This window comes from Lepisma saccharinum, chromosome 1, assembly GCF_977018435.1.
Source record: "Lepisma saccharinum chromosome 1, izLepSacc3.1, whole genome shotgun sequence".
Classification (NCBI taxonomy): Eukaryota; Metazoa; Arthropoda; class Insecta; order Zygentoma; family Lepismatidae; genus Lepisma; species Lepisma saccharinum.
In genome coordinates, this window is record NC_139229.1 from 200,706,113 (window position 1) to 200,778,201 (window position 72,089).

At 39.3% G+C, this 72,089-nt stretch overlaps 1 non-coding gene across 1 annotated transcript; it reads left to right on the plus strand.

The window, feature by feature from the left end:
• The first annotated feature begins 31,431 nt into the window (after window positions 1–31,431).
• LOC145979702 (U5 spliceosomal RNA) lies at window positions 31,432–31,551 on the plus strand. The gene has a single exon (XR_014440801.1). It is a non-coding gene; the product is annotated as a U5 spliceosomal RNA (small nuclear RNA).
• The last annotated feature ends 40,538 nt before the right edge of the window (window positions 31,552–72,089 follow it).

Sequence of the window (72,089 nt, forward strand, 5' to 3'; positions counted from 1 at the left end):
TCATATCTAGGGGGATCTTTTTTATACACCGACTGAAAATGCTGTGCAAAAGCTTCGACTACTGATAGTCGGTCTGACAACACTTTGTCTTGGAACAATACAGGATCTTTGTTACTTTTCCTGCGTTTATTTGTAACAAACGACCAAAACTGGGTGCTATCTTTTGCAATATTTATTTCCGAATTGGCAACATAACTGTTGTATGCATCAATAATTTCCTTACTAACTATTGTTCGAAATTCGCTAAATTTATTGTAGTGGTATCGAAAGTCTCCCGCCTGTTTTTTCCACTTCTTGTGGTGATAATGTTTCCTATTTATATTTTTAATAATGCTGCTCGTAAACCAACACGGGTACTGTCTTTTGCGGCTTTTCTTTAAGGGATACATTCATCGAATATTTTATATATAATTTCATAAAACACGTCTGTAGCTTGATCAACGTCATTCTTTGTTTTCAATACATCCCAGTTCGTGTTAAGCAGCTTGTGATAGATTGATGGAAAGTCGGCTTTACTAAAGTTGTACTGTAGCTTATGACAAGTTTTGTCGCGGGTTTCTTTGACATAATTAATATCTACTAGCAACGAGGGATGGTGTGTGTCTTCAGGAACTAGCGGCTGTGTGTTTCGTGTTACTGTTATTCCCTGCCCATTTATCAAAAACAAATCGAGTGTTTTCCCATTGCTATTTTTAATGTCGTTCAAGCTTTTTAGTTGATATACATTAATAAAGTTGTTTAAATCGAAATACGTTGTTGCTGATGAACTAGTTAGATTGTAATTGCTACCAGTTATATCTGTCAGATTAAAGTCCCCACCTATCAGGAGTTTAGCGTCACCAGGTTGACAGTGCTTTTCTATGAACTTAAAGAATAAAGTGTATGTGTCTTTGTTACTACCAGGTGCTATGTACACAACGCAAATATATACAGTTCCTAGTCCATTTAACCATAGTTTAATCAAAATGCAGTCTATATTCGGATGTAAACACGGCGAATCTATTAATGCACTCTTAGCGTTTGATTTCACTGCAATGATTACACCACCACCCATTCTTTTACCAGACACTTTTTTGCTTCGGTCCCCCCTATATACAACATATCTTTCATCGAAAAGTTCACTATTCTCGTGGGAATCTGCTAACCAACTTTCAGTTATCATTATTGCACTAAAGTTATTACAAAGGACATTCGTGTAAAATTCTCTTGTTTTGGTTCGGAGACCCCTAACATTTTGGTAACATAATTGAAACAACGAAGTGTCAAGTTCTGAAATACATTCGGAGTTGCCTGTACTTACTTGGCCGTTATTTTTGGTGAGATCTCTTTTGTCACCGGGTTTGCTGACCTCTAGCCTGGTACGTGGAGGGAAATCTTCTATTGTGCCTCGGGGGTAAGTTATTGTGACTCGTCGAGGGAGGGGTGTTTTTAAGTCCACTTTATGCACAGTAAGGCTAATCGGGACTGGACCTACAGTTTAAAGTAAGATCCGGACCACTGTGTACCTCCACCCATGTATCGAACCCGGGACCCCTCGATTATAAGGCAACAACGCTATCACTGCGCAGTCGGGGAGGCATCGTTTGTTAAGGAGGATTCTCAAAATCGGTCTTCACGATATCGAGAAAAATATGAGACTCGAGAAATCGTACAATTTGTGAAGATAATTACTTTCAACACGTTGCGTGTTTTAGTCTGTTTCAATAGTAGAATAGATATTTGGTGCGGATAATACTACTTACCCAGAGATATGAGGCATCCCGCCACTATTATATTTATTTAGCGTGTATTGCGCTCTGATTCGGGACCAGTTGTAACTGTTTGCATATATGTGGTTTAACACTGCACAAGCGGTCGTTCTTCAATCAACTCAAGCTCACAACATTGTTTGGACGCAAAGGCAACACTCAACGCCCAACCCTGCCTGTTGTTGACGTGCGACTGCTAGGGGTGGAAAGACCGCTCCCTCAAAATTTCGAGAAACAACGAAGTTCTAGGTTCCTACACTGACATCTACTATAGCTAGAACCAGGAAAACTAGAAAAAAATGTGGTTTTGGGTTCGTGCCACTCAAATTGAGAACAGTGTTTCTAACTGAAAGAAAGATTTACTGAAAAACTATTTTGCAATATTTGTCATGAAAGTAAAATTTTCACCAAATGCAGAACAGTTTGCCGGGGCCACGTGAACGTTTCGGGGGGCCTGTGCCCCCCGTGCCCCCCTAACGACGTCCCTGGAGATAGTATAGTTTATTGTGTGTAAAATTTCGTTTATGTACTGCAAAGTATACAACGGCAATATACTTGGGGACAAAGTGTTAAAGCCATGCCCATTCTCCCTTAAGTATCTTCAGATTCTTCACTGAAACAGAAGAAAGCCTTATTGACTGATTGGTTGTTTTAAGTCCACTTTATACACAGAAAGGCAAATCGGGACTGGACCTACAGTTTTAAGTGGGATCCGAACCACTGTGCCATGTGGCCTCGCAGGGCATCGAACCCGAGACCCCTTGATTACAAGACGACGACGTTACCACTACGCCATCGGGGAGGCCAAAGAAAGCCTTATTGATTGATTTGCTTTATTTTACTTGGCCTTTTGTGCCACTTTTGGCTAATTCGTGAAGATGGAGATGAGTGATGACATTGATGAATCGACACTCTCAAACATCCATGCCCAGGCCTGGATTCGAACCCGGGACCCCTGGCGTCGTAGCGTAATGTGAAGAAAGTCTTATCAAACACTCCTTGTTCTCTTTTACTTTTCAGCAATAGGACATCCTGAACGCACCAGGGATCATTTCTTCCTACAAGCTTGATTCCGACAGGAAGCGAAGAAATTCATGCACCACAAACCCTCCACAGAGCGCTTTCATATTTTCTACCGTGCCATCCACGTCCAAACACGAGAAGGCTCCCGGGGTACATGGAAGTAAAACATCTGCGTTGTTCCTCTGCGACTCGACCGACGCATGACGAATCGTGATTTTCTCTGCTAAAGGTGCGTTCCAATATGGGGCAATTAGGGTTGGCCCACAGATGTACTTCCCAATCCGTTCAAGCTTGAAAAAAATGTTTAGAGATCATTATTTTCCTCGACGCACGAGCTCGTGACATGAACATAATTTTTAAAACGCACAATTTAGTTCCGGGCTAAGTGCGCATTTGTGATGTTTCTGCCCGTGTGCCAACAAGACCAGACTGAACAGTTTGTCGTCCTAACCTCGAGTCTTGATTTTTGAAGGGAAGGACGAACGTTCCAATTGCAAGAGAACTTCCAAGTGGAAGAAAAACACATTCATCAATCGGGACTAAGAACTCTACGCAACAGCAGCACCAGACTGACACCGGGATACACTTGCACTACACCTAGTGTCAAAGAGAGCAGCGAACGGAGCTAGTATCACAGTGCTAAATATGAAAGTGATGTTAGCTACCAAAAGCTCGGAAAGTTTTCCAGAACGCGCCTGATTGACAAGTGTATTCCCCTTCGACAAAGTATGAAGTTCAACCTTCATATTATGTGTGTGTACACACACACACACACACATGATGATTCATAAGTAGGGAGCGGAAGTTGATGAAATGTCATCTTTTTTCTGACATCTCGGACACGATGCCCATTAAATATACACAATATTACACTTCGTCTAGAACCCAAAAAAGGTAATTTTAAGTAAATTTTGTTTTTGCCTATTTCCAGGTTTTAGGTCATTTTCCCCGATTTTCGGCATTTTTCCGTCATTTTTCGCAATATTCGGTGTATTATTTCGTCATACTTTGTCACTTCTTTCATTTTGGAAATATTCTTGAGTCTTTTCACCAAGGTGAACATAGGCCTATATACATCTCACAGGATTTATTTTTCTTTACAGTGTCACAGAAACACACCACACGACATCACCAGGCAAAGTTGCGGGAAATGAATGCACTTTACACCAATTCTTTCAGTGTATACGACTTATTTATAAAATTGTTTTAAAATTATTCGGTTGTTTCCATTGGAAATCCTCATTGCATATTTTAATTGAAAGTGCATGTGGTATCATTTGGTGCCTTTTCTTTAAAGCAAGTTTGAATTTTGTTTAATTTCCTATTCATTTCACTTTTTAATCTGAAACTAACAAATTTAATGGTCATTTTTTGCATTGTTTACGTCATTTTCCCAATTTTTTAGGTCATTCTATAGGTCATATACCTAAATTTTTTGGTCAACTTCCGCTCCCTATTCATAAGTGACTGTCCAAACTGTGATGTTCAAAAGTACGCAATAGTAGAAGGAAGAAAGTCTCTGTAGACTCTGGTCCGCAAACGAACAATTTGTGAGATAATTTGAAATGTATGAATGTACTGTTAGGATCCGCCATTGACATGTTTGTTGATGTCCATGCTCATCATGCGCTAGGTGCCGGTAGTAATACCACTAAAGCTCTCGCCACGAAAACAGTCCAGTCAAGGTCACGTCACCCACCTACAGTGTTGCCAATAAGCAACAATTTCAACCGACGAAATCAACAGCATACGTACAACGCGCGAAGTGTCGACTGAGCAGCTTATAAGAAGTGTGGCAACCCTGGAGGGCCAGAGGTGTGGAGGAGGGAAGGGGAAGCTCAGACCTTGACTATATTGTTTTCGTGGCGAGAGTTATAGTACTAGTGGAGAACCAAAAATTGTGCAATGTATCTCCACCAGGAACCCGAACACCTTCATTACAAGGTGACAGAGTTACCAGGTTGCAAGTACGTCATCAGGTATGTTGTCCATTTCCCATGCAGCAAATTCTTCATTTTCACTCAGAATTCTTTTCAATTAGGTTATTATGAATTGTTCTTTTCTCCATTTGGTAGCATACTCTTTCACAAACAACTTCAAATGTCGTCGTGCCCTTGCCTTCTAATCAATGTGTCCCGGGTTCGATCCCTGGTGGAAGAGGTACATTGCATATTGGCTTGGATCCCACTTTAAACAGGTCTGGTCCGGATTAACTTGTCCGACCAAAGAGTGGATCTAAAATAAACTTTGACGAACTTCTTGACTTGCACCTTTAAGTGCGCCATTATTTTCCTTTCTCCTATATTTCCTATATTTTTTACAAATCCATTCTCGAATCCCCCTTTCAACCATCTTTTGAAGAGTACAGGACTCCACGATTTTGCCAAACTCTTTCTATACTTATTTGGCTACTCCAAATCGGAGTTAGGGTTTAATCTAGCGCCAAACCCTGTCATCGCATTTGGTACCAACGGTTTAGGGATCCTGCATGAGGACCATGGTCTTTATTGACAAAACATTGTGAGATTTGATTTGGCTTATTTTACATCGCTTTTCTTCCACTTTTGGCTAATCGTGAACATAGGCGTAACTTGGCGGGGGACGAATGGGGGCACTTGGCCCTAATTTTCAGGTTTCTTAAAATTTACAAATTATGGACACTTTGTTACCCTTTTTAGACCGAGGAGCAAAGTAATAAATACTAATATTTGTGATTCGAAAATATTATTGTTTATAAAAAAATAATGGACGTTATGTTAATGGGATGAAGAGCTTTTCGACTCTGCCTCCCTACCCCCAAGTTCGATCCTTCCTACCTCGCTCCCCAAAATTCGAATATCTGTATTGATTGGTAAGACTGTTCGGTTATCAACATATGGAAGTCAGAATGAAATCCAAAGTTACGCCCGTGATTGCGAAGATGAGAATGATTAATGATATGATGAAATTGGTGAAGGACGCTCACGTAGAACAACCATGCCCAGGACGGGATTTGAACACGGGACCGCTGACGTCGTAGGTACTGTGCTAAACAGTAATCACTCTACCACGGAGGTCAGTACGTTGTCATATCAGGAATTGCACCAAAGGACTCCAGTCTAGAGCGAGCATCGGAACAGTAAATTGTTTTCCTGCTACACGAGTATCCAAAATAAACCATACGCATTGAATTTCACCGGCATAATCGCCGCTTTGTGATTTTTTTACCTGGCTTTTCCGGGTGTAGGACATGTGAGAGAGAGTTATAGGGCCACCAGTGGAAGGGGGAGTTTTCCGCCGTTGGCATTCACCTCACGTAGCCCCAGGTGGTGGTCGTGGGAAGCAACCTTTCTTCAAGGTCGTTCCGTGTCCTTCCGCCGCTTGGGAGAAGTTTTTGGAAGTTCCACGCAGCTTTTCTACCGTAGATTCTATCTGGGGAGCTGAACTAATTCCAGGAGTGGGCCTGCTGGTCCATCTACTAAATCTCGCTGCCAAAGGCGTGGGAAGTCGCGAGGCAGACAATCTACAACCGACATCTAGCGTGTAGGCAATCACCCATCGTGTTAATCGTTTCGAAACGAAAGCTGAGCTAGCATTTCTACGTCATCAATAGGGCCTCTGCGGTGTCTCAGCCAACGATGTGCTGCAGCTCAGTGACGGCGATTGGGTGTCAAAACTGGTTGGCAAAGAGCAATTTACTTTCTCCTGGTAGACAAGGCTTAGCATTAAGAGGGCATAGTGCGGGGGTAAAAAGTGGGGAAAAAATGGGGGAGGGGGAAACTATCCCTTCTTGCTTCCCCTAATCGCTGCCACTGCTTAAAGTTTTTCATATCAACGCAGACAATGCAAACTACACTAAAAATTAATTTACAACTCTGTTGTGAAAGGTAAGTGGCAATTTCAATAATGTTGGTTCATATCCACACCAAAACAATCCTAATTCACAACAAAACATTCACTCATTTTCTTCCAAACATCGATTGTTGAGAAAATGTAAAATGGGAAACATGTGGCAATATTGAGACAAAAGTAGTAGTATTTTTCAAGCAATCACAATAATAGTTCATATCTGTTCTCGAAATTGAATGACACGCTTTACTTTCGTTAACATGATGTTGTATTTTTCTCTCTCACTATTAAGCGACAACTGAAATGTCGCGCTGTATTACAATGAATAATAGTTAATATTAAAATATATAAACATCAAATAATATACGTAATTACAATTGGAACGAGTCTTCTGGATTTTTCCCCCTTTTAAAATTTTAAACAGACTGAAATTATGCAAGTTCCCAAGTTCATGGACAATGATGAATATGTGTTTTGCTAACCTATACTTCCAAACGATGGATTGCTTGTGTAATACTGCACCATTGGTTAAAAAAAAAAAAAAATCAGGGTATAAACTAGCATCTTATAATTTTCAGCTAATTCCGCATTTTCTCTGTCATAATCAGTATTATAAGTATTACTGTAGCAAAGTTTGATATATTTATAATATTTTAATATATATATAATGCTATTTCCTCAATCATTTATATCACTTTTCACGTTTGCACCTTTTTTTTCTCATAACTGTCCTCAATTGTGGTACGCCCTCCAGGCCTCCACGGTTTGAAGTAACACTTAGAAAGTGGAAAACAAATAAAAAAAACTCATACAAATCAGATGCATGGATATACGAAATAAGGAAAGAGAGAAAATCAAATCGTACTCACCAAGTCCGCCATGTATCCATCAACTATTACCATTGAATTGCACTTTGGTCCAGTTTTGCCGTGTTACTGTCTTCTTCCTACGTACAGGCAGAACAAAAGTAACCAGTCCAATAGTCCTACTAAAACATGCCACTTACTAATTCATGAACGTGTATTCAGTTTTGAAAAACTGCGCAGACTAATATTCCATAGTAAATATCACCTGCAACGTTGAAGAATGGAAAATTTCAAACATCGACAAATAAATAAGTAAAATGTTACAAAAAATTGTGTTTCTCATGCACCATAAGCATAATTTTTACCACGTCTATAAAGAGTACAGTGAGATCAAAAGTATTACCAAGAAAGCTACCCATCACTCACTATCTATATTCACTTTTGTTTTACACAATGCAAAGTCCAAGAATTGAAACAAAATTCCTTAAAAAAAAACACCTAACATGTAAGAGAAATATGAATTCAAATAGTGATCGACAATGTGCCTGGCAATAAGCATGCATCCATCCCACTTAATATAAAAGACACGTTTTATAAATACAAATTGTACACCCAACGGCGAAAGAAACAGTAGGCGAAATGTCCACCACCATTTTCATTCGGTCTGAATTACACAATGTGATGACAATGAATTGAAATAATGACGTCAATAAACAGAGAACAATGCCTGCTTCGAACCAACATAGTTTCATTCCTTAAAACAACACAGGATGTAAAATAAAAAAGAAATGAAAATAGTGGTGGTCAATTTGCCTACAATTATCTTTGCTTTAGACTGTACTTCAAGCAACTATTTGCCAAATTTTTAAGGGGTATAATGTTCACTGATGAATTTAGAGTACCACTGCCCAAAATGATGAAAATGGACACTTCAAATGTACTGTGAAATTAAAAATTCGCCAAAATAGGCAATAAAGTAGTTATTATGTTTCTTATCCTGTTCTAACTCAGTTGCACACTTACTTGCATAAGTTTTTTATTATATTTGCTTTCCTTTTGTTTCGTCACCTTATTCTTATTTTTGACTAATCGCGGCGATGATGAATGTTAATTGGAAGATATTGATGAAGAGATACTCACCAAACAAGAGAACCATCTACAGTGTCCTGTTGGGAGATAAAGTAGAGAAAGAAAATGGAAAAAGCAAAATATGTCCCCCAAAAGGAAAGAAATGTGCAGTAAACTTCAAAACAAGGATTTATAGGCACTATAAAAAAGTGATATCGATCTTGAAACATGAAACGAGATTGGAACATGAAAGCCTACGTTTTACTACAAAAGAAATAAAAAATAAAAGGCAAATAGCCAAAATAATATTTTTCCTAAACACAGAGTGAGACAGGTTCCCCTTTACAGTTTTCACTGTACTTTGTTCTTGGTAAGGAGTAAATATTCACAATATTCGTTCCGACTTTTGTTGTTTTAATTTTCTGGCTCAAATTAACTCTTCTTGTTAAGGTGCCCTGCCCAGTCGTTCGGATCCCACTTTAAACTGTAGGTCCAGTCCCGATTAGTCTATCTGTGCATAAAGTGGACTTAACAGGTTAACACACTCAACTCAACTTGTTAAGGTGCCTGCGTTTGCTGGTCAGTGCTGACGCACCCATATTGATTTTTAAAATTCGGTTAACTTATGAAGATTAGAAGAATATCGAACTTTGTAGATATAAGAAGATAGAAAGTAAGAGAAGCAGACGAAGGAAATGAAGGGATAAGGTTAGAAAAATAGATGGAGAAAGCGAGAGAAGGTACAAAACGAAAACAGGAGGAAAAAGTTAAAAGAAGGAAGAAACGAAGAGAAAGAGAGAAACAGTAGAAGTAATGAACAGAAATAGGGAGAAAAAGATACACAGAAGGAATAAAATCGAGAGAAATAGAGGAAAAAAGAGGGAAGGAAATGTAAAGATGAAAATGGAAAAAGAGTAGAGGATGAAGGACAAGCGGACGATAAAGTGAAGATAGAGAAACAGAGAGAAATAAAGAGAAGCCGGAGGAAAAGATAACAAGAAAGATAAACAAACCGGAGGAGAGGAGGAGAGAATTAGAAACAGAAAGGAAGAGAATAAAACAGAGACACTACTACGAGAGGGTGCTGCAAATTCCAGCCAACTGAGAATGGCTTCTTCAGAGAATCTCACCAATAGGTTATTGTAAAATATCGACTGTGTAACTATCGCGTCTCTCAAATGGCGTAGTGTAATCGGTCTGTAATCACGGGATTCCGAGTTCGCATCAGTGGAGGTCATAGTGGTTCAGATCCCACTTTGAACTGCAGATCCAGACCCGATTAGTCTCTCTAACTTGAACAAAAATACACCCTGTACTACTCACATAATGTAATGTTGTCATGCTATTACAGTTTCCCCCATTTTCTGCAATTTAATTATTTACTCTTGGAAAGCCATTCAAATATACAGGCTGTACCAAAAGTCAAATTACCCCCCTTTGAATTGTAGACAAACCTGCAAAATGTTATTTTAACAACATGCGTATGATGCGAGGATGGTATACCATTAAATCAGACCAATGACCACTATTTACTCCAGAGGATCTGTGTGCACACCGCCATTTTCATGGCACAGTATTATTTGCCTCCAGGTGCGATGTGAAATCCTCCGTAACATAAAATGCCAGATCTGGATTTCGGGGTGGCCATTTAAAGAGAAATCCTCAATGATGTGTTCAGAGACAAACGGATTGGACGAGGATCGCCAAATTTACCAGCACCTTTAAAATGGCCACCCCAAAGTCCAAATCTGACATCTTGTGATAATGCGCTATGGGGTCACATGAAACAGAAAGTCGCCCATAATCGTTATCAGACAACTGAGGAACTTCAAGAAGCTGTTCGCAATGCGTTTGCTTCCTTCACGCCAGCCAAGTTACGGAGGATTTCACATTGCACCTGGAGGCGTATAATACTGTGCCATGAAAATGGAGGTGTGCACACAGAGTAAATGGTGGCCATTGGTCTGATTTAATGGTATACCATTCTCTCATCATACGCATGCTGTTAAAATAACATTTTGCAGGTTTGTCTACAATTCAAAGAAGGGGTAATGGGACTTTTGGTACACCCTGTACATATCTGCAAAAGTTTAATGTGGTATCTGAACGAATGTGAAATTTGCGTCCACAGTGAATCGAAAATTGAGCCAAAATAAAGTGATTGTAGATTACCCATCCCAATATTTATTTTAGTCATTCCATTTTATTAATGTAAGACGCACGCCACGTGCGTGTACACTCACGATCTAGACACGGCAGGTTCCCGGTTCGAATCCCAGAGCTTTCTTTTGTAGGTATCCCTTCATCAGTTTCATTTTATCATTATTCATCCTCGTCGTTGTAACGAACCCCCCCCCCCATATTAAAATTGCTAAAAAGCGACGCAAAATGCAAACCAGTCATGTTGAAACACAACATTGGAAGACGCCCACTAAAATAATTACTAGTTTATTACTCCCACTATGGGTAGATTCTATGAATATACAGATATTTATCCATTCTCACATTCAACCGGGAAGTGAGAAAGAAGCAACTTTGACCCTATCGAACCGACAAGTCAATTCGTCTTGCGACTTTCAAGCTGTTGAAGGCAGAGCTATTCAAATACAATGATAACATACCATAAAGTCGACAATATGCTCACCTCTAGACAGCATGGATACTGTCACAAGATAAGCACTCGCTCGATTCCGTATCAACTGGCAAACGTTCCTTCCTTTCCGTGCTCACACGTCCCATTGTGCAGTCACGATGTTTCACGAATGAAAGCAAAATTGACTGCTTGGCCGCTAGGTGGAGCTGAGGTCCACCACCCAGCCACTCGAATACGCATGAATCACACAAAAATTGAAAGCTTCCAATGCTGAGAGGGAGAGGGAAGGGGATACTTGTAGTTAGCCAATGGTCAGTTTCAAACCCCCTGTTCAAACGCAGGTTTCGTAACATGGATGCTAGGAAATAACATGTCTACTTGCGGGTACCTTCTCCAGCTACACAAATCACTGAAATGACCAGCTGCAACTGTTATCCTTCATCCAGCGTCCCTTGTAATCTAATTTTCTTGGTAATAATGAAATATTAGAAATATTGTACAATAATAACTATTATAAACTAAAGAACTGAACCAATTTCATTTAAAATTTATTAATGTTTGATTTTGATTTGATTTGAATGTAAAATTTTGGGTGCGTCAGCACTAAGGCTATTTTGCACCCGTCACATTATACGGGGTCCAGCCCCTTGCAGAACGTTGCATAACTAAAATCATAAAATATTCTGATTTCGTTAAAAGCTGAGGCTGTAAAGGAGCACTCAGCACAAATAAGGACAACACAAACAAAATTATACTGGCCATGGGGCCAGTCGCCAGAGCCTCGTTAGTCTGCAGTCCAGGGTGTACTACGTGGAAGTGAGGTTGACTATTGGGTGCACTACGTGGAAGGAGCACCCCTTACACCCCAATTTATTAATGTTGTTGTTCTTCTTCTTCTTCTTCTTGTTGTTGTTGTTGTTGTTGTTATTATTATTATTATTATTATATCCTTTGGGAGACTCTTCCACTCGATCCACAACTGCTTTTTTTTCTGTTTTTTCTTTTTACATTTCGTAAAGTTAGTGTATTGAAATGCATACTTATTCTATAATATTACTAACTTATACACACAAAATCAGTGATTTTTTTTAAAAATTCTGCAAACTGTGCAACCAATTATTCTTTGAATTAAATGGTTGAATATAGAAACATAACCTGGATCCTGTATTTTACACAATTTCTTTTCGATCTAATGCAGTTTTTACTTTGGTTATTCCAATAACTCCTTGAACTTTATTTCTGTTATTGACAATAAAAATAACAAGCTCTCTGCTTTTTTGTAACTGAAAATTAACTATGCCAATTTTCATGGGAGGTCGACGGTTCTGTTCGCCATTCCCGACGCCCGTGCCATGGGCCCCACGATGACGTGCGGAACAACGACTTAGAAGTATTAGAAATATGGCTATGAAGAGGAAGGGAGTGTAAGATATGGACAGACAAAGTAAGAAATAAAACTGTGTTGGAAACAATTGGTAGAAAGAGGAGCAATGCCGGAAGTGATCAAAAAAAGGAAATGAAATTGATTGACACTGGCTAAGATCGAACTGCCTGCTAATGACGCACTGAAAAGAATGGTTAACTGGTTGTTGTTGAGTTGGTGTTTTAAGTCCACTTTGTGCACAGTAAGGCTAATCGGAAAGTATGAAGCTCAGTGGCGGCGATTAGGGGGGAGGCGTCGGGACTGTTGGCCCCTGCACTATGCTAAACCTTATGTACCAAGGGAGAGTAAACTGCCATTGCCCCCCCAGTTTTGGAACCTTGCCCCCCCACTGGAACCCAATCGCCGCCACTGCATAGAGGTTGCAGTGAAAACCCTCGCGTAGTCCTGTTTCACCTAATCCTCTTTTGCCTAATTGCTTATGAGCACAACATAATGTGATTTATGACCTGGCCGCCATTTTAGGCGAAATGGGATATCCTCTTTCGCCAAATCCCATTTCGCCTAAACTGGTTGAAAGGGAAATATTTGAAATGAAGGAAATTTAATGGACTTTCAACAGGGAGATAGATACGAAGGTCACTATTTATATTTTGAGCCTTGACAACACTGATTGAAGTTAGGCGCGATTTGACGTTTGCAAGGAATCGTCTGGCATTATTGACCATAACGTACTTCAAATGTTTTGTCAATAGCTTCATTTGTGTTGTTTATGTTGCCTTGGAGATTGCGCGACAACAATAAAATGGAATTAACTCGTGAACATTTTCGTGCGATGATTTTTTACGATACGATAACGAATTTAATCGTGGCCGCCATTCGCTCACCGACGAGATTCGCGAAGGTCGTCCAAAATCAGTTGTTGTTCAAGAAAACATTGATGCTGTGCAAAACCTAATACTGCAAGATCGTCATGTGACATACTGTGAGATTGAGGCAACCATAGGCATTAGTTCCACCAGCATATATAAAATATTATACGATCATTTAGCTGTGAGAAAGGTATGTTCTCGTTGGATCCCACACAATTTAACAAAAAATCAAAAAGACGCTCGCGTCAATTGGTGCAAACAAATGCTCAATAAATACAATCGTGGTGCTTCAAAAGACGTATATAAGATTGTAACAGGTGACGAATCATGTATATATGCATATGAGCCGGAACGCAAACAGCAGTCGACTGTATGGGTGTTTCAAGATGAACCCAATCCAACAAAAGTTGTTCGCGTTCGAAGCACATCGAAACAAATGGTCGCCTGTTTTTTCGAGAAAGCTGGTCATGTGGCAACTGTGCCTTTAGAGGAACGTAGAACGGTCAACTCTGAATGGTACACAACAATTTGTTTGCCAGAGGTCTTCGGTCAAATACGGAAAACAAACAAACGCCGTCGGATCATTCTTCATTAAGACAATGCCAGCTGTCATACATCTCGTCTAACAACCGACTTTATGAACAGTCAAAAAATCGAATTGATGGGTCATCCGCCGTACAGTCCTGATTTGGTACCCAATGACTTCTTCTTGTTCCCGAATGTCAAGAATAAATTGCGTGGACAACGATTTTCGTCGGCGGAAGACGCCGTTCTTGCGTTCAAAAACCATATTATGGAGGTGTCTCAAGAAGATTGGAAACACTGCTTTGACAAATGGTTCGAACGCAATCATAGGGCATTGCCCCCCCCCCCCCCGCAATCTTGGACGGAAACATTGATGTAAAGAAAAGCAAGGCTAGCAGAATCTAAGAGTAGCAGGTCAAAAATATACTCAAGATGGAATTAGTTTTCATATACGTCTTGCATTTTTCTTTCAGACGGCCAAAAGTACCTGCAGGTGGCACAGTGGGGCATTTGCTCCCCCCCTCGATTTCAAATTTTATGTAAATAAAAATACGTTTCGTAAAATTTTCTTGCTCTCTTCGCTCGCAATACCTGCTTTTCTTACAGTCTGATCAAGTTCAAAGCGTGCGGGGGAGGGGGGGGGGGAGGATCAGCCCTGAGCACGGAACGATCTAAATGCAAAAGAATAGAAAGTTGTAAAAGAGAGAATGCCATGCCGCCCAGTGAAATTATTTGCGCTCTATTTAATCAATATTGTTTTCAGTTTGCAAAAATTGGATCTAAAGATTTTCTTGCGAGCGAAACGAGCAATATGATTCTTTTTGTAATACATTGTAAATTTAAAATCAGAAATTAATCATAAATAATAAATATAATTTCAGCTACCATAGTTTAATATTCAAGCAATAGACAGAGAGAAGTAAGACCAAATATATACTTCATACTGTTGCTGCTACACAGTTTCGTTTTGAATGCATGAACAATTATTTTGAGGAATAGGAGCATACACATGTGAGAGACAATTTATATCATTTTTGCTGTTGGTTTGTTATGAGATGGTTGAATTGATTCTGTACTGTATTAAAGAAACATTGAATACGTGCACAATTTAGTGTTAACGTGTTGCATATGTACAGTGGCTCCGGAAAGTATTCGTCTGAGCACAATCAGACTGTCAAACCACGTATAGCACTTTGCAAAAGAAGAAAAGCATGAGCAAAATGTAATACCGACAGACGTCCACATTCGATCTGCGAAAATCAAGAGAAAAAGCAAAGCTATTTCCTGCTGTGTTCGAACACAACACAAATATCGAAAATCATGTCATATTAAGCACCAAACTATTATTCGTCTGCTACATAGTTCCATGAAACCACGACCCCTAGGTACTCACTCGCTTTTGAGACGCAAGGTGAATCTCGTGTAGTGCAAGTACGAGCTTTCTTCTGTTGCAACAGGGAATGTGCGTGCTGGAGGCCAGGGTTGGACCTGTGTGGAAAAATAGGGCGCAAATCGAGGGAAATTACCGAAGAGGAAAAGCGTATTGTGGTGAGTTTCTTTCGTACTGGTAACTCTTTCACAGACATAAGCAAAACACTCAGTAGGCCAATCACCACAATTAAAAGTATTGTGTATAGGTTTAAGGACACAAGAACATACAAAAATGCCCCAAGAAATGGCCGACCTCCAAAGCTAACACAGAAAGAAAAACGTGTGATAGTGCGGAAAGTTGCGAAAAATCCGAAAGTGAGTGCCCCAAAGTTGGCAGCTGAGGTTGCAAATGAAACTAGAAAAACGGTCTCGGCAGAAACAGTGAGAAGTGTTCTCCACCAAGCTGGGTATCGGGGAAGAACTGCCCGTAGAAAACCGTACATCAACAAACGCAACAGGAAGAAAAGGACTGATTACGCCAAAGCACACAAAAATGACACATATGACTACTGGAAGAAAGTCATATTCACAGATGAGAGTAAATTTAATATTTTCAAGTCAGATGGACGGGTCATGGTGTGGCGGAAGAAGAACACAGAACTGGCTGAGAAGAATCTAACACCGACTGTGAAACATGGTGGAGGATCAATACTTGTATGGGGGTGCATGAGTGCCAGTGGTGTTGGGGATCTGTGATTTGTGGAAGGCATCATGGATCATATAGCATACATCAACATCCTGAAGTCCCACCTTCCCAAAAGTGTGCATGATATAGGCCTATCCGATGGATACATCTTCACCCAAGATAATGACCCTAAGCATACAGCTCACAACACCAAGTTGTGGTTACTCTATAATACACCGTACTGGATGGAAACACCTCCACAGTCTCCAGATGTTAATCCCATAGAGCATGTGTGGAATATGCTGGAGGAAAACATACGCAAACACAACATTTCTAATGAAAATGATCTGAAGAAAGCACTAATATTTCACAGGAAACGACAAGTAATTTGATTCGATCAATGCCACGAAGGATGGAAGCCATCCTTAAAAGCAAAGGTGGTCCCACCAAGTATTAACCATTTGTAAAGATGAGACACTTTTATTTTTATGTATTGCAGACGAATATTTATTTGGCATCGGATGATGCGTGTTGATGTATTTTTTGTTGTACTTCACTTTGCATGACAAATACATTTCCTTTTCTATATTTTTTTGTGTGCAAACGAATAAGTAATCGAGTGCAATTTGTGTTCTTTTTTTAAAAAACTTAATGCCAGTGTGTACATCCAATAACCCATTCCTCTATACAGACGAATATTTTCTGGAGCCACTGTATTTTCTTATTTTAGGTCACTCCATGTTGCATAAGTGTAAAACATTATGTTATAAAAGTTACACATGTCATAAACTAACTAACTAACTAACTAACTAACTAACTCTCTAGCCTTCTTAAACACGAAGGTTCATGGCTGCAGCAACACAGGCCTTACATCTATCCCTATCTTGAGCAAGTTCTATATATCTTTTCCATCCCTACCGATTTCCCTTAGGTCCATCTCAACGTTGTCCCTCCATCTTCGTCTTGGCCTTCCTACAGGTCTCTTACCATCAGGTTTCCCAACAAGAATCCTGTAAACTCCTCTTTCCTCTCCCATTCGTGCCACATGGCCTGCCCACCTAAGTCTTCTTGATTTAATTATTCTAAGAATATCTGGACATGAATACAAATTATGTAGTTCTAAATTATGTAACCTTCTCCACTCGCCTGTCTCCTCATCCCTTTTAGGTCCAAATATTTTCCTAAGGATCTTATTTTCAAATACTCTCAATTTATGTTCCTCTTTCAATGTAAGGGACCAAGTTTCACATCCATATAATACTACAGGCAAAATTACTGTTTTGTATATTTTAACTTTTAGTTTCTTAGATATTAAACGAGAAGACAAAAGTTTATGAAGAGAGAAGTAACATGCATTTCCTGAATTAAGCCTACTTTTTATTTCCTCTTTAATATAATTTTCATTTGTTAATATTACTCCTAAGTATTTGAAAAACGGTCTCGGCAGAAACAGTGAGAAGTGTTCTCCACCAAGCTGGGTATCGGGGAAGAACTGCCCGTAGAAAACCGTACATCAACAAACGCAACAGGAAGAAAAGGACTGATTACGCCAAACTGGTTCAAACGAGTTGTTATCAATAATTAGATTTTGATTATTACCTAACACTTGGTTTCGGCCTGTAAGCATATATTTAGTTTTCTCTTTGTTAACTTCCAAACCTATCTCTTAACTGTTTTGAAAAATATTTTAGCATTATTCTTAATTGTATTCACATCATCCCCCAGTAAGTCTACATCATCTGCATATGCTAACAACTGAGTCACACCATTTAATTTTAGTCCTTCTTTAGTTTCTTTTACCTTCCTTACAGCATACTCTAAGGCAAAATTAAGGAGCAATGGAGATAATGCATCTCCTTGTTTTAACCCATCATGAATTGTAAATTTGTCAGACATATTAATACCCACACGAATTTTACTTTCTGTTTCACTGGTGCATATTTTTATCATACTAACAAGCTTCTTAGCTATTCCAAACTCTACTAATATATTATATAATTTCTCTCTTTTGACCGAATCATATGCTTTTTTGAAATCAATGAATAGCTGATGGACGTTTTGATTATATTCCCACTTTTTTTCAAGTGTCTGTCTGATGTGAAAAATTTGATCTGTAGTTGATCTGTTACGTTTAAATCCACATTGATAATCACCTATAATTTCATTAGCATATGGGGTTAGTCTTGTAAAAAGAATGTTAGATAATATTTTGTATGTTGTTGAGAGTAGAGAAATTCCACGGTAATTATTGCAGTTCATTTTATCACCTTTTTTAAACACAGGAACAATTATGGATTCTTTCCACTGTTGAGGGATTTCTTCTTTATTCCATATTAAACAAATTAATTTATGAATTTGACATATTAATGAATTTCCACCATATTTAATTAACTCAGCTGGTATTAAATCAATGCCAGGTGCTTTGTTATTGTTTAGCCTTTTAATAGCATCTTTAACTTCAGTCAAGTTAGGTTCTGGAACTAAAGGTTCTGCTGTGTGGACTTCATTTACTTCTGATTTATCTCCTACATGGACATTTAAAAGGTCATTAAAGTAGTTCTTCCATCTATTTAGAATATCGCTTGGGTCAGCTAGAAAATAACCGTCTTTATCTTTTATTAAGTTTACTTTAGGTTGCCACCCCTTTCTAAACTCATTTACACCTTTATATAAATCTCTGATATTTTTATTTTTGTTGTTTGATTCAATTTCGTTAATTTTGCTTTTCAAGTAATCTATTTTTTTACTTCTAAACGTGCGGTTAACTTCTCGCTTTATTCTATTATAATTGTTTAGATTTGTATCATCAGAGTTATTTAACCACCTAAGTCTAGCCTGATTTCTTATTTCTATTAGATTATGACATTCATTATCAAACCATGGCTTACTTTTTCTCGGTTTATGGTATCCTATACTTTCTTTAGCTGCTGATTCTATTCCATTACGTATGTGCTCCCATTTCTTATTTACATCTGTTTCATTTATATTTTCATCATCATTTAAATCCTGCAAAACATCAAATCTATTTGACAGTTTAATTTGGTAATCTTTCTTAATTCTTTCATCAGTAAACTTTCCTGTATCAAATTTTATAACTTTTAGATTTTGTTGCTTATGATTTATCACTGAGAGTCTTTCTCTTAATTTAGCAATTACTAAATAATGGTCACTGGCACAGTCAGCACCTCTATGTGTACGAACGTCAATTATACTAGTATGCCTTCTCTTATCAATGAGAATATGACCTATCTGATTATGAGTTTTACCATCTGGAGAAGACCAGGTATATTTATGGATATCTTTATGTTTAAAAGTGGTACTTTTCACAATTAAATTCTTTGAGGTTGCAAAAGTAATCAATCTTATACCATTATCATTACTTAATTCATGAAGACTTTCTTTACCAATCGTGGGTTTAAATGTCTCTTCTTTGCCAATCTGTGCATTACAGTCACCTAACAGAATTTTCATATCATACTGAGAAAATTTATCAAAGACCTGTTCTAACTCTGTATAAAAATCATCTTTAGTATTATCATCTTTATCTTCCGTTGGTGCATGTATGTTTATTAAAATAATTTTACACCACCTACCCTGTAAAACTGCACATGATATCCTATCATTAATAAATTCTACTGTTTTAAGAGCCGAGATAATTCTATTATTTATGAAAAAGCCTGTTCCAAAATTATGATTTTCAGTACCACCATAGAAAGAAGTATAATTTTTAGTTTTACAATTCCCTTCTCCTGGCCACCTAATCCTGGACAGCTACTACATCTAATTTATACTTAACCATCTCATTAACTGTACACTGAAATGCCCCAGGCCGGTAAAGGCTAAGCTGATAAGATATAACATGGATGTTACACATGTCATATGTACTAAAATAATTAAATTCGTCATTTTTGTCTTTCAAAAATATAGTTTGTGTGTTTGTTTTCTATTATTATCTAATGTGAAATTGAACGTGTTGAAAAAATACCAGTAAAATGACAATAATAATAATAATAATGACATTATTATTATAATAATAATTATTATTATTATTATTACTATTACTACTATTATTGGTACGTTTATCCTCCTGGTCCTTTCCCCTAGACAAGAAATTGTGGTTGCCCCTCTGCCATTTAGTGCATTTCTGTTCTGTTTCATTGTATGTAATTTATTTGCGCTTAGCTTTCGACCAAGACTATTGGCTGTGGTTGCTGTTATGTCTCATCTTGTAAATTTTGTGTATACGTATTTTATTTAATCTTACTGCAGACGCCCCGGACTGCTGGATTGTGTGGCAATAGGAGCAAAACCTGACTATATGCTATGTCTCATGTGACCATTCGTAATTAGCATCGGCACATGTACCGAATTCTATGGTATTTACATTGATCACCGTCAAAATTTCCCTCACTTGTCCTATTTTCCTCCCAATCGGTGTATGCGAAATGGGATTAGGCGAAACGGTATATCCCACTTCGCCTAAAATGGCGGACACCTGTCAGATCTGATAGGCATGTGCTGATAAGCTATTAGGCGAAATGGGATGCGATCTAATGAAAAATGAATGATGTATATTTCCTTCCCAAGTGTTAAAAGTTAACAACGATAGGGGAGGATGTAGAAAGAAGAGGAGGAATTCTCCCTCATCCCCTGGTGGTATTCCAAGTTCGAGGGTGTCACCCCGTTTCAATCCACCAAATACCCGTAGGATGCATCACACCCAACACACCTTCTGTGGGTGGATTAAGAACATGTAAAAAAAACCTGGGTGGACGTCTTTATCCCACGTTTCGTGTTTCTTTGTGAATCTCCCTTGGCATAAAGAAGGTTCTCTGACGCATGGAACTGCGTCGAGGCCAGTAATGAGATGTTTGCCGCAGCCAACAGTCTCCGGGCATTTCTGAACCCATTGAAAACCTCTATATAAGGGAGGGTGCATGATTAACCCCCATCTCGCTTGTATAAATGGGTGTTTGTGGGGGCGACGGTGTTGGTGTGGCTGGATTAATATCCTAGCTCAAGGTCGGGCGGCGGACAGAGGCAGTGCCAAGATTTATTGGAGCCGGAGGTATTACATATGTTTCGTTCATTAAGCTAATTTAATTTGCTTTTGCAGCTTCCCCCCCCCCCCCTTGATCATTAAGATTTCTATCACATGCATTACGTCTTCCTTGACGTTCAAGTTTTAAATTCACGACGAACTAAGTAATTGGTAACCAAAACGCAAAAAAAAAAAAAAAAAAAAATACAAGATTACGCAAAGTTTGAATCAGTTCCGCAACATTTTCTTTAGGGAGCTTTCAGATGAAAGCAACAAGTAACAATTGATAAGTAACATGCTACATAGGGCTTTCACACCGAAGTGACAAGCGACTCGGATACTTCTAGTCTAAAAAAAATAACATCGCTGCGCATGGACGACCAACAAAGGCGACACGATGTACAATATTGAGGAAAAGGACCAGTCCGTACGAAAGGTTTCATTTATTTCTAAAGGTTAGTTTCCCAGTGACGTCACTTCGGTGTGAAATCTCCCTAAGAGCGATTCTTCTTCACTAAGCGACCGACCCTCGCCATTTCTATTTCTGTTCTGGTTATTTAACGTGGCTTTTCTACTTTTCGCGAAAATAAACGACGACTGTGATGAATGATGAACTTGATGAAACAGATGATGCGATAAACACATACACGAAACAGGATGTGGGGCTCCTGGTTTCGTAAGGTATTATGCTAACCACTCCGCCAAGGAGTAAACGCCAGCCATCCCTCTACATACGCATAACACAAAAAATAACAATTAATTACCAATTAAATCAATGCTTTTAGGACGAAACCCAAATTTTTTTGGGCATAAAAGGCAACAATTAAGCAATAACACTACATTGTCAATTGTCATAAGGGACCTCTTGAAACGACACCTAGGGCTAACAATAAACATTCCATAAATTACGAGGTAACAGGTTTTGAAAAGTCGTCTCCATCTCACAAGAAAATATCGTTAATCCACCACTGTACTTACGAACCTAAGAGAGAAGACATACTTTATGTAACAAGCATTGCCATACAAGCATTATAAAATGATAAGTATCATTGGCTTCTGTATAAACCCATAATTATATTTTAGATACTTTAGAGAAGAATTATCAATTCTTGCAGATTTTGGTGGACGTTACTGAACGATGCTCAGGGCTCTGGGTTCAAATCCACATGAGATCATGGGCTAACCAAAATCTGAAATGCAAATTCCATTCCGTTATAAAAATCAATGGAAACTACATAGATAATAAAGAATATGACGAGAATCTTTCTCAATATTATAATACATTTTTACTAGAAGATGTGGCCACCCAGCTCCTCATCCACACCAGAAGGTCTGTTGCTGTCACTGACAATACCCACATTAATGGTTGGAATTATTATGATAAACAAAATACACAGAAAACTTCTATCATATAAATTGCGACCAATAAAAATAGAAATAAAGAAACGCCACCTTTATTCTCGGTCCCATCCCTAATTTGAGAATGTCTAGGTTTGTCACCAAGTTACAACCTTCATTGCCTAGCGTCCTTGAACCACGTTTCAAACCCACACGAATATGAAAACCATGACGGTACAGAAGAAATGAAAAAAAAAAAAAAGAGAGAAGATGAACGCAACTGAAAGAATCTGTTTAGCTTTCTTTTAGTCACATTAACACACTTCGCACGCTCGCTCCCATGTTCCGAACGATGACAAAGTAGTTATAATATGTGTGGGAGACCTCTCGTCTCAGCCACCACTCCCGTCCGTCTCAAGGTTGTCCCCCAACGATCCTCCTGACACACATAACGTTTTCCTCTAGTTCCCGCTACAATTCAAATTTGTTTTTGAACTGTTTCCAATGCCAACCAATGGCCTTCCCGCAACAGCGTTCCAACCGTTGAACGTTAGGCTTATCGCTAACAAAGAGAGTTTGCTGACAGGTATGTTCCACATTACATGCTTGCTAATGTGTGTTCTCCATTCATTATCACCAGTGTACTGAGCATTGCGAAAGGCTCTATTTTTGAACTTTGTTAGTCAGCAAACGTGACATCAAAATGGCCATTAGGTAGTTTTTGGCAACTTCTGAAGTCCAACGTGGAAAAACAACATTTTCCAGAAATGGGCAAGACTGAGCTTTCATACTTTTTCTTTGTTGCTTTACTTTGATTTCTTATCTCTGGGACAGAGATTCTCAAACTGTGTTCCACAAAGAGCTTGAAAGAAAAATACATTTGACAAAATTTGAAAATTCTACATTTGTGCGGCCACAAACCTTGTATATTTACAATACCTACTTTGAACTTGGTTTTGCCTTCATTTGTGTTTCTGTTATTGTTTTTCGTATTAAGATTCTGCAAGTATACATTGTAAAAGGCGTGGTTTGTGCAAAATAACATCAATATGGTTTTGCATATATTCAGACTAGGTGTAACAGAATAATCCTTTTGGTAATGCGGAATTGGTGTTGTTCAGCATAATCTTTGGTGTCTTGTTACACCATTGAATTGCAAAGAAACACCATGTATATGGGTGTTCAACCTTCGATCACATGTTACGTTACACTAAGTGTGGTGCAGACTAAGTCAAGTTGTCTTCACTTTTGGTAGCAAATCATTACCATATTTCTTGCAGTGTAGTTTAGATGCTCTACTATTTATCATAACTCTAAATCGTTGGGTAGTTCAAACAAACTCATCGATTCAGTATGTTTACCATGTTTGGACAAAAACTCACATTTTGCATTACTGAAATGAAATTCTTTCTTCTGCAGGTTATTTTTGCACTTGACTTATTAATGCATTGGTACAGTTTGGGTTGATTACTTTAAGGCCTTCCACAAACTTGAAAGACGACAATGTACTCTTGTATACACACCAATTTCTTCATCTCGTAAGTGGTGCCTTCATTTCTTGTAAACGTGATTTCGTTTGTATCTAAAAAGTGAAATAAGTAGGGAGATGGAAGTCAAGGTAAACGAACAAACAAACAACAAAAACCGATTTTAGCATACCGATATGAAAGAAGTAGTAGGCTAACTGTATATAGTTTGGCACATCACACCAATGGATTCATTCTTGTAGAACAGGCTTCCCATATTCATCGTCAATTAAAATGCATACCTTAATTGATTAATTTAGTTGGTTTGTTTTACTTCGATTTCTGCCACTTTTGGCTAATCGCAAATATGGACGGACTCACCAAGAACACCCGTGCCCAGGCCGGGATTCGAATCCAGGATCCCTGACGTCAGAGTGCTCTGTGCTACCCACTCCGCCACAGAGGTGGTCATAAACCATTCTTCTACCACAATATGATTGATTTTGAAGACATTTGTGCAGATAATGAAGTTTACAATCTAGTAACCACCATTCACTTATTCTGTTTTATGATAATATTATGTCCTCATGGAGTTCTTCAACATTCTGAATATGTAATTTAATATAACGAACAGAGCTCTATATCCATAGGGTACACCAAAAATAGAAATATGAAACTACCCCTTGCAAATTTCAACATGATGTGGAGATGAGGACCTACATTTTCATAATCTAGCCTTGTGGAGATAATGGTATCAGTACCCGGCTGCATTTAAGTGTTACCCTATGTTCACACTTATTGGAGGCTGGGTGGACCGCAGAACCGCTCCATGCATGAACTTTGCTGGCAGAATTCCCACATGAAATAACCTATCCCTGGAATCAAACCCCGAATCTCACACGTGGCAGTCGGATGAGATAAAGACTGAACCCTAGACCACCGAGGTTCTTGCAGACCTCCGTGGCAGAGTGGTTAGCACAGTGCGCTATGACTCCCTGTGTGCAGGATTCGAATCCTTGCCTTGGCATCGGTCTTCTTTGTGAATGTCCTTTCATCAATTTCATCATTTTATCATGTGGCCACCCCGATGGTGTAGTGCTAACGTCGTCGCCTTGTAATCAATGGTCTCGGGTTCGATACCGGTTGGAGGCACATAGTGGTTCGGATCCCATTATAAACTGGAGGTCCAGTTCCGATTAGCCTATCTGTAGATAACGTGGACTTAAAACAACAAATCAATCAATCAATCAATCAAATCATCATATCATCACTCATCCTCAAGAAATAAGAGCGAAAGCAACAATGAACATCTTCAATGCAATCATCGAAGATCGGTCATTTGACACAGATTCACGTTTCGCATCAACATACATGTCAACAAAGACATTACGAGAAATAGTAGGCTGCAATTCAGTACGCTGTCAGAATCTGTGAAACGTCACCGTTCTATCTATAGCATTTCTTGAAACAATTACACTTAGTTGGGTGACGCGTCGTTAGCACATCCGTCCCATCGTCGCTGTTGTCTGGCTTTCGATACATGAGCATGAACGTCCGCAGGATTTTTTCCAGGGAGGGGCAACGAAGGCATTTTTTTCCAGGGGGGCAAACAAGGCACATTTTCCTCAATAATAGTGTTGTTCCCTCAACAAACATTGCTTAAATTTGAATTTATCAAATTCATGCAATAATTAACACATATTATTGTGGCTGAAATGAAATTATATGTGAAAAATATATAATTTTTGATTGACTTTCATTTTCCAGGGGGGCTACGGCCCCCCTTGCCCCCCTTCCGGACGCCCGTGTACATGAGTCTGCTATCAATGCTTGCAAGTAGCGCCCCGACTGTCCTCGTGATGCTGAGAAAACACCCTACCGGGGATCGAACCCGGGACGTCTCGCATCAAAGACCATTTCTGCTACGCGGGAACTGAAATAATTAGAAATAGAAAAGAAAATCTTGAAGAGAAGGGCATGTAATGTCGAAAAATCCTGAAGGACAAAATACGCGCGCACAAATGGTGACGTCATTATGCGTTGGCAGAAAAATTGACTTCAGGGCCACCTATTAACACACAAGCACAAACAGTCTCTAGATCCTTGGAGAGCTAAGGGGGAAGGGCAACTGTTTTGAACAAATAGCGGGAACTCTAGCTTAGGCCACAGTGTAGCATAACAAACGAAAGCCAGAATTGGTGAAAATGTAAAAGATAAACAAATTTCCACCAATCAGAAACATGCTTAGAAAATATATCAGTTATCTAATCTTAATGCACATAGATACAATACCTGCGTTATTATTTGAAAAATTAACCGTTGGCAATTACGTAATGCTAGATCGCGCGTAGCGAAACCTTCGCATGACGAGCACATCTCGCTTACCTCCTACAAACATACCTACACAATACTTTTTTTTCTTTCGAAAATTGCTTACGTTTTTTTCCACTTCACGTTGTCTGCGTTGAGGTAATGTAGGTTGGAATCAATTCGGACAAAGGGGGGCCACCGCCCTTCAAATGTAGGGCGCCAAAACCACGCACTTCTTCAAGGAGGACCTTTGGTGAAGGTCGTTCAATGTTAAGACCATCCTTTTTTTCTAAATGCTTCTTAATAACTTAAGAATTTATGTGGGAAGTGGATGATGATCCAGACATGTTTACCTCCCTGAATAGGTAGACGATTACACAGCACACAGAACTGTGACTACTACCACCACTAATAATAACAATAATGTATAATTTTACAGGGAAAACAATCGACGCAAATCTAATCGATATTGCACTTGGAAATATGCAAAAAGCATATCCGATCCATCATCATCCCTAGCACTTTTTTCATTAAGAAAAAAGGTTATTAGAAACTATACTCTAGATAAATTGTTTTCGTGTTGTGTTTACCAATTTCAGAAGGCTTCACTGAGTCCAATGCAAATTGTATGACATTCCAATTTCACTCGAAAATGGAAGAATATCACATTTTACTTTGCAACTTAAAAATGACCAAAATGTCACTTACCATGTTTAACACCCAAACCCTTCAATTGGTCCTTTAGGCTTGTCTGTGCAAATTTTTTTCGGTTATTCAAAGCAAAGCAACAATACTAATAATCCCAATAAGAAAAACATTTACAGGCTGACAACCACAATATAAAGATTAGTACGAGAAAAAGAGGATATTATGAAATTTATGAAAGGAAACTCACGAAGAACACCTCTCTCCAGGCCGGGATTCGAAGCCGGCACCCACCCTGACGTCGTAGCGCGGTGAGTTTTTGGACCTTAAAGAGATGGAAAAGGTGGGTGGAGAAAAGGTTGAATATTTTCATTTCATGATATTACAAGAATAATAAAATCGAGTAGACTTCGGGGACCATCAGAGAGAAAAGATTACTATATTATTTTTTGAGGTGGGGGGAGGAATCTGACTGTATGAGATCGTTAATAAGAGCAGTACAAAGGGGAAGATTGACCTAAATGAAATATGCAAGGATAGTCAAGGCTGAATTGATCATGCCTAAACCAATGACACATGCTGTTGTAAACCTTCGAGTTTTGGGGATGCCACATACAGGGTGTACCAAAAGTCCCATTACCCCTTCTTTGAATTGTAGACAAACCTGCTAAATGTTATTTTAACAGCATGCTTATGATGAGAGGATGGTATACCATTAAATCAGACTAATGGCCACCATTTACTCTGTGTGCACACCGCCATTTTCATGGCACAGTATTATTCGTCTCCAGGTGCGATGTGAAATCCTCCGTGACTTGGCTGGCGTGAAGGAAGCAAACACACTGTGAACAGCTTCTTGAAGTTTCTCAGATGTCCGATAACGATTATGGGTGACTTTCTGTTTGATGTGCCCCCATAGCGCATTATCACAAGATGTCAGATTTTTAACTTTGGGGTGGCCATTTTAAAGGTGCTGGTAAATTTGGCGATCCTCGTCCAATCCGTTTGTATCTGAACACATCATTGAGGAATTCTCTTAAAATTTCCGCCCCGAAATCCAGATCTGATATCTTATGTTACGGAGGATTTCACATCGCGACTGGAGGCAAATAATACTGTGCCATAAAATGGCGGTGTGAACACAGATCCTCTGGAGTAAATAGTGGTCATTGGTCTGATTTAATGGTATACCATCCTGTCATCATACGCATGCTGTTAAAATAACATTTTGCAGGTTTGTCTACAATTCAAAGGGGGGGGGGTAATGGAACTTTTGGTACACCCTGTAGTTGGTAAGGGATTATGAGAGTACTGAAGGAAGTAGTGGAGGGGATTGGGTTCCAAAACTAGGAGGGGGGTAGGTGCCAAAACAGGTGGGCAAGGACAGTTTATTTTTCTTTGTTAGATAAGATTTACCATAGTGTGGGGGCAAAAGTGGTAAAAGGTGGGGGGACTGTCCCCAAACCACGCCCCCTCTAATCAGCGCCAATGGCAGGAAATGAAAGGAATATTCAGTTTTTTTAATACGGATAATATGTGCTTTTCTTGCGAGTCGAAACTCTAACACAGCATATTGGAAATTGGCGCAAAACCTAGAAAGAGATTAGTAAGTATCAATGGTTGTGTGATTTTCAAATTCCAAGAACGATACTTGAAAGTGAAATTAAAAAAATATTTCCGCAACCAAATATTCATTTTCCTTTCCGTCCCAGAAGAGGAATTCTTTTTGGTGTCTGGAAGAGCAGATTCGAACCGAGAATCCCGAACTTCTCCTCAGTCTGTGTTAACCGATAAGCCAAGGAGGCCTACATTCTTATTGATGGACGTCATGACCCCAGCGGATTCTGGCTATTCTCGTGGACCTACCTCTGTGTAGGCAGTCAAGTGGCGGATCACGTCAGAACATGCAGAAGGCGGCATCCTGAAGAGACATGAACACTTTCTTCGTGCTTGGTTAGCACAGGACACTGATGACGCAATTATAAATTACGTAACACTTTTTTCCTTTTATCTAACTGCTTCTGTGGATGCAGGCGAGACGAGCATTCTGTTGTTTGAGCCACAATTCTTTGTCTAACTTTGCGTTTTTTAATCTTTTTGAAATATTTATTCGTTGAGACGTTTTGTGGTTTCATACACGCCCTGCTTCTTCTCTATCGTTAATATGATCGTGATTTTCTGAAAACGTCTGTCCCTGCGTCATCATAGGCGTGCGCACGGGGGAGCAAGAAGGGGCATTGCCGCCATTAATCATGGACGTCCGCCGATTGTTTTCCAGAAAGGGGTAAACAATGTATTTTTCCAGGAGGGTAAGCGAGGCAAAATACCCCCGGTGCCCCCTCAAAAAACACTACTTGAATTTGAAATTATCACGTTCCCGGATTACCATTATAACAATTAATGTAAATTACTCTGAATGAAATCAAATTATATGTGTGAAATATATACTTTTAGGTTGACAATCATTTGCCAGGTGGGAGGTGTGACCATCCTTGCCCCCTTTCCGAACGTCCAGCCCCTATGTTATTATACTTTCACGTAGAAATTTAGGGCTTCCTTGATGGCGCAGTTGTAGCATCGTCGCCTTGTAATTAAGGGGTCCCAGATTCGATACCCGGTGGAGGCACATAGTGGTTCGGGTCCCAATTTAATCAACGTAGAAATTTAGTGTAGAGGAATCTTCTCGCTGTTATTAAACGATATTATACTCTTAAAGAAAATTAAGTATTTTCTAGCCGATGAAAGTTCCAAGTAAATACAGGGAAAGGGTGCATTATTTCCTATGTAGATGAACTACCCCGCTTCTTGTTATTAACACTCTCACTATTTTATGTTTTATTCGTCAGTTATGCTGCTTCTATGTTGCTGTATTTAATATATACATTCGTATATAATATATTATGCCTAAATTTACACTAAGGGGATTTTCGGTGGATATGGACACAATCTGTATACGCCCCTGTTTCGTACCCATGAATACAATAAAACAGTGAGATGGAATGAGGATTTTCTTTCGCGACTGAACTTTCATCAAGGCTCATCGAGCCTTCCCTCTGGCTACGTGCCTGTCTGCTGTTGTGTATTCAAGCTATTCATTAATTGACATTATTGAACTGTAATCAAGATATCTCGGATTGGCGGCACATTTCAGTTTCAAATAGACCCAGCACCGATTAGTCTATTTAATAAACTTTTTGTTTGTTTTCTATGACAGTCTGGAAAATAATGTTGAAGGATTCCTTTTTATGGTACTCGAACTTGAGACGTTCTAGGCACCTTTACTTCACGCGTCGTATTATTATACTATTAATATTAACTTAATAATACTCAGCGGTGAAAAGGTTTTATTCTTTATTTATTGCAATTATAGTGCAAATATACTTGAGACGAAGGCGAGGATTTCGCTTTGTCGATGAATTGAGTCAACTAAAACGCATAAACTCAACGCGTGGCTATCGGCAAGCCTATGATCACATAGACCTAGCTTGCGCCCCGAACTACCACACCAAGAGATATGCAATGATAACTGAGCCAATATTTGCTCTTTAGCCTTTTATTTCCAAATTACTCCTTAGGCTAGCTTTATTATTTAACGTAGAATGGTTGCAGTATTGTGCATATCATCAATGCATGGCTATCGGCGTACCTATGTTCACATAGGCCTAGCTTGCGCCCCGAACTACCATACCAAGATGTATGCACAACACCGAGGAGTTCTTTTTAAGTTTAAAAGCTTCGACGATCCGTGGCGAAAGTGTGATGATTCTTACGCGATATCCTCGCTTTTATACTATTTTTGAGAACACAGATTAAAGTACAGATGAATCACTCACTATCTACAAAAGGATACTACAACAAAACTGACATCTATACATGTTTAGAAATACAAATTCGTATAGTGAACTCTCGCAAACATGAAGATACATTAAATTACCCATAATGTAGCATAAAATACAATAAACATTAAACAAAAGATATACATTACTAATAAGGTGCAATATTACATAGAATAACAAGGAGGTTACGCTTTCTTTCACAAAATAAATATATTAGTGACACATTTTCTACTGATGACGTCACACAAAAATATGGATCATATCAAACTTTTGTTGTTTGGGACAATGTTATACCTTTTCATAATTGTCATGACATTTGTGGGCTTGTATCCCTGTGTCCCCCACGCTAAATGAGCCAATGGCTAGTTATTGTACGGCGTCCTCTCCTTTGGCTTCATCATTGATTGTGTACGTTATGACGACAGTATCCTCGACAGTCGACAATTACATTTTCACTAGGGGTCTCGTACATTTTACCTGCGGGGGTACAAGAAACCTCGCTACGCCACTGAATACAATCCAGAGAATTCGAAATTCCAAAATTACGTAATATACTCACATACTGATCCTGAATTAATCAGTCTGAATGATTAAAATTTATTTGGTAAACATTACAAAATATAATACGATAGAACACGAAAAATTGAAGTTGAAAAACTTGTCACTAGGTGGCAGTGAACAAACAAGATATGTACTTTTACTATAAATTTTCTTAACACAAAATTAAGCAAGTGAAGTTGTTACATAAAAAAAACGATAATTTACTTTGTACTGAAAAATTACATAGTTTGAAGACACTTTGTATTCATTCTATAGTCAGCGCTTCTTTTTTAAAAATTCTTATAGTCATACTAAATAGTTTTTTCTTTAAAGAAAGTTGAACAGTGCACAACTATAACTCTGGTTTCCCTTCAATTCGCATAAATCTTTCGTCTTTTACTAAAGATTTCCGTTGAGGGAAGCAAAAGATGAGTTTATAACTTATTTTTCGTATGGCTCGGCTAACGTTGGGCCACATAATTTAATTCAAAAGGAAATTGTAGAAGTTTTGTTTCCAATTCCCTTCCCACTATACTGCTCAGTGCTCACCGGCGGAGTTTGTGAGTATGAAGGTCGGGCCCGTAGCTAGAATTCATCTCCAAGGGGGCTTTGTAAACCAAGTCCATTTTTCGAAGTTTTACAGTATTAAATAAAGGTAAATTATGTGTGTGTGTGGGGGGAGGGGGGTCATTAACTTAATATGAAATATCATACAAATACTAGTTTTTTTTCCTGTCGCTTTTAAAACATCTCTTGAAGTGTTAAATTGACTGCTACTGACATCAATCCTTCTACACACTTCATACTGCTTTTGATATAGATATTTACATCATAAAAGAAAAGAATGCACAATATTCAATCATAGTACCTATACCCCCTGTCGACACAATAAAACTTCCTTTCGTTCCCAATACTTTGTAGTTGTTGACCTTTGACACGGATGACGGTATCAAAGTCACAGATTTCTGTCTAAACGGGAGGTAGCAACAGGGACAGAGAAGGTCAGATAAAGAAGCTTCCCCATGAAAGGAATTTCTAAAAGAGAATCTTCTAAATACTTGCCTCTACACTTCAGCTCATAAACAAGATGAACAAATGTAATAGCTGCTGTTCATGTTCTGTGAATTTATCCTTCGCCAAGTTGTGAGCAAAGTAATATTTGCTGCTTACATTTTAACTCTTTATGGCAAATTATATAAAATAGTTTAATATAAGGGGACTGACGGCAGTGCCGGGGGGGGGGGCTCACCCCTGATGCCTGATGAAGGTTCTTCTTCAATCTTTAAGGCGTCGTGAAACCGGCAGGGTTACCCGCAGCACTAACAAGCCGCACGACTCGTAGGACAGCAAACTCGATGACATAGGCGTGCGCACAGGAGGGCAAGAGGGAGCAGTTGCCACCCCCCCCCCGAATACTCCCAATTAGAAATTTAGTGTAGAGGAATCTTATCGCTGTTATTAAACATTATCATGCCATTAAAGAACTAGGGAGGGGAGGGGGTTTATTTATTCTCTACGTAATTGAACTATCGCACTTCGTTCTCTAGCAAATTTCTTGTTATTAACACTCCTATTCGTTAGTTGTGTTGTGTTACCCTCTGTGTCTGCAGAATAAATTGTCCATACACTGGAAATGAATAAATTATGTGTTCTAGTTGTTATCAATCTGCTGTACGAAACCATGTTTGCCTGTCCGATGGCGTAATGGTAGGTAGGTCGTCACCTTCTAATCAAGGGCTTCAGATCCCATTTTAAACTGTAGGTCCAGTTCCGATTAACCTGTCTGTGCATGAAGTGAACTTCAAAAACTTAAAAAAAGAAGGATAATTAAGAAACCTAAACAATGTGCATATGTAAATTAATCTCTGAACCAGAGGGGATTAAAATGTGGGGCAGAGAACATTGGTGCCAGGTAAATTGGAATTATTCTAAGACAGTGATTTTCAGTTTGGCCGGACACACTCTATGGACGGAATGAAGGTTTTTCTTTCCCCGAACTTTCATCAGGGCCTTCGTTTCCCTTAATCAGAGGGTCTGTGCACGCCTATGCTGTGTCTCCATTCTTTCTTTCTTCCGTGGCGCAGTGGTTAGCACAGAGGTCCCGATTTCGAATCCCGACCTGTGCATGTCCCTTCATCAATTTCGTCATATCGTCACTCGTATTCGCTATTAGCCAAAAGTGGCAAAAAAGCGAAGTAAAATAAACCAAATAAATCCTTTCCTCGGTTTCGTTTTGCCTCCTTCTCTAACTCTATTTCTTTCTTTTTTAACTCTATTGTCGTCCCTTTCCTCTCGTTGTTTGTACTACTGAGTCTATCTTACTTTCTGTTATTCCTTCATTCCCCCCTCTCTCTTTTTTCCATTTCTTTCTTTCTGTCTTATTTCTCTTTTCTCTCTGCCTTCCCACTTTCTCTCTTTTTTCTTGTCCAAATATCTCTTATCCCCCTTTTTACCGTGTCTTTTTCATTCAATTTTTCTGTCTCTCTTTTTCCGTATCTACAAACCTCTCTTTCTCTCTATACCTATTGCAGTGTAGGGATGGCCAAAGAAACAAAAAAAACGTATTCTTCCTTTGGGCACCTCTATACGCCTGCCAAGGTTTAATGGAATCGGAGGGGGACACAGGGGTCAGATCCCCACTTCAATTTATCCTCATCTTGACATTTGAGGGGGGTTTTGCCTCCTAAACCAGTTTTTTTTAGCTGAAACAAAAAAAACACGTATTTCTTCCTTTGGGCCCCTCTATACACCTGCCAAGTTTCATGGAATCGGAGGGGGACACAGGGGTCAGATCCCCACTTCAATTTATCCTCATCTTGACATTTGAGGGGGTTGCCCCCTAGAACAGTTTTTAGCCGAATCAAAAAAACACGTTCTTCCTTTGGGCCCCTCTATACACATGCCAAGTTTCATGGAAATCGGAGGGGGACACTTAGATAACCTCCTTTGTAATTATATAACACTGCATATATTATAACGTTTTATTTTAATTTTTAAAACTGTAACTGTAGAACAATTGTATAACTTTTGTATAACATTTCTATCTTGTTAAATGTGTTAAAGGTTTCATCCTGGAATGGAATGTCTCCCATTTATGTGTGTTTCCATTTCCAATACATTCGAATGAATACATATTCTTTCCAATGACATTTACAAAATCACCTCTGACATTTTATGTTAAACAAGTAAGATTAGTTTTGTGCACGAGTGTGTTAGCCGATGAGTTGCAAAGTATTTTAGGAACAACACTTGAAAAAAAGCTTGTAGGACTAACTAATGAAAAATTTCTTTGTAATCGAAGATCATAATACCTTTCAAGGTGTGGTAATATTATAATGGGATTGAGATACGAAACTTTCGGATCCGGATCCAGATTCGGAATTTTCGGACAGATCCCGATCTGGAACTTTCGGATCCGGATTCAGATCCGGAACTTTCGGATCCGGATCCGTTTGGCCAATGGCCATCCCTATTGCAGTGCATCGTTTACCCAATCTATTTCTGACTATTCCCCCTCTCCTCTCCTTTCTTCTTCTATGTCCCGATATTTCTCTTCCGTCCCTTCGTACTCATATTTCTTTCTTGTCTATTACTCTCACCTGTCTTCGTCACCCCTCTCTCTCTCTCTCTTTCGTCTTCTCTTCCTCTTTAGCCGTGTCTATTTCACCACATCCTTTTCCTTACTCCTTCTCTAGTGCCTTAACACTAACAAACGGCTCAATTATAAAAATAAATGTAATTTGGCAAACACGCTGTCGACAGACTCCACTTTATTCATATGCAGGAACAGCTTGTGGTGCAACCGAACAGTGGGTTCATGGGAATAGTCAGACTTTTTTCATGCAAGCAATCAAATCTTTGTTTGCAGGGGGACAAACAATATTATTTTCAATTTCCTGAACAGGGTGTAACTTTAATTTTATTTTCCACGTAAAGAAGCGCAATGAACAGGATAAAAATTATCACCACTAATTTTCCAGAGGAGATAGTACCATTTGGATATGCCCATGGATGGGCTCAAGAGTGGAGGATTTTTTTCAGGTGTCATGACTAGGGAACGGAAGTTTAGGCAAATAAATGTTTTTTCTGCGATAAGATAGAGACCCTCGTTTTTGCCAAAATTCTGATCATAGCCTTATATGTCAACTCAGCAAATTTTATTTTACATAAAAACACATATTTTCCAGTTTTCCGTATGTAAATACATATTTTGCGAATTTTTATTTTACATACATAAAATCGCTCATTGACTTCAGCTACCTCGAAATGCTCCAAGGAAAAATGTTTATTCTCCGCACCTCTTTCATATCGAGAGTGCTAGGTTTGTTTTGTCTTTGAACAAGCTCGCTGGCAGACTTTTGGCGCCTCGTCTACGATCCTACTGGGGGAAAATATTACCCAGATGAGGCAAACGCACAACGTAATGCAGAGCTTCGAGAGTGTTTCTGCTTTTGTCATGTTCTGATTCGGTGCTTGTGCAGCAGTAGGTGTTTTCTCGTGCGATATGCCAAAAGTTAAGGCAAGTGTTTCATCTCGTTTGCAACAGTTCTGTAAAGAATATAAGGATGTGTTTTCAACTGATGGCAAAGTGTTATTTTGCCAACCGTGTGGTAAATCTATCGCAGCTGACCAACGTTCGCAAATTACGCAGCATTTAGGTAGCAACAAGCATGTTGTTGCTTCTTCACGTTTGAGCGGCAGAAAGGCACTTATCGGGCAACAAACTCCATCTACTTCTGGGGAACCGTCGAAATTGTCCGCGTTTTCGATGGACTTGTGCAGAGCTTTTGTGTCCGCAGATATTCCACTGTTCAAATTAAAGAACCCTGATTTACGAAACTTTCTCTCGAAATATACGAACTTCGAACCGCCTGACGAATCAACGTTGCGAAAAACGTATCTGCACAGGTGTTACGAGCAAACCTTACAACATATTCGCTCACAATGTGCGAATCAAAATATTTGGGTATGTATTGACGAAACTACAGACTCCACCGGTAGAAAAGTGGGAAATGTGATTGTGGGAGTGCTACATAATGACGTAAATGTCTCAACGATAAATTATTTGCTAGTGTGTAGAGAGCTAGCTGGGGCTACACATGTAACGATAGCAAGGCTTTTTAACGAAGCAATGCAACTATTGTGGCCGGAAGGCATAAAATTTGACAATGTTCTTCTCCTAGTGACAGATGCTGCAGCTTACATGAAAAAAGCTGCAGTAGGCCTTGCCGTTAGCTACCCCAAAATGGTGCACGTTACATGTGTGGCTCATGCGTTGCATAGAATATGTGAAAAGATAAGAGCTCTTCATCCCAACGTCGATAAACTGGTTTCAAATGGGAAGAAAGTTTTTATCAAGTCGCCTAGAAGAATAGACATTTTTAAACAAAAATGTCCTGAGGTTCCCCTTCCCCCTACACCTGTAGTTACGCGGTGGGGCACTTGGTTGGATGCAGCTGTATATTATGCCCAGAACTTTGAAAATTTTGTATCTGTTGTAAACGATCTCGACAAAGAAGACGCATCGTCTATAGAAATTCTGCAAGAACTGTTGAAGGATCCCTCCTTAAAAGTCGAATTGACATACATCTCAACAAACCTATCCTTTCTCTCTACTTCCATACGAAAGCTTGAATCGTGCGCGAACACTTTTGCAGCTTCCGTGGGTGAAGTCCGTATAGTAGAAACGAAACTGAAAGAACTCACTGGATCTAACGCACAAGTGCTAATGTCAATGTACAGAATTTTTTGGAAAAAACCAAGGTTTTCAAACTTTGTGCCAAATTGCACGTGTTTTGGAAGGTGAAGTAGAGGAAGAAGAAGCTTTGGAAAACTTCAGCGTTAGTGACATTTCCTGCTTCAAATATGCAAGAATTGTTTCTTGTGACGTGGAGCGATCTTTCTCACAATATGAGATGCTGTTTAGAGATAATCGCCACAGATTTACAATGGAGAATTTGGAGAAAACTATGGTGATTCACTGCAACTCTTCCAAAAAATAGCTCGCTAAGAGGTAAGCATTTAGAAACTGATTTTAGGTGTTTAAAATGCATGTAATATTTTGTTTTTGTTACCAAATGTTTTTCATTTTTATCACATATTTTCCTGTTTTTATCACATATTTTCAACATTTATGACACATAAAAAATAAATATTTCTGAGTTTTTTAGCACATAAAGTTCCGTTCCCTAGTCATGACTACTGAGATCTCTCTTTCTTGTGCTCTCTTTTATCTCTCCCTTTCTACATCTATTTCTCTACTCCTTATTCTACTTTTCCTGCATTTCAATCTGCTTTCGCTTCCTCCCTCCGTTCCTCTATCCCTTACTTCCTTTCGTCCTCCTTTTTCTATACCTTTCTTTCTTATTTTGTTCCCTACCCATTTCTTCTTTCTTTCCCTATCCCCTTTTTCTCTTTTGCGCTATCCATTTATTTTTTTCCTAGTTTCTCTATCGCAGTCCTTCTTCTTCTATCTCTGTACCACATTGTTTCTTTCTTTTTCCTTTCTCTCTCTTCCCTTTTCTCTGTCCAATTCTCTACAATTATTTCTCTTTTGTATTCTCTCTCCCTCTCTATCTCTCCTTTTCTCTTGCTCTACAAAATTAAGAAAATTTATCAACTTGGGTGGGCGATCTACAACCGAAACGCTTCCATAATTAGTAATTAGTCACGGTAATATGACATTATTTTTTATTGCATATTTGGGGCTACAAGAAAGAGACAATGTTATGTATTCCAAGAGAAAGTATAACATATTAAACGTAATCGTGTCAAGTTATTAACATATGTTGAAGTAACTAATAACAATTACAGACAGTATAAAAACCATGCTTAACTTGCAATGTCTGATTGAGAATGACTGACATAGGCACTTCGGAGGAGCTTACTTGCGAGGGTCGAAGTCCCCTTGTAACTTCATTATTCTGAAGAAATTAGGACGATATAATAATTCTGTTTAATTTTTCCTATTTTTCAATAGTTGGACGCAGCCTCATTAGTCTCCAAGAAAAGTTCAAAGGACGTCAGTGAAGAGTCAGGACTGTCAAGCGGGACACCCAGGTTTGATTCACAGCTGGGTAATTTGAGGTGAGAATTCTTTCGACAATGTTCCCAAATTAAACGTCTGTGGGGGCTTCCAAGATAATATCGGCGTCAGAACACAATTAACGGAGATTCAGAGGACAAAATATTTTGGGGAAACAAATAGCATAGAAAAGATGCATATTTAAGCTACTAAAGGGGCATTTATTTACCAGATTTTACTTGTTTGTTATGGGGGTCAGTAGAAGCAGTGGCGTGCCCAGGATTTTCGAAAGGGAGGGGTTATGCACACATTTTCTGGTAGTCAGCCCTCATTTTGCCATCTTTTCCTATCTTAGACGTTCTTTTTTTTAGGAATACTGGACCAAAGGGAGGGGTTATGATCGCCACCAACCCCCCCCCTTCGGCACGCCACTGAGTAGAAGTCGTCTGGTCGTTCGCTCTCTGCCCCCCCTCCAGCGCCGTCACTGTTACCGGAGTGTGGTACTGATATCGTCACCTCCATGACTAAGAGAAAGTGGGCAACCCTACACCTTCATGCAGTGATGTACACCCCCCACACCCCTTACATTTCCGAACTGCCACCTAAAATTTTACAGACAAGCCCATTCTATATTCTATTGGGCACCAAATTTATCCTTGAACCCCTTTAAATCATACTTACACCCCCAAACATAAAATTCTGGATAATTCACTGCCATAATATTCCTTCATGACACTGGCGAACGCAGAGGGGCTGATAGGGCTACAGCCCTCCACTGAAATTTTGAGAAAAAAATTCAAATAAAAGCAGTGAAGAATTTGGGAAAAACCAGAATGGTAAATGTAACCCCCATAAAATAGCCCCCGATTGTTATTTTTGAGAGTGGAAAGATGTAATATACGAAATATCTTATTGTGTACACCAACCCCTTAGAGAACAGCTATATACTATGCAAGGACGTATTTAGGGGGATCCGGATCCCCCCAAAAGATATATCAAGTACTAAAATTAAATAATGAAAAAAATATTCGTTTAGCCGTTGTGATATAATTTCCTCCGAACTTATTGTAAGACAAGGATTATATTGGGATCATACGGCTTTGAAGGACACCAAGGACGTATTTCGGGGGTCCGGACACCCCCACCCCCACACGAAAGATTTATTAGGTACGAAAATTAAATAATGAAAATATACTCGTTTAGCATTTGTTGTATAATTTCCTCTGAACTTATAGGAAACCAAGGATTTATATTGGGATCATACGGCTTTGAATGACATTACAAAGAAGATTTATGTACACTACTACTCAAAATAATATGCAAAAAATTTCAATCAGAAACTTACTTTTCTCCAACTACATGTAACATCGTTTTAGTTATTCGATAAATATTCAATTATTAATCTATTTGACATTAATTTCATTGCCAGGTCACTTGCTTTTATGTAAATTATTCCGATCTTAACTACAGGTAAGCTACGTAATGAATATGCGCTGTTATATCTCTATTCTTATACAGTCTTTTTACCTATTAGTGTAATAATAATACAGCGTGGTTACAAAGTATTGGACGATTTCATAAGGCTATATTTTCACTAATACTGAAGATAAATACATTATCTTAGTGTCATTTGAAAGAGGGAAGTTTGAAGTTTTTTTTACTGACTTTAGATGCGCTCGATGTGAGCCCCACGTGCAATACGGCAGACGTCCAGGCGGTGATCCCATTCTTGCCAAACCCTGTGAAGCATGTCTGGTGTGCGTTCTCGATGGCTCTGTTAATGCGCCTTCTCAATTCTGGCAGTGTAGCTGGAAGTGGATGGATGTAAACATTGTCTTTGGAAGAAATCACACACTGTGAGGTCCGGTGAACGTGGTGGCCATATGCAGAATGTGTCGTCTGCCGCTGTTGCACGACCAATCCTGGCAGGTGTCGATTTATGTACTTCCGGACATCCGCATGCCAAGGCAGAAATTTATTTTATTATAAAACATAAACTAAACGTAACGTTTCAACCATCTAGCAAGGTCTCCCTCAGACTCTGCACCAAGTACAAATGTAACAAGGTACAAAACAGGACGATAAATATACACAAACATTACTCCCCTCCAGACTATTAGAAAGTTGTTCTGGAACATTCTAGCAGGTGAACTTTCACCTGAAAGGCTGAACATTTTCTTCCATCTGGAATGTGGTTGGACTCTTTTATCTCATGCTATTTTTCCTTTATTCTTCTTCCTTCTTCTCTCCTCTTTCTCTCTTGTCCTTTCCACTCTTTCTAACACCTTCTTCCATTATTTGTTGATCTTCAGTCCCCCATTCCAGTTCATCGTGTCTTCTTCAGTATTAGTAAAAATATAGCCTTATGAAATCGTCCAATAATTTGTAACCACGCTGTATAATATTAATTTATGTATTGTGATTAGTATGAATTTTATTTAATATACGGTAATTATTTTTATTCAAACATTATTATTATTATTCCTGAGACACTTGGTTGGGAACCCCCCGAAACATATTTCTAGATACGTGCCTGATACAATGCACCTTTACAATTTCAACTCCTTTTCGAAAAACGATCCTGTGTACGCCAGTGCTTCATGGTATGGTACTATAATGCACTTCTTATTATGCCACCCCTTACACCAAGACTACTGTTGTAGTCGTTTCTATATTTCGAACCATATCTAAATGTAGTAAGTAATAAACCAAATTTCTTTCTGTACATTACCTGTGCTTCTCTCGTCACTTGGTTGCTATTTGTGTTATATTGATTTTGTATAGTTGGGACACACCTCACGCTCCATGAATGTAACGGATTCACAATCCTCTGTTCTTTATGCCTTTTGCCCCTCCCCTCTTCCCAGGCATTATCCTTTTAAAGTGCGTGCGAGAATGGGCGAGACCTCCAAAATGGACGGCGGTTATTCAAACCCGGTAGCTTGGTAATTTCAACCATCACTCGGCCATTCAACGAGGCAGGACCACACAGGAAGACGCCAGCGCCGAGAGGGTTGGATGAACGCCCTCCGCGGAGAAGAAAAACGACCGACCGCAAGAGGTTAAAAAGTCCACCCGATTGTCAGATCACAAGAGGTTTCGCTTTCAACTTCTTTCCTCAGACGCTGAGGCTATGTGTTTGGTTGGGTTTGTATCGGCAACGACATTTAAAAAATATATATATATACCTTTCATGTTGAAGAACCACGCTTCGTGATTCTCTTGATTTACAACTCCTATAGCACGCATCGAGGATTGCATTCGCTGTGATCCACACACTTGCAATAGTTTAATGATGCAGTTTACATTAAGATTCCTCTAAACCAGTGGACTTTAGCCCGCGGGCAGTATGTGGTCCCCTGGCTGTAATTTAGCAATCCCTAATGAATTAAAAAATAATGAAAAAAATGCGATTCACTGAACTCAAAATATGTGACTCAGAATTTCCTGTTATGTACAATAATCCCTGTCGTGCACCGACTAAAGATGTACGCCAGACCTGATCTGTGTTATCGGTGTGCGCCAGACCTTATTACTCTATGTTATCTACTGTCTCGTTTCCATCATGCATGCTGCAAATCTGTAGTCCTTCGTGAGAAAGATAGGACATGTAGTGTCTATGCATATCATGTTGATGAGATTGTGAATTACACTTTTGTTTGTGACTTCGATACAGGGCCGGATTAACCTATGGGCAACTGGGGCAATTGCCCCGAGGCCCCCACCAAAAGGAAGATGTGAAGGGGCTCCACCAAAAAAAATATTTTAACCAGCTGGCTATGCTTGTGAAAAATTACATAATAAGTTTTATTTAAAAAAAAAAACAACAACTTCAAAACCACCCAATTGCGGCACAGCTCTCAGTCGATCTGTTTGTATTAGATTATATATGTCTGAAACTCAGTATACTTTACAGCATGGATTGATTTGGCTGTGGTGTGGAAATAAGGCACACTTATTCAAACAATCAATTCTCAGATACGATTAAGATAATAAATAATCCTACGAAGTACATAACTTTCTTTCGTATTAGAACTGTGAGTTTTTCTCGTCAGCGGGTGAGAAATGTCCGACTGAATCCTCTTGACTATGAAAATGAACCTCAAATTTACCTCTCGCCTAGTGAACATTTCAGAGTGGAAAGTTTTCTACCAGTGATTGATCAAATCACATCATCACTCGCAGACAGGATCTTTCCCTATGAAACTGTCGCAAAGAGGTTCAGTATTCTAAATGAACTTGCAGTAGTAACTCCATCACAAATTACATCTGCAGCTCGCGAGCTTGTGAGCATCTACGAGGAGGATCTGGAACCATCGCTAGAGAATGAGCTGATACAGTTTGCACACCTAGTAAGCAGTAGCAATGTCAACATGAACTTCTTCGTGAATCGGACTTCGATGATATAGTAGATGAATTTCGGCGAAAAAGGCAAGAAAAGTGTTAAGCCTTTGAGAATTTTCTTGAAGAAAGTGTAGTTACTACAATTTCCACAATGAACCTGTCGGTAATTGTCCAGTAGACAAATACGTAGTGACATATTTACTCTTAATTGTAAATAATATCATTTATAATAAATTATGTACCTAAGTACAGTCTACTGCTCAGTTCTCTGTTTCCGTCTGAACCCCCTTAGTATTTGCTATATATTGTAGTTACGGTGTTCACTCTTCATAATATACTGTAGACATTTAGACGCAGAATTTTACTGCTGCTATAGCGCTACAATTTTCGTCCTGTAACCTTATTTTACTGCGCTATTCTCCCTGCAAACCTATCTGCGATATGTTCTATTGTGAATGACCACTGATTCTGAAATCAGGTCTACCATTTCAAGTGCTGAAAATTGGTGGTTAGTAAAAAAATAATAAAGAAATGGGGGCCCCCACAAACCATTTTTGCCAGGGGACTCCACAAACATTGATACGGCGCCCTGCTTCGATCAGTTGCATTTTTTCCTCCACACTCCGGCATATTAAAGAATGTACTCAACAATCCCTATTCCTTGCCAATGCCATCTATTCGGTATTACTTATGCCTGCGAACAGCTCTTTTCCAAAATGAAGATTGTTGAAGACACAAGTCTTCAAAACTGTCTGCTAGCCTCATCAAACTTCAAGACAAATACTGACATGTTAGTGAAGGTAAAATCAATCACCGTACCACTCTCTGATGCAGTAAATGACAATTCTTGTGCATGAATGGTTAACGTGCTTTTTGTAAACAAAATAACAGCTTTGTTTCATTATGATTGTTGTGTTGAAGTATCTAAGCTCAGTTCAGAACTTGTCAGCGTTCTTTCAAATAGTTAATTACCCATGCTGGTGTGTTGTTTTATAAGTAATGAATATAGTAAATAAATGTATCTTGAAGAATTGTATCTTGTAATTATTTGTAAACTACCACTGCCTCTGAACAGTGTATAGAATATAAAAATGGTTCGCTATAGGAAAAACGTTGAAGACCACTGCTCTAAAAACTCCAACAGGAATTCCATAGACATCCAATAGCAGATCTTTGAAACGATGATTATCTTTGAACATCACACAGGATGTACGTTCATTGCAGTGCTGTCTAAGTACAGGTGCACACTGGTAGACAAAATACTTGTGCATTGCAGATTAGGAAATATTTTCGTAGTGCCACTGAAAATACAACCAGCCAGTTTTGTAATATTTGAACGGGAAGTACTTCTGTTTCTTTATTCTTTCACGTGCTCCAAAGCAGATTCAAAAATTCTGCCAGTGTGGTTTCAGGCCATGACTCATCCACTGTGTGTTAGTAGTGTAGTGGTTACCCAAAACATTTCGAAGCCGGTGGTCCTGATTCGCAGCCCACACATTACATGCTGGAAAAATACTTCTATTGAATCTTTCATCAGACATTTTAACTTATGATGATGTCTCGACTCTTGGCTGCCTGCAGATGGAACTTGTACGCATAGCCCCTATTTGGAAGATCTGTCTGACTTTCCTTACCACATGACGCTACAACGAGTCTTTAGGGGCTTATATTCCCTATTTCCCTCAGTTCTTCTCTGTTCCTCATCTTCTCCCTTCCTTTAATTGTAATATTTTCTTTTCCAGATCCTTCCTCATTTCGTCTAATCATTTGTAACATAATCCTATTTGTAACCTGCACTCCTCCATCCTTTCCACATGTCCTATCAAACTTTCCTCTGTAAGTTTATAAACATAACTAACTATATCTTGGTTTCCTAATATATTTATCTCTTCATTCGTTTCGGTTCTTCACTCATTGTTTACATTATTGGTCTATGTATGTTTCTATCCATCATTCTTTTGAAAGTCTTTAAGGTATTTTCACAGTTTCTTGTTGAGATAAGTTTTTGTTTAAGTCCACTTTATGAACAGATGGGCTAATCGGGACTGGACCTACAGTTTAAATTGCGATCCTAACCACACCATGTGCTTTCACCGGATATCGAACCCGGGACACCTTGATTACAACAAACTACTCCATCGGAGAGGCCATAGATTCTTGTGCTTCTGCACTATAAGAAATTACAGGATGTCCTTTGGTTTCATCAAATGTTATTGTACCCTCTTTACTAATGAGTTTATTAGTATTCGGATTTTTTTTATTTAGCGTCGCCTTTCTGCCACTTCTGACTAATCGCGACGATGAGGATGTGTGATGAATAGATGGAATTATTGAAAGGACATTCACAAAAAACACCTAAACCAAGACTTGAACCAGGGAACTTCGATGGTCAGGTGGATAGTCGACAACTTGACGCTCTCGGCCAATGACCCGGCCGGAAACTAGTTCATTCGTTAGAAAATTAGTTCGTGACAGTAGTATGCGTTTTTCCTTACTTGTATTCCATCATATATAGTGTTGTTTCACACACTATTTGCTGTAAAAAAATATATATATCTTTGTATGGGATTTAAATCCGTAACTTCCTCAGATACGGCCGGTTGACCAATAACAAGATGAATCGTTAAAATAAATTGTGGTTGGCTCTTCCGATGGCCTTAAGGTCGTCACCTTATAACTGAAGGGTCCCTGGCTCGATATCAGGTGGAGGCTTTCATTGAATGATTAATTGATTTGACATATTTTACTAAAGCACACCAGCCCAGAGGTCGGCTCCGGTGGAGGCACTCAAATAGTGGTTCGGGTCCCACGTTAGACTGCAGATCCTGTCAAGATAAGTATATCTGTGGATAAAGTGGACTTAAAACTAGAACTCCATAAGAATCGTGTCGATCCGTTTACGTAACTTATTGAGCAGAAGTACGTGCGCTGACAGACATTTCCACACCCCTGTAACCACTGCATGAATTAAGTTTTTTGCTTTGGGGGAAGATACCCACTCAGTGGCGTATTCGTAATTTCATTTCTGGAGGTAAGTTTTTTGGGTATCAAATTTGTTACCTCGGAGTTCTAAGTACCTAGGTTCTAATCTAGGTCATTAAATCTTATGATAACATTTACATGTAATTTACAAGCATTTACTAGCTATATTTACATTCTAAGAAGACTCCCACACAAAAAAGCTATCATTTAGTAACACAGGACACTTGACCAAATTTCTATTGCCAAGTTTAAACTTAATGTACACCTAACCTACCTCCAAGTTTCTTGTGAACACGTACATGAACATAAGGACATGTAAGATATCAGCACTACGCCTTGAAAACCAAAGTGAAAAACAACCTGTTGTGTTTTGGATAGGTGAAATTGGTCAGTTTCATAATTGTGTCCTTCCTTAATCCACAAGGCTGCAGGGTAATCTTTCATGACTGGACCATTAATGATTGTGCATATGGTATAGTATATGCTTTCAATTCAATTTTGTTTGAGGGAGATAAAACATCCCTGGCATGGACAAAAATAATTTTCTTTTTCAGGGGGTAAAATAAAACATCCCAGGCATCCCCCGTTAATTCGCACACTGACTACAACCATCACGTTTCCAACAGAGGCGCTTTGCATGAACCACATACCGTGACGACCCGACTAAAGAGAGCTCTCAAATTTTGATGATTATGCCCAGCAGAGCATTTTGATACAATTAGGAGATAATTCGCCTGCAGTTTTGACATCATCGCCGTGCGAAGCCAACCACCAGCTGCCGACTCCAGCAGAGCCTTTGGAAGACTCCCGTGCCACGTGTGAGAGTCGAGGCAGATGCACTCTTTTACGCACGCGCCGCTAATTATGATAATGAGGAGTTGCTATCTGTAACGGCATATTATATCGTGCCGTACACCCCCAATATCCTGTGATAATGTCTCCCAAATGATGGACCATCCATCATTTTTTTCCCCTTCCTTTTCACGCTTGTATCAATAACAGTTCACCCCTAACAGAACGTTTTTCGCAGCATCTGTCTAAGCTCTGGTGAGAGCAACTCTATCGTTATTTTGGGCCAAGACAAAACATTCAAGCGCAGTGATGGGTGACGATAGTGAGGTCACTAGCCAGCTCGGTGGCCGAGCGCATTAAGTGGTTGACTTTCGATCTCGTCACCGAAGTTCCCGGGTTCGAGTCCCGACCTCGGCCTGGGTATTCATTGTGACATCTGGTACTGGATAGGCTTTATTGGTGCTTTACTTCCTACTGTTGAATCATGGATTGAAAGTTTAAGATGTTAAAGTTTACGATTTACAACATTAGCATGCGTATAGTGATAAACATGTCGTGGTGTCAATGTAGCCTAAGTTATACGTGGGTTGTAAATAAGGTAGTGGCAACACTGTCAGGAAAAGGTAATGACACCGTGCATTTGCTATCGGGCAATGAGCAATGTCAGTTTGGGGCCATGTTGATGTGTGGAGTGTCAAAAGTGGTTGGTGCATCGAGTGCTGTTGTGTATGTAGGAGGTTGAAATGAACACCATTTTCTGTACTGCTCTAAAACATGTTTACAAAGGTAGAACAGTGATAGTGGATCAAAATCCAGGTTTGATCATGGCAAAAATGCACAAGAATGTGATCAAAACTTGCATGAAGCCTGAAGCAACAATAACTAACCTTACCTGACGTTGAACATTGGTGACAATATCGGGAACCCAGCATGATGCAATTTTCCTCATGTTGAAGTTGTTCTCACGGACGCGTCACAACCTCTTAAAGAAATGCACTTACCCATTATGCAACCATCAGATACCGCTAGGCATTGTTGCTGCAGACTTCATGCAAGTTTTGATCACATTCTTGTGCATTTTTGCCATGATCAAACCTGGATTTTGATCCACTATCACTGTTCTACCTTTGTAAACATGTTTTAGAGCAGTACAGAAAATGGTGTTCATTCCAACATCGTACATACACCACAGAACTCGCTGTTGTCGTGCACTTTTTTCCACAGGCAACCTGGATTTTGATCCACAATCACTGTTCTACCCTTGTAAACATGTTTTAGAGCAGTACAGAAAATGGTGTTCATTCCAACATCGTACATACACCACAGAACTCGCTGTACTGACAACTTTTGGCACTCCACACATCGACATGGGCCCAAACTGACTTTCCTCACTGCCAGATAGCACATGCATGGTGTTATCACCTTTTCCTGACAGTGTTGCCACTACTTTATTTACAACCCATATACGTCTACAGTATCAATAATGAGGTGTGGTCAAGTCTGCATTGCTTCTGACTACAACGCGAGACACCCAGGATCGATGGTCTTAGGTGGGGAAACTTTCCGCGCACATGTTTAATTTATGCTCCCCTCCCACATGGATTTGTTTGAGTTTGTTTAAAACCTAGCTTACCCGAGAGGGGGGAGGCTCATTCAGGCCCACGACCTCTATTTTTTCGATTTTTCAAGTGTGAATTCTTTTATAAAATATTGAAAATAGATTACATTGTTCCCTAAGGTGTTCAAAATATTTCTGTGTTACTTTTGTTCATAAAAACACGAATGTAATGTAAATAGTAGACAAAATGCATTAGGTGGGTCTATTAGGCGCAATCTTTGAATACAGTTGAAAGTATTTAGGATCCGAACCACTTTGTGCCTCCACCGGGTATCGAACCAGGAACCCCCAAATGGGTCTCTGGATGGAACTCCAGAGGATAAAGGCGGTCGGAGCGTAGTACTGATTACATCAATTTCGGTATGACCGAAATTAAGAATGACTTACCTGCTTGCCCCTTACGTGCCTTCATGGGGCGCTCAAATGAACAGGGAGGACCTTTTGCGTTTTGCCATACTATACAAGTAAAATATCGATTATGCTAATATCTTATTTCAAACATACGTATTTTCTGCATAGTAATACGCGGTAAAAGAAATAAAAGAACATAATAAGCAAATAAATATTCGACAGCTACATTTCAATTACCACTCACACAATGATCTTTCTCGAAAAAAAAAAAGTACATACAATTGATTGTGCCATGGCATGGTGCACGCCTATGACGTATGTTGAAGGCGCCAGATAGTTCTTTTTGTCCCATGCAGGGTTGTGTTACACGCAAAAAGTTTAGTACGCTCTAAAGAAATATAGACTGAGTTATCACCAAAAGTTGTGGTACCATCCTTTTGGTGTTAATGCGGAACTGGGATTTTTTAGCACCATCTTTGGTTTCCCGTTACACCATTTGCTGTCAAATCACACTTCAACCCTTGATTAGATGTTGTTATGATGTACGAATTAGGGTGTCACAAATAAATTTGCATTTCTTTTTAGAGTGTACTCAACTGTTTACGTGTAGCACAACTCTCTCAGTTTGGCGCTTAAATTGGAAATCTGGTACCCCCAGATTAATTTTTGATGAATTAAGAAACTTAGTGCAGTTTTCTCAACATGGCATTGGGAGTAAAATACACGGTGGTCCAGTCTCTTCTCGATTTTAGTGTACGTGAGATAGGTGATGTCCCAACATGTCAGGAACTATGATGACGAAAGTTCCCAATTCAGGAACTATGATGACGAAAGTTCCCAATTCAGGAACTGAAAATTTCACTTGGAATGTTTGAAGTGGATTGTTCCCAACTCAGGAACCACTGCCTCAGCAGGAAAGGGGGAGAGGTAAGGACCGTTTTTGAGAGGTTCTTTTCTTATCGCTACTGCACGTTACCCTGAAATACATATACAGTGGACTTCAGGCCCGTACCCAGGAGTTTTTTAGAGGGGGGCCAGACCCGAAAATATTTGTTATATATATATATATACCGTGCGTCCATTTCGATCTGCAGCCGAGAGATCGGGAGAAGCGTGGCGGGCGGCACTGACGGAGATGCCGACATTTGCGGTCTGAAATGCCCGCTTATTTTTATGGACATATGCAGACATTTATATAAATATTGCAAAACGAGCACTAACCTGTGTTATAAGAGTATAGTTTTAATTTTAGTAGCTTAGTGACTGTATGTGCCGATGATTTTGACACGCCCACCTCTTGTGAAACACGGCGTAGAGGTTTGTTTGGAGAACGTTCTAACGCTGCACCAATATCATCGAGTTTTGCTTCGGTTATAATCCGTCGTTTTTGCTTAGGTGTTTTAAAATTTAACGATACAGTTTCTCGTAATTTAAGGACAAGATGTCTAACCGTATCTCTGTGTGGAGTTGAAACGCATGGTAATTTCTGTACAAATTACCTACACACGTCTCGACACGAGTTTGTTTTCACGTAGGTACGTGTCATACATAAAAAAATCTTTGTTCTAACGTGAATCTTGCGGCTGGCATTCCAATCGTCTCACTGACACGTCACACATACACACTACAATAACACAAACAAGTAACTGCAAGTATCCAAGAATAACACTCTTGCGCACAGTACGAAATTAACACGCTCTTGGTTTACATTGCTCGCCACTATATTTACAACTCTGTCTTCATCTAGTCGCGAAGGAACAAAAAACTCGAGCTCGGAGATTTCGGATTGCAAGGAAGCTCACGAACACTATTGACTTTTAACGGTTTCTTCTACAGCGTAATCTTGATACAGTGTTGCACATTCAAAACCTCCAAACGATCCCCATCGGCACAAAACTCTTTCAAGGATATAAACTTAAGCAGGACGTTACTGGTCAAAACTATGATTAAAATGTTTTATTATCTGTGGCTCTTAACATCGTTTCTAAAGCGTATTTTTTTGTGTATATAAGAGCAGAACTTGGATGAATTACAGAAGAACTTTTGCGTGTTATAACACAGGTTAGTGATCGTTTTGCAATATTTATATAAATGTCTGCATATGTCCATAAAAATAAGCGAGCATTACAGGCCGCAAATGTCGGCATCTCCGTCAGCGCCGCCCGTCACGCTTCTCCCGATCTCTCGGCTGCAGATCGAAATGAACGCACGGTATATATATATACACACACACACATATACATACATACAAAACAAAACATATTCACAATATATATATGTAAGGTATAGCTTGATGCATTTTGATTACAATCAGTTTTCATAAGTATTTGAATGGCACCAGTTCCGCAAATTAACAGTGTATTCGAATCTCCAGCACCACTGAACAGCAATGATAATTCTATGTTTAGACAATAATATATATTTGTGAATTAAATGTTGCGTATTAGCAAATTTTTAAAGTAAAGAACATGTCTAAATGTGAGTTAACAAAAAATAGACATTTTCCCAACACGACTGCAATTCAAAATGAAAGATGGGACAGGGATTAAAAATAATGGACTGTCTTGATTAAATCGGAACGTCTGATAAGTCTCGCATCAATGGTTATGAAATAAAACTCCCAATATTGCAGACTTCAGACTTCCGGTGCCTGCTTCTCTCCAGAAACAACCCATTCATTTATTTATGCAAGCACAAAATTGAATTTTTTACAAATTTGAAAAATCGTCGATGATACATTCGTAGCTCTTTATAGGTTCACATATAAATATTTGAAACTTCGAGGGGGATCGAATGGCCCCCATGGCCCCTCCCCTGGGTACGGGCCTGGTGGACTTATTTTAATTCGAACTCCAAAGAGACACGAAAAAGATTGGAATTATCATAAATTCGAATTAACAAAACATCACAACATTAAAGATGGCTTCAAGGGGTATAAATTTCTGTTCTAATTATGGAGTGATTCGAATTATCCAAATTCGAATCACCGAGTAATTCAAGTTATCCAAGCTCGAATCATCGAGTAATTCGAATTATCCAAATTCGAATTAAAAAGAGTCCACTGTATATCCATTTGCGGGAAAAGTACTGTGCTTTACGGAGAGTTTCTTCTTTCTTGTAATGTATTTTGAGTATGTTGCAGATATTTTGCTTGTAGGTTAGGTTTGGTTACGTGTGCGTAATGTCAACTATTTCAAGCGCCAATTCATCATTCCCCGAGGCAATTAGTAGGACGTCCTGAGTTGGAAATATATTTTACTGAAATATCCAACTGGTATAGACCAACCAGTTCCTGAAATGGCACTGTTTCCATTGGAATTTCCATGGTTCCTGAGTTGGGAAGCCCTGAATCGGAAATAAATCCGTGAGATATGGGTGGCTCGTCTCCTGTTGACGAACCTGGGTGCATTGTCCTCCCATCCCCGAGTGTGCGAAAGATGCATCTCGCTTGCTCTCACTGCCCCAATCCGCGTTACGGCAGACGGACACCGACAGGAAACAGGATTCACGGCAGCAGAGGATGGAAAATGGGTCCGGAGGGAGAGAGAGCTCGGATGAGAGGATACGCATCGGGGGCTAACCCTCCTCCTCCTCACCCCACTTTTAGGATATTCTCACATCCACCGCCTCCACAGATCGTGCTTCTCCTGTTAGGCATGAATGAAATGGATCCGAGAACGATTCAGCATCTTCACACGGATATAAGATCATGAACAAAACTAGAGACCGGTTGATTTTAGAAGATTCTAAACGCAACATCTTAAAGGAAAGGTCGATTCATCAATATTGAAACTGAAAATTGGAAGTCGTGTAAGATTCAGAAGATGCGATAATTTTACACAGGAAAAAGAGCAAATTGAGAAGCATATAGGATATTCTGAACACTAGATAATAACGAAACGCATGTTGAACTAAAACTCCATGACACGCCAACAGCACTGACGGATTTAGAGGGAGGATCTCGGTGGTACGTGACCCTCCAAAAAAGGATAATTAACTATTATGAAAAGGATTGATAGCATTATATCTAGAGGCATGCATATTTCGTTTTTGAAAGATGCGAGGTGCATTTTGTTACCACGTTTTGCCACGAAATGATGCAAAATGAACTGCAAAATGCGAAATAAACTCCTAAACACGAAATTTAAGGTTTATTCGACGCGACACCTTCCGAGATCTGAATTATCCTGCGAGTTATGTAAATCACGGAAATTTTGTGAATACATATTTGAGAAGCACAAATGAACTCCTTTAGACAGGAATAAACTTAATACTCTGGTATAGTATACATTTGCTATTAGAAGTGAAATGTTAATTTTGTAATAAGTATCAAATTTAGATTATAATTCACCATTTTATCATCGAAATGTCCCTTTATATACCGCCTTTATCCCGAAATAAGCCAAGTGTTTGTACCGAAATCTTGATCTTTTATTCACCATACATATGTGGCTCTATAGTAATTATAATGTAATAATATATAATATAATAATTACGGTACATCACAACCAACAAAAAATGCTGGAGCAATCCTTTACCAAGTAGTGAAAGAATAAAACATCAGCTCAAATACATTAATCAGGATTAGATTTATTAGACACTTAAAAAAGTCGAGACCGGAATTCGAATCCGGGACTCCTTCATTACAAGACAATAATGTTAATTGGTTATTGGTTAACCGATGGACGCAAACCGAGAACATTCTAGGTCAGATATTTCCCATGTTTGTGACAGCTTCCCCTGAGGAAATGAATTTTCAAGCGCATCTCTTTCTTTCTGGAATCATTGTTAATATAAGGTGTGCCCAAATGAAAAAGAGACTACGGTTATATCTAAAGAGTATTATATTACAGAATATTTGCATTACATAATATGTGAATTACAATTAATGTGTAACATGATACCTACACATAATTGCAATTGATATTGATGCACTGATCCCAGCGCGTAGGAAGGGAGTGGATGGCTTCAGTGTAGAAACTCCTGGGGTTCTTACAGATCCAGTTTTCCATGGTGTTCTGCCTTCCTTGTTACAGGTGAACCGTTGACCTTTCAGTGATTGTTTTAAGGGGCTGAAGATATGGGAGTCACATGGGGAAATATCGGGGCTGTATGGAGGATGTGTGAGGACTTTCCATTGAAATATTCTCAGCAGGTCGAGGGTCTTCTTTCCACATGTGGCCTAGCGTTGTCCTGGAACAGCACTATCCCCTTCGAGAGCTTACCTCTGCGCTTGTTTTTGATGGCCTCTTTAAGCCTCAGCAGCGTGTTGCAGTACCGCCAGTCGATGAGTAGAGGTCCTTCATCCTGCGACAAATGTGTTAAGCATGCTCGCCTTTTGCGCGAAGAAATTGGATTACAGCGCTCTGCACTTATATGGTGGAATCCATAATGCACCCGTCCGCACAAAACCACTCTCGCCAACTGATGAAACAGCAGGCGAAGCCGTTCGCTATACCTGCAAACTGGGACAAACACTGCGCCATCTATCGGCAAACATACTTACCTTCTTCGATTAGATACAACGCCGCTACAGCAAAGGTCTCCTTTTCATTTGGGCATATCTTATACAATGATCACAATACATCTACTAATTCTATCATATCACCATATAATCAAAGGGTCCTAGGTTTGTTTCCTGGTGGAAGTACATTGTACAGTGGTTCGGATACCACTTTGAAAAACCAGTTTGAAGGTTAGTTTATCTGACCACAAAGCAAACCTAAACAACCCGATCTGAATATACATACATATATATACATATATGTACACTTACACACATGCACCCGTGACTCGACAACCCGTAAGACCCTTGGCCTATCTCCCGACTGCCAATCTCTCTCCCACAATCCTACCTAGAGGTGTGGAGATCTTCAACCGGTATTGGGGCGACGCAGGGTCAGCACGTCGAACCCCCAGTCGTTATATGAAATTTTTATGACCGGGTTACGCTATTCACTCGAAGCTCCCCAATTTCCTCACGATGGTGGGTTGCCACTGGTCCTATACTCGTACACAGGTCGAGAACCAAGAGACTGAATCCAGGCGGACTCGAACCCATGTCGCCCCGCAGTCGGAATATAAACACACACACACACACACACACACACAGATATATATATATATATATATATATATATATATATATATATATATATATATATATATAAGCTATGCTTATCTTAACGTATAGAAAAATTTGCACATTATATTTCCAGTGTTAGATACCTTAAGTGCTTACAGCATATTCTATGCCCCTCCAAGGAAAAAAAATCTAGATCCACCTATGATCAACAGCCCTCTAAGAGCCAGGCCCTTTTTTCTTCATTGGGGGAATCGTGGTCGGGGCATCGAGTGCCATCACCGCTTTTCTGACTTTCGAGACCAGAGTCCGTTACCACAATCGTCCTTAGGACGCTGGGTCAGCGCCGAAATTTTGAGAGCTCCCACCGGGAATGGAACCAGGGACCACTAGCACCAAAGGCTAGAGCACTATTTGGTTACGAAGGAGCCAACGAGACTCATGTACACATGTAAATGATCATCTCGTCAACTATACAATTTATCGTATTTTAATATCTACACCGTGTTTCAAAAAGAATCATCCGATTTCGAAGTAATTTAACTCAGTAACCGTTCGCTAAAACACATCGAACAACGTACTGTTAGGAAGAGGATGTAAGCCTTGTTGTGTTGTGTGTTCTTATTTATACATGCACAAGACATACAAAATACGTAGGTTCAAATTAAACAATATAACTTTAATACATGGAAGCCATTCACGTACATCTTACACACAGTTACTATAACAACCAATCAATAACATGCTATAGAATACAAATTCTTCTTCTTCCTCTTATCATGCGTCTATCATCTCCTCCTGGAGTCTCTTTTTTTTTGTTTTAAGTGCTGGTCTCACCGTATCTATCAGGAATTCTCCTAAGTCTATTCGATCTTCTGATTGGTGTATGTCCAGCGTCTGTATTTGGTTGGTTTTGGTTATCTTTTCCCTCTGCATCCTCCGGCTGTCCTTCTGGTATCGATTCAAGGTTTGGATCAGGTAGATCTGTTGATGAGGGGTTTGGTTCACACTCACGTTTTTCGTAGCCACCTGACGTGTACCGTTCGTGTCGATCCGTTGAACAACTGCACTTCATATATTAGGCTGTTGCCAACTCTAGACAATACCATTCCTGGTACATGCTTCGGAGAATTTACCTTCGGGGTCTGCACACAGACTGGATCATTCGGAAGATATGCAAGGTAAGTTCTGTCAAGTCTCTTCCTCTCTACTCGGCCCCGCCGTGATCCAAGAAATGGTGGGCGATCCACTCGCCTTTCCCGTTCTGTCATATATTTATGTCTCTTGTATCGCAGTTGGTCACTTTCCCCTTGATTCAACATCCTTATCTCTCATTGCCTGTGTTCGAATTCCAGCTCTCTCTTCTCTCGCCTTCTGAGCCAACTGCCTCAGATGCTCTTCTTTCTTCTCCTCTCCTTTCTGGTCAAGTTTCTTCTTCAGCTGTGCCCTCAAACCTTCACTTTCCGGTATTTTAGTATTAATATCTGCGTTATCATTTCGTTCGGACCCCGTATTTGTGAACAATGTGTTACATTGTGCTAACAGTTTTCTCCAACCCGGATGAATACTGTCCAGCCATGAACGTCCAATCAACGGATAACGCAGTTCTTCTTCACACAATACAGGGTGTATCAAAAAGAATCATCCGATTGCAAAAGGCTATATTTAGGAAACCAATGAACATAGAACTTTGCATTAAGTTGTAAAATACATGTTGGAATATAAAGTTTTACTTACAATAGAAAGTACAGACCGTAAATCTTTTTTCGGGAAATGGCGACAGACTGAATGTCTTTTGCACCTTTATCCAGTCATATCTGGAAATGCAGAACTGGCTTCTCCCGCAATTACAAGCAGACTCTGATGACTTCATATTCCAACATGAAGGAGCACCACCACTGCCACCTGGATGTTCATTCATTTCTTAACAATGAGCTCTCTCAACAATGGATAGGCCGTAGAGAGCCTACCGATTTGGCATCACACCATTGGCCTCCGAGATTGCCAGATCTCACTATCTGTGATTTTTTCTTGTGGGGGATTCATGAAAGATCCCACATATGTCTCCCCCCTCCCTTTAAGAACTGTGGATGAGCTGTGAAACCACATAACAACAGCAGTGACTGCAATAACACCAGACATGCCCCCTCAAGTATGGGATGAATTTCACTATTGTGTGGTTGTATGCTGTGCATCCAGAGGTATTGCATATAGAGCAATTGTAAACATTATGTAAATAAAACTTTATATTCCAACATGTATTTTACAATTTACAGCAAGGTTCTATATTCATTGGTTTCCTAAATATAGCCTTTTGAAATCGGATGATTCTTTTTGATACACCCTGTATAACCGGTAATTTATACAATACATCATTCAATGAATGATAAATCAATGAATGCTTGACCTTTCAACTTCAAAGTATTATTATTCACACCTCGTAACTTAAGTGTAGTGAATTGTGTTCGCCGATGAGGAAACATTTTTTTGAAAGATTTGCTATTGAACAGCGTAACTGTAGATCAAGTATCTACTTCACATTGTACAATTCGTTTATCAATACACTGATTAACTACGCACGGTTCCGCTGACATAAGAACATTAGTGCCATCTATAGCTTGTGCTCTTGGCTTGAAACTAACACTCCTTGCTTTTGAACGAGTGAGTGTTGCATCTTCCACTTGTGAATTGTCTGTGCTTGATGAAATAGTGCAAGTATTATCTTCTGGCGGATGAGAATCACTAACCTCGACGTGCAATAAAGACAAACCACGAAATTCGTTATGTATGTTTTGTTCAACAATAGCGTCTAAAGGTTTAATATTGGACGTAGATATTTGATGACTTGTAATTGTCTTAGTCGCAACTCCACCATTATTTTTCCTAAACTTGCATTTTACATGCCAATGGCCTTTCTTTTTGCAAAATGAACATATCTAATATTTTGCTGGACAATGTCCAAGATCATGCCTTCTGGAGCATCTATCACATTCTTTAGTGTTTTTATAACTTCTATTCCGAGGAGTAACAAAGTTCTTTTTGTTTGCTTGCGAGGACTGGAAACATGATTTAAATTTCTGTGTCCCAGCAAATGCAACTAGATTAGGACTACATTCCTTTTTACAATGTGTGAACATTTGTGTTTCCCGTTCAATTAATTCCATTTGAAGCACAATATCTTGACATTTTGCTGGAGTCAATGAAGGTTCAGACAATAATTTCTTTCTAATGGCGTCAGACCGAACGCCTACAATTATTTGCTCTACAATGGCTTCCTGTAAATACTAGCCAAAACTACATTTAAGTGCTTGTTGCTTAACACGTACCATAAATCGTGTTGCATCCTCGCCGCTTTCCTGCGTGCACTGTCTGAACTTGAAACGTTCCACATATTTGTTTATTATCTGCCCATAATGTTTAAGCAGATTGTCCTTGAGGGTCGAATACGTTTGCCGTTCGACTGGTTCAGGTGCTAGGATGTTCTTCAGCACTTTGAAAGTTTCAGACCCTATAACTGCAATCAGTATGGGTACCTTCCTGGCTTCATTAACCTCATGAGCCAAGCAAGACTGTTCGAACCTCGTTAAATAATCTTCTATTTCTTCCTAATCTGGCCGGAACTCAGAGAATAAATTCAAACCGAACATATTCATAATTGTGGTCAACTAAATATCACAATATCTTAACACAATCCGTATCACACTGATATAAACTTTGTTCTTGTACAATTATTGTAATCTACGCCGTAGACACAATTTGTATCGCAGTGATATGAATTTGCCCCTGTACAATTATTGTAAACAATACACAAACCGTGTAATCTTGGTTCTTACCGTAGAAATTGATCAAGCCGACACAATTTCTCCTTGCATAAACCTATGCTTGAATGATGATCGTCGCGTACTCTTCGTGACGTCTTCACCCATACTTCTTCTTACGAAGAATCACCAAGAATATCCTGTACGACTGCGCCATAGATATAAGCCTTGTTGTGTTGTGTGTTCTTATTTATACATGCACAAGACATACAAAATACGTAGGTTCAAATTAAACAATATAACTTTAATACATGGAAGCCATTCACGTACATCTTACACACAGTTACTATAACAACCAATCAATAACATGCTATAGAATACAAATTCTTCTTCTTCCTCTTATCATGCGTCTATCAGAGGATATTCGTGAGTTTCACATAATTGCTGGCATAGCAGTAGCTCGCTCCCCCCTGCACTATCATCAGATTCACGCAAGATGGCAACGTCGGAACAAAAAGCTTTCTGTGTACGAGGGTCACTATTTATATTTTGAGCCTTGGCAACACTGATTGAAGTTAGGAGCGATTTGACGTTTGCACGGAATCGTCTGTCATTATTGACCATAATGTACTTCAAATGTTTTGTCAATGGCTTCATTTGTGTTGTTTATGTTGCCTTGGAGATTGCGCGACAACAATAAAATGGAATTAACTCGTGAACATTTTCGTGCGCTGATTTTTTACGATTTTCGACGTGGATTATCAAGACAAGAGTGCATCGATCAACTTACTTCCACATTTGGCGATGGAGCCCCATCCTTTGCCACTGTGAAACGCTGGTATAACGAATTTAATCGTGGCCGCCATTCGCTCACCGACGAGATTCGCGAAGGTCGTCCAAAATCAGTTGTTGTTCAAGAAAATATTGATGCTGTGCAAAACCTAATACTGCAAGATCGTCATGTGACATACTGTGAGATTGAGGCAACCATAGGCATTAGTTCCACCAGCATATATAAAATATTACATGATCATTTAGCTGTGAGAAAGGTATGTTCTCGTTGGATCCCACACAATTTGACAAAAACTCAAAAAGACGCTCGCGTCAATTGGTGCAAACAAATGCTCAATAAATACAATCGTGGTGCTTCAAAAGACGTATATAAGATTGTAACAGGTGACGAATCATGGATATATGCATATGAGCCGGAACGTAAACAGCAGTCGACTGTATGGGTGTTTCAAGATGAACCCAATCCAACAAAAGTTGTTCGCGCTCGAAGCACATCGAAACAAATGGTCGCCTGTTTTTTCGGGAAAACTGGTCATGTGGCAACTGTGCCTTTAGAGGAACGTAGAACGGTCAACTCTGAATGGTACACAACAATTTGTTTGCCAGAGGTCTTCGGTCAAATACGGAAAACAAACAAACGCCGTCGGATCATTCTTCATCAAGACAATGCCAGCTGTCACACATCTCGTCTAACAACCGACTTTATGAACAGTCAAAGAATCGAATTGATGGGTCATCCGCCGTACAGTCCTGATTTGGCATCCAATGACTTCTTCTTGTTCCCGAATGTCAATAATAAATTGCGTGGACAACGATTTTCGTCGGCGGAAGACGCCGTTGATGCGTTCAAAAACCATATTATGGAGGTGTCTCAAGAAGATTGGAAAAACTGCTTTGACAAATGGTTCGAACGAATGCAAAAGTGTATTGACCATAAAGGAGAATACTTCGAAAAACAATAAAGCAGTTTTCAATGCCAAATTCCTGTTTTTTCATTGTTAGGCTCAAAATATAAATAGTGACCCTCGTACTACGGTCGTAGGTCGCCCGATCTCACTGTTTGTGATTCTTTCTTGTAGGGGTACATTAAAGACACCTCCCCGATGGCGCAGTGGTAGCGTCGTCGCCTTATAATCAATGGGTTCCGGGTTCGATACCCGATGGGGACACAAGTTGTTCGGATCCCACTTTAAACTGTAGGTCCAGTCCCGATTAGCCTTACTGTGCATAAAGTGGACTTAAAGGAGCAACTCAAACCAAACATTAAAGACACTGTTTATGTGCCTCCACTTCCGACTACTGTGGATGAACAGCGAGATCCTATCACAGCAGCAGTGACACCAGTGACTCCAGACGAATTCTCCTACCGTATGGAAATATGCCGAGCGTCCAAAGAGGGTCACATTGAGCACTTATGAACATCTTTTATGTAAAAATTTATGTATAGCTGTGTATTTTAAAAGCAATTCCAAGTTCCTGGTTTGATAAATAAAAAAATATATAGCCTTTTGATATCCAGTGATTCTTTTTTAAAGACCCTGTATATTGACCGAAGTCTTTTCTGACATTAACGTAATGGCTGACACTAGAACACGTTGAAAATTTTTGAGGAGATTGTGTAGCGGTTTGTTTTCCTGTAACGGTGTACATGACATTTTGTAGCGTAAGACATCACATATTTTATCTGTGTTATTGTGCATTCTAACTCAAAGCAGTATGGATTATGCTTATCACCGAAAAATTGCCTACTTAGTTTTATTTCCTCTTTACTCAGTCTTACATTGCAACACTCTACCGGCTTACCGCCAAAAAAAAAACAGATACGGGGGGCTGTGTCTGCAAAAACCAACCAGAGTTGAGCGAATCCGCCACCGCCGTTGACAAAGGTCACTGTGCCCTCCATTTTATGATGCTGTGTGGTTGTAAATAATGTGCAACATGGAACATTTAATTGTATGTACCTGTGTTTGTAGTGCATAAGCAAATAGAAAGAGGACCAGGCGAATAATTCTTGCAAAGTGGAAAGTGCTTCTGCAGTGAAGCCGATGACACAAGTAGCTTCAATGTGACGCAACACGAAAATGCAGGCCTATCAGTAGTGATATATCTTTTGCCGCCCAAATCTTATTTCCTCTCTTCTAAATCATTTATTTTTCTATGTCCTACTTTCTGTTTCTGTCTCATTTTATCATCTCTTGCCTCTCTCTATAGATCTTCTGTTATTTTCTTCTTCTCTCTCCCTCCCTCTCTCTCTCTCTCTTTCTCTGTGTGTGTGTGTGTCTGTATGTCTATTTATTCATGCCCGTTTCACCTTTTCCCGTTTCGCCTTAAAACTGAAGAGAGTGAAATAATTCACGCGAGGGAGATTTTCATTTATGAACATAATCCATCTGTGTGCGCACACACCTCTGAGACTGCAAATAACGATTGCTTACAATTAGTGGTAGAGTGTTTTATTTTTTTTTTTCTCAGGAAAAATGTCCGTATCATCTCTAGATCCAAAGCATTAACATCTGTATTCTAGCCGACCGAGTGGTTAGCACAGCGCAGACGGCAGAGATCTTGGGTTAATACCACGGCCTGTGCATGGATGTTCTTTGTGAATGTCTCTTCATCAATTTCATTATATCATCATTCATCCTCAACTTTCCGATTAGCCAAAAGTGGAGGAAAACTGACGTAAAATAAACTAAATCAATCAATCAACTCCTGTGTTCGAAATATATCGTTCTCAGAATGTAAAGACGGGTGCAAAGTCTATGGTATACTTGTTCCGCAAGAAGTGGAAAAGTGTATGGATTGTATACACATGAACGATTGTCCATTGCAACCAATCGAGTTATGAACTAAATTAAGAAAAGCACGCTTCAAGAGCAATTGGTTTAAATTCCAAAAAAATTAGGTAAGATAGAAATGTTTAGTTACTTTTTTCATGAAAATATGGTACACATCAAATGGTAAAGTTCTCCGTGCATATAACACCGTGCCATGAAGGCACATGGGGGGGGGGGGGCACGGCCCTACACATTATGGATCTCGGACATTTTGGAGGTGATGTGATCAGCATCCGCTCCGGCCGCCTATAACCCCCCCCTTCCCGGATTGCCCCCCCAGGTAACCATTGATTTGAGGCTGGATGAGCCCCAGAGCAGAGAAGATTTCGACATTAGATCACCAACCCTGAGAATCGAACCCGGGTCTCCCGCGTGGCAGCAGACGCCCTACCGATTAGACTACCGCGGTACAAACTACTTTAAGTGTCAACATAGGCTACCGTTCTAGCAATAAAATAGTATATGTGGGCTAGAGCTCTAGGAACAATTATCTTTCTATCTCTCATTGTCTTACTGCTTTTTTTCATTGTATTATTTTCTTTCTCCCTTAAAACTTCATTAATCTAATGTTCTTATGACATAAATATTTTTTTTACAGTTGACGACACGACTGTCTCGCCCCCTCTCTCCCTGTCTGCACATGTAGAGACTTGATTTTTTAAAAAATATTTCTTGGGGAAACGCCATCATGACAATCTCCTACAGTGTGGGTGTGTCATACACGAATCTTATCTTGTTTTAAAGGAAAAAGTGATTCACCTTGTGGATAAAAAGAGGAATTCGTGTGTTACTTTCGAGTATTGACGTCACGGCTGATCCAGTGTCTCTTCAGCTCCCCAACGGCTACCAAACCCTTCCGCTTGTATTGGAGCCTTACGCAATTTGCTCAAAATACGGATGAGTTCAGACGGGATACAGGAAAGAGTCAACCACGTGCTTTCAACTTGGGAGGGGCGGCAGCGGAATGCCTGTCTATTTGCTAGCAGAGGAGTATTTGAGATTATATGTGCGGGCAAGGCACTAAGATCTGTTTTTCAAAGTCAACATAATAAAGAACATTATAACAGGGCACACACGGCTATATTTGTATTTGTGAGAAACTGGAAACCTCGTACTGATTTATTTTCGCGTTTCCAAGTGCAGGATTATGCAAGAAAAATTTACGTCCACTTTAAAATCAATTCAAAGCCATTTTCACATTTTTTTCCGTTCGCCTTTTTCATCGGACGCTCTTATACATGCAAGGTAAAAAGTAACACACTAGGAACCGATGACATTTCTATTACCATGGTTAAAAAAATTATTCCAGTCATACTTGAATATGTCACTGACATTATCAGCTCTTCGCTCACCTCCGGAATTTTCCCATCATTATGGAAATTAGCATATGTGCGAGCACTTCCTAAAATATCATCTCCGGTTAATGCTTTGGAGTATAGACCAATTAGTATTCTGCTTGCCTTATCGAAAACCCTAGAGTATGTTGTCCATAGCCAAATAAACAAACATCTTGTGATAAATAATATGTTAAATCCTTTCCAATCAGGCTTTAGAACTACGAGGGTCACTATTTAAATTTTGAGCCTAACAATGAAAAAACAGGAATTTGGCATTGAAAACTGCTTTATTGTTTTTCGAAGTATTCTCCTTTATGGTCAATACACTTTTGCATTCGTTCGAACCATTTGTCAAAGCAGTTTTTCCAATCTTCTTGAGACACCTCCATAATATGGTTTTTGAACGCATCAACGGCGTCTTCCGCCGACGAAAATCGTTGTCCACGCAATTTATTCTTGACATTCGGGAACAAGAAGAAGTCATTGGGTGCCAAATCAGGACTGTACGGCGGATGACCCATCAATTCGATTCTTTGACTGTTCATAAAGTCGGTTGTTAGACGAGATGTGTGACAGCTGGCATTGTCTTGATGAAGAATGATCCGACGGCGTTTGTTTGTTTCCCGTATTTGACCGAAGACCTCTGGCAAACAAATTGTTGTGTACCATTCAGAGTTGACCGTTCTACGTTCCTCTAAAGGCACAGTTGCCACATGACCAGTTTTCCCGAAAAAACAGGCGACCATTTGTTTCGATGTGCTTCGAGCGCGAACAACTTTTGTTGGATTGGGTTCATCTTGAAACACCCATACAGTCGACTGCTGTTTACGTTCCGGCTCATATGCATATATCCATGATTCGTCACCTGTTACAATCTTATATACGTCTTTTGAAGCACCACGATTGTATTTATTGAGCATTTGTTTGCACCAATTGACGCGAGCGTCTTTTTGAGTTTCTGTCAAATTGTGTGGTATCCAACGAGAACATACCTTTCTCACAGCTAAATGATCATGTAATATTTTATATATGCTGGTGGAACTAATGCCTATGGTTGCCTCAACTCACAGTATGTCACATGACGATCTTGCAGTATTAGGTTTTGCACAGCATCAATGTTTTTTGAACAACAACTGATTTTGGATGACCTTCGCGAATCTCGTCGGTGAGCGAATGGCGGCCACGATTAAATTCGTTATACCAGCGTTTCACAGTGGCAAAGGATGGGGCTTCATCGCCAAATGTGGAAGTAAGTTGATCGATGCACTCTTGTCTTGATAATCCACGTCGAAAATCGTAAAAAATCATCGCACGAAAATGTTCACGAGTTAATTCCATTTTATTGTTGTCGCGCAATCTCCAAGGCAACATAAACAACACAAATGAAGCTATTGACAAAACATTTGAAGTACGTTATGGTCAATAATGCCAGACGATTCCGTGCAAACGTCAAATCGCGCCTAACTTCAATCAGTGTTGCCAAGGCTCAAAATATAAATAGTGACCCTCGTAACCATAGTACTTGTACAGCCCTCGTAAATGTGACAGATGATATCTGTGAAGCGATGGATAACCGCCAAATAACTATATTAGTGTTACTGGATTTTAGTAAAGCCTTTCAGACTGTTGATCATGATATACTTTTGAGTAAACTTGGATGCTACTTCAATTTTTCTGTGGGTGCAGTTGATTGGGTTAAAGCGTACTTATCTGGTAGAAGTCAATGCGTTGCATCATCATCTGGAAAATCTGACTGGAAATCTTTAGACTCAGGTGTTCCTCAGGGTAGTGTATTGGGTCCATTGTTATTTTCAATGTATGTAAACGATATAACAAGAACCATAAGAAATCTTACACATCATATGTATGCTGATGATTTTCAGTGTTATACGAGTACATCAAGTTCATTGTCGAATTTATCACGTGGAATTGAGCTGATGAACTTGGAACTGTCAAATATTAATAAATCAAAATGCATATTAATTGGATCACGTCAGCTTTTAGCACGTATAAATTCGGCTAATATGCCAACTGTACAACTAAACGGTGCATGCATACCATTATCTAAATCTGTAAATAATCTAGGGGTGATTATAGATACAAACCTTACCTGGTCTGAACACATTAATAATATATGTAAGAAAGCCTATGCCTCCTTACATCTATTATACAAATTAAAAAAAAATATTCCGCCTGTTATTAAAGAACGACTTGTACAAGCTTTGGTCCTCTCACATCTTGACTATTGCGATAGTGTATATGCTGATTGCAATGAAATGCTGGCAATGAGAATTCAAAAAATTCAGAACTCATGCATAAGATACGTATATATTTAACCTTAAGAAGTATGACCACTTAACTGAATATTATAATAAATTAGGCTGGATTAAAATGAACGAAAGACGGAGGTACAGAAAACTAGTGTTGTTATATAAGTTACTTTATACAGGAAGTCCTATATCTCTCACAGACAGATTGCTTCCCTTAGGAAACCCAGAGTTATCACACACAAGATCCCAAAATTCCAATCTTCTGACAATTAAAACTCACAAAACCGAATTTTTTAGTAACTCTTTTACTTTATCAGTGGCTAGAGACTAGAATGCACTTTCACATGAAATGAGAAAATCAATTTCCATAGGTATCTTCAAAAGAAGATTAAGAGAAAGTTTCATGGAGTGATTTTTTTTTTGTAGTGGTAGTGTAGTGTATATAAACCTATGTATGAGTGTGTGTACATGTATATGTATTTAATTGAATTCTACATATTTTTACCGCTGTTGGTTTGACATGAAATGTATATGTGTGATCGTTATTTGCAATGTTTATATATGAATCAATTTATAAATATATTCTATATTATGAAATTTTGTATGTGGTTGAGTGTAAGAAAAGGCATGAGCCTTAATCTCCGCCACAAATAAACAAGAGACAAATAAATAAATAAATTAACCCTTCATTTCCAAGGTGCATTTTCGGTAACGCTCCTGATGTGATGGGGTTAATAATAGAGTCATTCCGTTCCATTCCATGTCAAATCAACGAGGTGTTAAACCTTACATATTTTGCTTTTTTTGAAATTTGGCCTTACGTAGGAAAACATGTAACGTTGCAGATCCATGTCTATGGATTTTCGAGATTACAGGCGTGTAAAACGAGCGATTTGGAGCAATTTTGTCATCATATTGTTAATTTTAAATTGCAATATTCTGGCAATCAGGTCACCTATAGTGATTCAGACGACCGACACTTAAAATGTCTTGAAGTACTCTTTCAGACATGTTCACATCACGGGGGAAATTTTTTTAAGGTAGTGGAAGCAACATTTTGAAACCCTTTTTCTCAAAAACTGGTCTTTTATTTTTTCTTTTCAAAAACATTATGTAAACTATTACTCAATAACTTTACAAAATTTGATAATGGAATGCCAATGGAATCCAGGATATATTAGATTTAGGTTAGGTTAGGGTAGGTTAGTTAATACATGATAATATATTTTGATAGATAAATTCCTAGATTTCGAAAGTAAAAGTCAAACAGAAGTGATATGCAATATGAACACACTATTGTTTGAATTAACGTACATGAATGGTTGTTGGTTGAATTGTTGTTTTAAGTCCAATTTATGGACAGAAAAGCTAATCGGGACTGGACCTATAGTTTAAAGTGGGATCCGAAGCACTGTGCCATGTGCCTTAACCGGGTATCGAACCCGGGACACCTTGATTACAAGGCAACAACGCTACCACTGCGCTATCGGGGAGGCCTATAACGTACATGAAGCTGATGTTTACATTCTCAGTTCTTAAAAATACAAAGTGATTCAAACTCCGTTGTTATGTGCACATAGCGCAAAACGGTAAGAGGAGAAAGTAATTGGCAATATATGATTTTGAATCTAAATGCTACAATTTTCAACGTAGGATTCAGGGCGACAGATTTCAGTACAGTGATCATCCGGAGCCACTTCGCTTTCGGCATACATGGCACTTGTCTCACTTATAGCACAAGCCTCTAGCAACCTCACTCCTGAGGTCAGCGTGGAATGCCTCCGTTGTTAGGTTAGGTTCAGGGAGTGAAATCATAGGGAGGACGGGGGGGATTTACACCCCAAACAATCTTGACCACAAAAATTCCTCCAGGGGTCCCGGGTTCGAATCCTGGCCTGGGCATGGGTGTTGTGAGTGTCCATTCATCAATTTCATCATATCATCACTCATCCCCATTTTCGCAAATTAGCAAAAAGTTGCACAAAAAGCGAAGTAAAATAAAGCAACCCTCCCTTAAAATCACAAAATCACACAAAAATTCCTCCACCAAAATTTCCGAGACTGAGATAATTGTGTACTTCAAATATACTTTGTTAAGGATATCGAAAACACACACAAAGTAACGTGGTTGTGAATGTTGGACGCTTTCTCTCTCTCTCAAGAGATCATTAACAGATCTATACCAATAACAAGATGCGCACATTAAAAGTAAAACAAGAATGCAATACAAATATATATATGAAATCTAATTGATTTATATGAATATAAAGCAAAAACTAAAGAAAACTTATACATAATAAAACATTTCAACTATTTCGTAATTTATTGACATTTTTAACCAGTTAGTAAAGGAATTAGTTTGCTACTTTATAAACATATGATATAAAAGTAACAAATTATGATTCTTATATATATATATATATATATATATATATATATATATATATATATTCCTTTATTTATTTGCGTATGTGTAGATTCAGATCTTCCTCCTCCCTACCAGTCTTCAATGATTTCGCACCGTGTTTAAGTTTGTTATGTTAGGGTAGGTTAGGTTAGGTTAATTATCTTAGCATAAGTACACTGCAAACGTATTATTTAACAAGCCTAACCGAATAACTATGGAAGCATTCCGCGATGACGTCAGAATACGAAGGTTGCTACAGGTACAGCGCCTTGAATAACGTAGTGTGGAAAAGGACCCAAGAAACTGGTTCCCCGAGACGATGACAAGTAGATGGCAGTGCGATCGACCCAGGTGCTAATTTTGTTATGAAAGTAATGCGGCTTAGTTAGTTTTTGGAATATATTGTGTAGATTTGTTTCTCTAGAAAGGCGGTAAGTGAATTGATGGAAACAGTTATATTTGTGGAGTGATTTGCAGTCACGAAATGACATTAATTTGGAAAGAAAAGTAAAATAAAATTAATAAATAAATGGCATGCGTAACACAAGAAGAAACATCGCAAAGTGATTCCGGACGTCAGGTCTTGGACTGTGTATTAGAGTTTATTTTTCTATGTTATTAGAATATAAATAGTATCCTGAGAGATATTTCATACCGAGGCGACAAACCACAAATGTCACTTGGAAGCGAGCAGTCGGAAATCAATGCAGCCTTTCGAACCGTAGGGACAAAAGCTCTGTCTGCACCGTTTCCTCAAGGAGATTTTAGACCAAAGCGACACGCGACAAACGATACGAGGATTTCACACCAAATCGACACGGGTCCTTCGGTCCAAGGCAACTTTCATACCGAAGTGACACATGTTGCTTGGAAAGGAGCCAATCAAGAGCAACATTTCACATCGTAGCGGCATGACGGGAAGCACAGGCCAGCGTTCTGTTGGTGAAATCCTCAAGCGATAAGTGTCGCGTGCCGCTTTGGTGCGCAATCTCACTAAAGCAAGACACTCATTGCATCGCGTATGCGCGAACAACATGTTGCAAGCTATTGAGGAAATGGCCCAGTTTGAGCGACGGAGAAGCGACACGTGTGGTTTATTGTGTCGCCTAGATCTGTTGTTGTAATGTGCGGTTTATCGTGTCGCCTATCTGTTGTTCCCAAGCAACGCTTGCTAATAGACTGAAGGCACCATGTCGCTTGTCACTTAGTTGGGAACTCCCCCTGTAGCGCGTCGCTTCGGACTCAACACCCTTCCTTTAAGGAGCTTTCAGACCGAAGTAACAAGTAGCACGCGAATACGCCATATGAACGTGACGTTTGCTGTTTGGACCCTCATGTGCAATGAATGCTATTTTACAGTCTGGAAGTGTGTGTCACTAGTGTGACAGTGTGAACATCCCGTGTCGCTTGTCCCATTGGTTTGAAAGTTGCCTTACACTCATGTCGATGGCACTAAGAAAGTTTTGTGGGGTTCCCTTTGTCGTTTCATGCAATCATCATTATCATAATCGCCGCGATTAGTTTAAAACGGAAGAAAAGAGACAGTAAATATCCAAAATACAAATGCTTCAGTGTGTATATCTTTAAAAGAAATGATGATGATGATAATAATAATAATGAACGTAATTCATACACAAAAATTTAGTTGCCAAGAGCATTCCACGCGTATTTTTTCTCCCGTATTATTAACGAAAGTATGACGATAACAGGACGTGGTCGACTATCTAGAATGTTTGTTAATATCTTCGCGACCACTGTACCAAATATCATAGCAATTATCACATTCATAGAAATGCTTCATGTAAAAGAATCAGACGTTGCAGCGAAAACTCCATTTACTTCCATTATAAGCAGTCGAACACCAAGAACCGGGGCCAATACCAGCGCCTCTAGCGGATCATTTTCGAGTGGAACCAGCCTGAGAGCGCAGAAGCATGCCGTTTTCCACACTACGTTATTCTAGGCGCTGTACTACAGGTTTGTGCGATAAGTGAGACCAGCCGAAACATACCTACTCGAATGCGGGAAGGCTGTTCAAATCTCTTGACTAAGTCTAAATTTGCAAAGGGGAGTGAAGATAAGCTCAAGCACTTGAATTTCCAAGACGTCTGACCCAAATGCAGCTTTTCACATGGCCAATACCTGATTTGTTCCTGAATAGGCAGAGGCGACATGTGGTCTCACCCGTTGTCTTGTCCCAAAGGGAATGAATGCACTTCGTCTTGCAGCTGGAGAATTACTTTGAGGCGAAACAGGTGCGAAAAGGTTTGAGTGAGAAATGTTTTTCCCACTTGTCCAGAACCTCCCCTTTCTCCCTCCAGGAGAGTAGGATTGCAGGTCATGGAGCGTCCCGACCCCCCCCCTCCCATCCTAGTTACGCCTATGTATTGTACAGTCACGGACACTGCTGGATTGCTACGATTCCATTGAAAGTCAATGCACTCATTACAACCCAGAACTGCCCGTGACTGTACGTACCATGGGTTTCTATTCAAAGCTGAAGGCATCTTAAGTTTAGCGCCCACTGAGACGCGGAGAAACGCAACTGAGGCGTTTCCGGCGGCTTTATTCTTCACCGCGTCCCCAACTATACGTGACAAAAATATTGAGCCCTCTGTTTACGTGCTTGTAAAATTGTATTCCGTAGGTGGAAAAAAGTCAAATATACCTCATTGGAAAGCTTCAAGTGTCTATTTTTTAATAAGCGTCATCTGAAAATTATTCTTCATTGAATTTTCTTATTATAATGAAAAATTTACTAAAAAGTGTAATTTTTTCTTCCATTTTGCAAGAACGGGGAACTTAACATCATATAGTTCATAATCAACTATTGATATAAAATTGAGATTTTTTTGTACTTAAAGATTGATTATTTTGGCACCTCTGTGGAAAAAGTCAAATGAAGATCTTCACTAGATTCTTCAAAAATCGAAAGTTTAGGCAAACGTGCAATCTTGAAATGCATAATTGCAAATTCAATGAAATTGTAAAAAGCCGTTCATATGAGATATTTGATCCAAATCCAGAAGTTTAACGTGTGTATCTCAAGTATGACCACAGATATAAATTATTATTGACTACTCCTAATATGGAAAACGTGCGGATGACGTATGGCGAGTTGGGGCCAATCTCAGGCTCCGCGGGCTCAGGTGACTTGCACAGCGTTGCCGCCTCGCTACACGCCCTGCGGGAATCTTGGAAGTGCGTTCCGTTGGTCCGATCCAGAGCATTGTAGCAGTGTTAAATAATGAATAAACAATTTGTCATATTATGAATGAAAGATATTTGCTTTGTATACTTTAGTTTCTGTTACATTTTCTAGCTTTTTCCAATCTTTATACGAACGTCATTTTCTCCGTATCTGTAACATTTTATGTCGCTCATTTCAACAGAGTAAGTGCAACGAAGAACACGATTTGATGAAGGCGATAAAAGATCTTAACAAATATTCGAACCCGTGACTTCAGGCTTCGCAGTCTCCTCTGTATAAAAAAAATAACGTGCCTGTGATGTATAGCAACTTCACAACAAAGGAAAACAGGAAAGAAAAAGTGCATGTACGAGGGTCACTATTTATATTTTGAGCCTAACAATGAAAAAACAGGAATTTGGCATTGAAAACTGCTTTACTGTTTTTCGAAGTATTCTCCTTTATGGTCAATACACTTTTGCATTCGTTCGAACCATTTGTCAAAGCAGTTTTTCCAATCTTCTTGAGACACCTCCATAATATGGTTTTTGAACGCATCAATGAAATCTTCCGCCGACGAAAATCGTTGTCCACGCAATTTATTCTTGACATTCGGGAACAAGAAGAAGTCATTGGGTGCCAAATCAGGACTGTACGGCGGATGACCCATCAATTCGATTTTTTGACTGTTCATAAAGTCGGTTGTTAGACGAGATGTGTGACAGCTGGCATTGTCTTGATGAAGAATGATCCGACGGCGTTTGTTTGTTTCCCGTATTTGACCGAAGATCTCTGGCAAACAAATTGTTGTGTACCATTCAGAGTTGACCGTTCTACGTTCCTCTAAAGGCACAGTTACCACATGACCAGTTTTCCAGAAAAAACAGGCGACCATTTGTTTCGATGTGCTTCGAGCGCGAACAACTTTTGTTGGATTGGGTTCATCTTGAAACACCCATACAGTCGACTGCTGTTTACGTTCCGGCTCATATGCATATATCCATGATTCGTCACCTGTTACAATCTTATATACGTCTTTTGAAGCACCACGATTGTATTTATTGAGCATTTGTTTGCACTAATTGACGCGAGCGTCTTTTTGAGTTTCTGTCAAATTGTGTGGGATCCAACGAGAACATACCTTTCTCACAGCTAAATGATCATGTAATATTTTATATATGCTGGTGGAACTAATGCCTATGGTTTCCTCAATCTCACAGTATGTCACATGA